Source organism: Vanacampus margaritifer, chromosome 20, assembly GCF_051991255.1.
Source record: "Vanacampus margaritifer isolate UIUO_Vmar chromosome 20, RoL_Vmar_1.0, whole genome shotgun sequence".
Lineage (NCBI taxonomy): Eukaryota > Metazoa > Chordata > Actinopteri > Syngnathiformes > Syngnathidae > Vanacampus > Vanacampus margaritifer.
Genome location: NC_135451.1, coordinates 3,359,116 through 3,431,204, shown reverse-complemented (window position 1 = coordinate 3,431,204; position 72,089 = coordinate 3,359,116). Strand labels below are relative to the sequence as shown.

Genomic DNA, 72,089 nt, shown 5'->3' with positions numbered 1-72,089 from the left:
AACATACTCTCTGGTACTTTTCCGTGAGCAGATGGCGTAAACAAGGTCAGGTGGATGTTTTTGAGACAGAAGGTGTTATATAGTTGAAGGATTTTCCCATAGCAAAATCTCACAAACAAGTTGAACCAAATTTACAGTGGCCGTGACTGATGAAGAAAGTAAAGTGTGTGTGTTTTTGAGACAAATTCTGGTTCAAGGGCTAAATGTGCTTTCGCACAAAACGCTGAGAAGGAAGTTTTTTAGACTAAATAATATGACCTAGCTTAAGGCCAGACCATACGAGGTCGACATCATCTGCTCTGCTCAGGACACAAAATATGTCTTATAGGTTAATATGAAGAATTAAAATGTTCATAATGTGTAACAATAGTTGATATATGAAATTAGGTATTAAAAATGTTATAATATCTTTCAAAACTCAGTTGGCAGAACATTAGACCCTTAATCTCAGGGTCGTGGGTTCAAGCCCCAAATTGGGAGGTTGTTTGTTTTGTGGGATATTTTGTCGTCTTTGTCATAGCTTTGTCTACATATTTAAAAACAGTACTGAACCAGTAGAAGCCTGGTTAGCTCAGCCGGTGGAGCATTAGATTCTTAATCTCAGGGTTGTGGGTTCGAGCCCCACATTGTGATTTTTTTGGGGGGGGGATATTTTGTCTAGTCTTTGTCAATACTTTGTCTACATATTTAAAAACAGTACTGAACCAGTAGAATCCCGGTTACCTCAGTCGGTGGAGCATTAGACTCTTAATCTCAAGATCGTGGGTTGAGCCCCACATTGGGAGGTTGTTTGTTTTGTGGGATATTTTGTCTAGTCTTTGTCATAGCTTTGTCTACATTTTTAAAAACAGTACTGAACCAGTAGAAGCGCAGTTAGCTCAGTCGGTATAGCATTAGACTCTTAATCTTAGGGTCTTAGGTTCGAGCCCAAATTGGGAGTTTGTTTCTTTTGTCGTCATTGTCATAGCTTTGTCTACGTATTTAAAAACAGTACTGAGCTAGTAGAAGCCCAGTTAGCTCAGTCGGTAGGGCATTAGACCCTTAATCTCAGGGTCGTGGGTTTGAGCCCCACATTAGGAGTTTATTTTTTTTGTGGGATATTTTGTCTAGTCTTTGTCATAGCTTTGTCTACATTTTTAAAAACAGTACTGAACCAGTAGAAGCCTGGTTAGCTCAGCCGGTGGAGCATTAGATTCTTAATCTCAGGGTTGTGGGTTCGAGCCCCACATTGTGATTTTTTTTGGGGGGGGATATTTTGTCTAGTCTTTGTCAATACTTTGTCTACATATTTAAAAACAGTACTGAACCAGTAGAATCCCGGTTACCTCAGTCGGTGGAGCATTAGACTCTTAATCTCAAGATCGTGGGTTGAGCCCCACATTGGGAGGTTGTTTGTTTTGTGGGATATTTTGTCTAGTCTTTGTCATAGCTTTGTCTACATTTTTAAAAACAGTACTGAACCAGTAGAAGCGCAGTTAGCTCAGTCGGTATAGCATTAGACTCTTAATCTTTGGGTCGTAGGGTCGAGCCCAAATTGGGAGTTTGTTTATTTTGTCGTCATTGTCATAGCTTTGTCTACATATTTTAAAAAACAATACTGAACCAGTAGTAGCCCGTTAAGCACAGTCAGTAGGGCATTAGTCCCTTAATCTCAGGGTCGAGCCCCACATTAGGAGGTTTTTTTTTTGTGGGATATTTTGTCAAGTCTTTGTCAAAGCTTTGTCTACATATTTAAAAACAGTACTCAAGCAGATCTAGTTAGCCTAATGACTATTTTTGGCCCCTAGATGGCAGCAATTACTCTCTTTTGACAAGATTGGGTAGGCGTCAGTAGAAGACGTGAGGCGGAGCTAGAGGGGACAATGGCTGGGGAAGGGAAGAGAACATGACGACCGGTTGCAAGCAGCTCACGCTCGAGCAGTTTTTTTCAAAGACGAAAAGCATCGACCAACGCTAAAGAGCACATTGATGACGACGATGATCATCATCGATGATGATGATGGTGACTCCGAGGTTGGAAGCATTGACGCGGCAGTAGAAGACGTGAGGCGGAGCTAGATGGCTGAAGAAGCGAACAATGGCGACCGGTTGCAAGCAGCTCACACTTGGGATTTTTTTTCAAAGACGAAAGGCATCGACCAACGCTAAAGAGCACATTGATGACGACGATGATCATCATCGATGATGATAATGGTGACTCTGAGGTTGACGCCGAAGTTGGAAGCGCTGGCGCGGCGGCTATGACGACGTCATAAAGGTTCACGGGCTAGCGATGCTAACACCGGCCTTGGCCAGCTGTGCTGAAAGTATCAAGCAGATCGAGTTAGTATAATGACTATTTATGGGCACTAGATGGCAGCGATGACTCTCTTTGGACAAGATCGGGTAGGAGTCAGTACAAGACATGAGGCGGAGCTAGAGTGTTGAGGGGAGAATGGCTGAGGAAGCGAAAATGGCGACCGGTTGCAAGCAGCTCACTGAGAGTAGACTTGATGACAACATGGCCAAACACACACTGCAGTATATACCTGCTACTCCCCGGAAAAAAAGGCCGGCAAGAAAGTGTAGGGTCTGCACGCGAAGGGGCAATCGCAGTGAAACTAATCTGTGGTGCAAATCCTGCTGCGTCCCCTTGCACGCAGGGGAGTGTTACACAATATACCACACAATTGTAAATAGTACCAAAGTTGCACACATTTGTAAATAGTTTGCCAAATTGTTTTGTCAAATTGTTACACTGTTGAATGTAAATAAACGTATTTTGCTATCAAAAAACACTTTTTCATTGTTGGTGGTAGTGTTTTACAGAAATTAAAGCACTGTTTAGGTATTTGTGACATCATTCATGGAAAAAAAAGGTCAAATTCACTCGAGTGCATGAAATAATATCCTTTCACAAAAAGCTTGATTTCTCCGTATTTTGGTCCAAAACAGAGCATTTGGGTGAAACTAACCTATTTTCTATTGTTGATTACTGAAAAACTGAATAAGGTAGAAACAAACTTTTTTTTCCGATGAAAGATGAGAGTTCAATCTTTCATTTGGTAGTATCTGTGTTTCCATAGTCCAAACACAAAATTTTCTGTGGACCTTGAAAGATGCTCTAAATCAGCTGGCACCCACATGTTCTCTTTTCTGAAAATGCTTGGCAGTCAAAGAGTTAAAAACAGTAGGGAACTGGTAGAAGCCCAGTTAGCTCAGTCGGAGGAGTATTAGACTCTTTATCTCAGGGTCGTGGGGTTGAGCCTCATAATGGGAGTTTGTTTGTTTTGTGGGATATTTTGTCTAGTCTTTGTCATAGCTTTGTCTACATATTTAAAAACAGTACTAACCCTTTAGAAGCCCAGTTAGCTCAGTCTGTAGAGCATAAAACTCTTAATCTCAGGGTTGTGGGTTTTGTTAGACATTATTAACATTTTAATTCTTTATTTCATATATTAACCATGTTGAAATGTTTTATAGATGTAGAGTAGGTGAAATAGTGTTGAACTCTAGTATGATTTGACCTTAACCTTGTTTTCGTCTAAAAAATTCCTTCTCAGTGTTCTGTGCGAAAACACATTCTGTTCGTGAGAACATATTCTGCTTCGAAATAGCAAACACACACCCACACAAACACCACTGACTCTGTTCGCATCATCACTCACGGCCACTCTAGATTTTGTTTTGGGAAAAGTGCCCTGAGAGTATATTTTGTCTAGAGATCAACACAGCTGCAACTCTGTTATATAACATATTTACTTATTCATGATGGGAGGAGAAATAGGTGTTGTCCTACTGATTTGGATTCTTTAAAAGCCGGATTCCGCAAAAGAGGGGGCACATGGGCACTCTTTAATTCCACCTTTTACGTGATGTAAATTGTTGCCGTGACCGGAGAATTCTCTGTTTAATAAATCATCCTTGCGCAGGGACTCTGTTCATGTCTTATCTCATCATTTGATTTATTGGACACGCAAAAGTATGGATTTTTAATATACAGCCTTCAGTTTAACCCCCAAATTGGTTGTTTGTTTTGTAGGATATTTTTTCGTAGCTTTGTCTACATATTTAAAAACAGTACTGAACTGGTAAAAGCCCATTTAGCGAAGTTTGTAGAGTATAAAACTCCTAATCTCAGTGTCATGGTTTCGAGCCCCACATTGGGAGATTTTTTGTTTTGTGGGACATTTTTAGTCTTTGTCATAGCTTTGGCATATAAAAAAAAAAAAAAGGAAGTACGGAACTGGTAAAACCCCAGTTAGCTCAGTCCAGAAATAGGGATCCCAGAAATAGCAAATTGACATGACAGTCAGTATGAGAAAGAGTGTCATTATGTACGTGCAATTGGAGATGCGATTGAAGACTTGTTGTCGTTTGGGCTAGGGAAGTTTTTGTTGACGTTTGTCAGTTCCATTTTCGTTCTTGCGTTTGTTTTTTAAACCGAGTCCTTCAGCTTTGCGATTGGCTGGCAACCTGTTCAGGTTGCACCCCACCTACTGCCCGAAGCCAGTTGGGATAGGCTCCAGTACCCTCACAATCCTTGTGAGGACAAGCGGTCAAGGGAATGGATGGATGGATGGATCCTTCAGCTCTTTTAGAACCCACATCAACTGCCAGAGATGATCACCGGCCTAAGGTGTGACTCATTCTTTGTGGAACGCCCCGGAAAAGGGACACATTCCTCCTCTCTCCATTGGGTAATCCTCAGGTCGTCTGGTGGAAACTGGAAGCAGTTGAATGGCCTCTCAGCTGGCACATCTGGTCACTGGAGCAGTTGACTGGTTTCTCAGTTGGCTCCCACTGGTGGCTGGCTCCTGAAGGTGGAGGTTGAGCAGAAGGCGGACCCCCTGCTGGTCTGATAGGCAAGATGTGGAACCAGGTGCCCCGTGGACTGGACTAGATTGACCTTTTCATCACCTCATCTGGGTGCAAAATATTTTAATTTAGTCACTAATAAACATTTATTCACATCCCTTCTTTTTGAAAGAGCATTTTGGTAGTGTTATTAGTTAGGAGGTAGTAAATGTTAGTAAAGTTCTGTAGGCCTCGCCTGTGGGGAAAAATTCTGTTTGTTGTGACATTCAATTAGGATCCAGCCTTTGGCTGACTTTAATGACCTAAGCACATTCATTAACTCTTTGACTGCCAGACGTTTTCAGAAACGGGATGTCGCCAGTGCCAGCCGATTTAAGCATTTTGAGTGATCTTTCAAGGTCCACAGAAAATGTTGTGTTTGGACTATGGAAACACACATCCTACAAATGAAAGATTGGACTCTCATCTTTCATCAGAAAAAAAAGTTTGTTTCTACCTTATTCCGTTCTTCAGTAATCAACAATAGAAAATGGTTACTTTCACCGAAATTCTCTGTTTTGAAACAAAAACGGAGAAAAAGAGCTTTTTGTGAAACAATGTTATTTCATGCACTCTAGTGAATTGTACACTTCTTTTTGATGCCACAAACACCTAAATAGTGCTTTACTTCTGTAAAACGCTTTCACCAACAATGAAAAGGTGTTTTTTGATTGCAAAATGCGTTTATTTCCATTCAACAGTGTAACAATTTGACAAAACAATTTCGCAAACTATTTACAAATGTGTGCAACTGTGGTACTACTTACAATTATGTGGATGTTTCAAATACAGTTTTTCCTTTTGTAACGCTCTCCTGCGTGCAAGGAGACGCCAGGACTCGCACAACAGTTTACTTTCACTTTCGCATTGGTCCGTTTTGCGTGCAAACGTTACACTTTCTTGACGGGCTTTTTTTCCGGGGAATAAAAAGCAAGTAGCAGACTGTACACACTTCCTCCGATGAATATGCATTGCACTTGGGGCACTCTCCGTCGTCCAATCGAACGTCCGCCTGTGCGTGCTCGGTTGCGCTCCGCGTTACGACACCGTCATAGCCGCCGCGTCAGCGGTTCCAATTTCGCCGTCAAGCTCGGATTCATCATCATCGATGATGATCATCGTCGTCATCAATGTACTATTTTAGCGTTGATCGATGCCTTTCGTCTTGTAAGTGTAGAGCTGCTTGCAAACGCTCGCCATTGCCCGTTCCCTCCTCCATCTAGCTCCATCTAACGTCTTCTACTGCCGCGTCAATGCTTCCCAACCACGGAGTCACCACCCTCATCTTCATCATCGATGATGATCATCGTCGTCAACAATGTGCTCTTTCAGCGATGCTTTTGGTCTTTGAAAAAAACGGCTCGGGCGTGAGCTCCTCGCGACCGGCCGCCATTTTTCCTTTGTCTTCCATTCTCATCTCCTGCTCGACGCTCTAGCTCCGCCTCTACTGACGCCCACCCGATATTGTCAAAAGAGAGTCATCGCTGCCCTCTAGGGGCCAAAAATAGTCATTAGGCACAACAGACAGGCTGGAAACTTTCACCAGACATGCGGAAGGGTTTCCTCTACCCGTTTCAAAAAAAAAAACTAAAAAATCATTGGATGACGTCTTTTGACGTCATTGGCAGTGCTCCGTAGGTTTTTACTTGACGTCTTTAAACGTCAGTGGCAGTGAAAGAGTTAAAGCCAGTGGAAGGTTACTGATATTTATTGGTAATAGTGGATTCCTTTTCCGGGTGGCCGGAAGCATATCACTGCAAATCTGAAACAGCAGAGGTTGTGGTAAAACATTTGATTAATCATTACATACCATCACATGGGTTTCCCAGAAAAATTAGATCAGACAATGGAACCCATTTCAGGAACAAACATTTACAGGAAGTGGAAAAAGCATTGGGGCTAAAACATACAAGTTGAACGAATGAATAGAAATATTAAAGAAAAATTGGACAAAGCGCTGGCCTTATCAAAATTGAACTGGCTACAAGCTCTTCCTATTGCATTGAAGAATGTACGAATGTCGCTAAATTCAGCTAAAGGCCGGACTCCGTTTGAAGGTCACACAAACAGACCATTTCCGGCTCCTAATGTTCCGCTGGGAGAGTCGCAAATTGCAGGACCTTCAGTACTTAAACAGATAGTATCTATGTTCTCCAAGCTAACAAATAAACAACCAGATGTTCCTTCAGAAATAAATAATTGTGAATATGTGTGGTTAAAAGTCACTAAACGAAAATGGTCTGCTCGTAGGTGGACGGGACCACACAAAATTACAGAGAGGACATCTTGTGCCGTTTGATTGCATAAGAAAGGCGACACCTGGTACCACCTGTCATCCACAAGGCCCGCTGGTTCTGGTTCGACGCCCCCACCAGTGGGAGCCATCTGACAGATTCAACTGGAGAACTATGCCTGCTCCCAGTATCCAGCTGCCTGCTCGCGGGGGATGTCGTTCAATGGAGATTGAGTCAGGTGTCCTTTTCCGGGCAGCATTATTCCACAATTGAGTCACATCTTGGGAAGATAATCCCAGTGACCAATCCTTGGATCTCTGGCAGTTGCCCAGGGTTCTGAAAGAAGCTGACAACGCCCCTTTAAGAAAAAAACAACAACTGACAAACGCCCTTGTCATTCAACAAAGAACTTCATCACGAGATGGCTTCGAAGAGGGAACACGCCACCAGCTGCTACATTGCGACAATTTTGCTCATGTTGATTGTTATGTCATTCTGGTACTTTTGGAAGCCCATAGATGCAAATTTTAATGTAACTACAACACATCGTGTTAAGCGAGTAAATCCCCACACATTCCCTGGATCGTATCCTGGACGTATAATAACTGAATTGCTGTGACGGTTGCCCCTAACACAAACACCTCTGTTAAGATTCCCATTAAATCTTTGAAGGGATTTAAAAGTGGGAGACAAACAAAAGGTAGTATTTGGGTTAAGTATTGGTGGTATTTGACAGGACATGTTTCACGACTAGACTAGAGTGCTTTTGTAACCACCCAAAGCGGACGATACTGGCCACCGGGATCAAGCGTGGAGGCAATTTTCTTTAGCAAAAGGGTAACGCTACGTAAAATGGGAGGTCAACTTGAATTGACTTTTGCTTTTCCTGATGGAAATATGCGGCCACCTAATGTAACTCTAAATAATACCTCCTGTTTCGGGCTATTGTTATGGGCATGGTTCTACGGAGCTGATCCCTATTTTCCAATTTTAGTTTGTGTAGATAGAACTATGAGTAAGTTAGAACAACCAAAAATGACTAAATACACAATGGAAACTGGGGTAGAAGCTGTTAGTGTACCAATTGATGGTGTAGTTGAGTGGTTTCGTGCTACAACAGGATTGTCCGGCGGCAGTAATAATTGGCTACTGCTGGCAAACGAAGCAGCGCGTGCCTCTGGCAAAAACTGTATAGTGTGCGTGGGACCATGACCTTTATTGCGAGTAATCCCTGCTAAAATAGAGGATCAATGTGTAATGGAACTTATGAACAAAACTGTCCCCAATGTTAAATGCTCACAATGGGATAAGGTGTATCCACTCGTAAATTGGCAGACCACTAAACCAATATTTTCAAATAAAGTTGCGGATGGTAATTTTTCATGTATTAAAATGACAGGTACTGGGGAACAATTGGGAAAATTAAATCACATCACTCACTGCATTTCAGCAATAGATGTGGGACGAAAGTTCCAACCTTTGGTGGTGTGGTGATAATCGAATATTTGATAAGTTACCGATTAATATGCAAGGATATTGAGCTCTCATCACCCTCCTTCTGCCAGTACAAGTTTTCCCCAAATCTGTTGATAACCTTTTACAAATGATTGATACTTGGGAACCAAAATCTTCTCCTTCTTTTCAGAGACACAAACGATCTTCTTTGCAAGAGCAAAATGTCCCCTCATACATAGATGTAATTGGGGTTCCGAGAGGAGTGCCGGATGAGTACAAATTGGCTGATCAAATAGCCTCAGGATTTGAATCTCTAATTTGCTGGTGGTGTACCATTAACAAAAACATAGATAGAATCAATTACGTATGTACATTATAATGTCCAAAGGCTAGGAAATTGGACTAAATATGGTTTTGAGGCCAGTTAGCTGCCACATCTTTGATGGCATTCCAAAATCGAATTGCCCTAGATATGTTGCTGGTCGAGAGGGGCGGAGTTTGCTCAATGTTTGGAGATTACTGTTGTACGTTTATTCCGAATAACACAGCACCAGATGGAAGTTTAACTGTCGCAATTGAAGGACTCCGGACACTTAATAAAAGAATGAAAGAGCATTCTGGTATAGACACTTCGGTATGGGATAATTGGATGCATGTTTTTGGCCGCTATAAAACTTTAGTTTCCTCAATTTTGATATCTATTGCTGTATTTGCTGCTTTTTTAACCACTGCGGTTGTTGTTGTATTCCATGTATTCGTTCTCTTTGCCAAATAATTATTACCGCAGCTATTGAAAAACAGGATGTACAAAATAAGTCTTCCTATATGATGATAGAATCCGTTGTTTCTCCAACCATTTCCGCTTTCGCGACATCCGATGAAGATCCCGCTGGAATTTTCCTCTAAACATTGTTTTTTAAGGTTAAATGTCAACATTCAACATTACACACACACTTGGAACTCTGAAGAACATTTTCTTCAGTAAGCCTAATTCTGTGTCTTTTAGAAGCTTCTAAAATAAAATCTTGCAAGAAACTTCTTCTTCGATTTCATTTATGATTTATTTGAACACGCAATAGATTACAAAATTAATGTAATCTATCAAAGCCTAGTTATTTTAGTAGGCAGCATTAGACTCTTAATCCCTGGGTCATGGGTTCGACCCCCCACATTGGGCAGTAGTTTGTATTTACATGCATTCTCTATCTCCTTTGTCATCCATGCTTTATTTAGACCTTTATATATTCCTTGTATTTTTTATTTGTACATCAATTGTTAAACATTCTATTATGTTGTCAATGGTGGTAGTCAAATGTTAAATTTTACTGCTTCTTAGAGTTTAGTCTACATATTTAAAAACAGTACTGAACCTGAAGAAGCCCGGTTAGCTCAGTCGGTAGAGCATTAGACTCTTAATCTCAGGGTCGTGGATTTAGAGCCCCACATTGGGCAGTAGTTTTCTTTTACAAGCATTCTCTATCCCCTTCATCACTGAAGAGGTTACACATATTTGTCCTCTTTTGCGTGTTCCAAAAATATGAAGACATATTTCTTGTAAGAAAAAACACCATTGCAAAGATGATTTATTAAAACAGAGATCTCCGGACATCGGGACGACCCTGAACATCACGTAGGAGGTGGAATTTTCAGAGTGCCCATTGTGCCCCCTCCCTTACGGAAGAGGGCTTCTTATAGTCAAAACGCCCCTTTTCCTCCTTCCAAGAATGAGCAGAACAGATTGGCTCTCACTCACTCAGCATGTCACACAACATCATCCCCGTAAACAGACCGCACCTGTCTTTCATTTTTAGACAAAATATACTCTCTGGGTACTTTTTCTCAAAACAATATCTCACAAACAAGTTGAACTAGATTTAGAGTGGCCGTGAGCGATGGCGCAAACAGAGTGTGTGTGTGTTCGAAGCAGATTCTGTTCTCACGAACAGACTGTGTTTTCGCACAGAACACTGAGAAGGAATTTTTTAGACCAAACAATATGTTCCAGCTTAGGTTAAGTTATATTAAATTATAGTGAGTTCAACGTTATTTCACTTACTTTACACATCTATAAAACATTTCAACATGGTTAATATATGAAATAAAAAATTAAAATGTTAATAATATCTAACATCACCCATGCCTTATTTAGACCTTTATATATTTCTTGCATTTTTAATATGTACTTTAATGGTTAAACATTCTATTATGTTGTCAATGGTAGTAGTCAAATGTTCAATTTTACTGCTTCTTGGAGCTTTGTCTACTTAAAAAAAAAATAGTACTGAACCAGTAGAAGCCCGGTTAGTTTAGTCGATGAAGCATTAGATTCTTAATCTCAGGCTCGTAGGTTCTGAGCCCCACATTGGGAGGTTGTTTGTTTTGTGGGTTATTTTGTCGTCTTTGTCATAGCTTTGTATACATATTCAAAAACAGTACTGAACCTTTAGAAGACAGGTTTGCTCAGTCGGCAGAGCTTTAGACTCTTAATCTCAGGGTCGTGGGTTTGAGCCCAAATTGGGAGTTTGTTTTCTTTTGTGGAATGTTTTGTCTAGTCGTTGTTATAGCTTTGTCTACATATTTAAAAACATCACTGAACCAGTAAAAGCCCAGTTAGCTCAGTCGGTAGAGCATTGGACTCAGCGTGGTGGGTTCGAGCTTCTCATTGGGAGCTTGTTTGTTTTGTGGGATATTTTGTCGTTTTTGTCATAGCCTTGTCTACATATTGAAGGTATTATTTGATTACTATATTAAGTGTAATCTTTGCGTGTTCAAAAATAATTGAAAAATGAGATCTGATGAAGAAGCCTTCTTTATAAAGAATTTATTTTAAGAGCTCTTAAAAGACACAAGACATGCTTACATTCAAAAGTGATGTTAAGCCTCGAGTGTGTCAATATGAAAACACACAGTCGCTTTATAGATGAAAAAAGCATACTCCTCCTCTGAGGCTGGACAAAGGGTTAGTAATTATAATAGACAGACAAGTGATTTACTGGCATGTTTACTTCAGTTCCGTCCAAAGCCGGAAATATATGATTAGACAGGTACTACCATGCGACCTAGACTCCCCTCAGACCCACAGTGTTATCACCATGAGAACATGCCTCCTATGTGCATTCCTATCTCACCAGCTGGAAGGGAGTGAAAAGTGTTATTCATTACAATACACAGTTATATGTCCAATATATTTCACACAAACATTATCACAGTTATATGGCATCTATATACTATAAGTAGATTCATAAACAGTAAAAATATGCATAGAAAATGTTAAATGTCTTCAGTCCCTCAATGAACAAAATATATTTGTTCAAAATAAGACATTAAATCCCTTAGAAATAGTCTAGAGAAAAATTCCAGCCGGATCTTCATCTGATGTCGCCACCGCGGTCATAGCTTTAGAAGTTACAGATTCTACCATCATATAAGACGACTTGTTTTGTACATCTTGCTTTTCAATGGATGTGGCAATAAGCTGCATGCACAACGATCTTAAACAAGGAATACAGCAACAACCGCAAGTTGTCAAGAAAGCTGCAAATACGGATATCGAAATTAAAATTGATGAAACCAAACTTTTATATCTTCCAAAAACATCCATCCATTTATCCCAAATTGACGTATCGATACCGGACTGCTCTTTCATTTTTTTATTAAGTGTTCGGAGTCCCTTAATGGCATTGGTTAAACTTCCATCCGGTGCAGTGTTATTAGGAATAAAAGTACAACATTGTTCTCCGAACATTGAACAAAGACCACCCCTTTCTGCAAGTAACATATCAAGGGCTATACGATTCTGAAAAGCCATTAAAGATGTAGCTGACAACTGGCCGTGTACTGCTTCGAAACCTGATTGAGTCCAATTTCCTAGTCTTTGAACATTGTAATGTACATAATTAATCCTATCTACATTTTTGTTAATGGTACACCACCAGCAAATCAAAGATTCAAAACCTGAAGCCACCTGGTCCGCAATCTTATACTCATCTGGGACCCCGCGTGGCACTCCAATCGCATCTATGTATGTGGGAACATTTTGATCCTGCCAAGTGGATCTTTTGGCCCTCTGAAAAGAATGAGAAAAATTTGGTTGCCAAGTATTAACAATTTGCAGAAGGTTATCAACCGATGTAGGGAAAATATCTACTGGCAGAAGGAGGGTGATGAGAGCACAATATCCCTTCATATTCAGAGGTAACTTATCAAATATCCGGCTATCTCCACACCACCACCAGATGTCAGCTCTGGATTGAGGCTGGAATTTACGACCCACATCTTTTGCCGAAATGCAGTGAGTGGTGTGGTTCAGTTTCCCCAATTGTTTCCCAGTACCTGACATTTTAATATATGAAAAATCACCATCCGCCACTTTATTTGAAAAAATAGGTTTAGTAATTTGCCAATCAACCAGTGGATAAACTTTATCCCATTTAGAGCATTTATCATTGGGGACAGTTTTATTCATTAGTTCCATTACACATTTATCCTCTATTTTAGCAGGAATTACCCTCAATAAAGGTCTTGGGCCCACACATATGACGCAATCTTCTCCAGAAGCCTGTGCTGCTGCATTTGCTAACAGTAGCCAATTATTACTGCCACCAGACAGGCCCGTTGTTACCTGAAACCATTCACTTACTCCATCAATTTGGAAACTAAAAGCTTCTACCCCAGACTCCATTGTGTATTTAGTCATTTTAGGTTGTTCTGTCTTACTCATAGTTTTATCAATGCAAATTAAAATTTGAAAATAGGGATCAGTTCCAGAGAACCATGCATTAGGCCATAACAAAAGGTGTTATTTATGGTTACATTAGGTGGCCGGATATTACCTTCAGGAAGAACAAAAGTTCATTAGAATTGATGTCCCATTCTTCTCAATGTTACTCTCTTGGCAAAATAAACTGCCTCCCCACTGGAACCTGACGGCCAGTATCGGCCACTTTGGGTGGTAATGAAGGTGCTCCAGTCCAGTCGTAAAACACTACCTGTCAAATACCACCAGTACTTGAGCCAAAGGCCCCCCTTCGTCGGCCCCCCACTACTAAATCCCTTCAAAGATTTAATGGGGAGTTTGACAGATGTGTTTGTGTTAGGAGCAACGGTCAGGACAATTGAGTTATTATACGCCCAGTTCATTATCCACGGGATTTGGGTGGAAATAACATTTTTTTTATCACGGTGTGTTGTATTCAAACACACGTCAAGGGGTTTCATGAAAAACCAAAATGGAACAACAATTAACAAGAGAAAAACCGTCACAATGCAGCAATTAGTAGCAGAGTTCTTCATCGAAGCCATCTTCAGAAGAAGTTCTTTTGTCGAAGGAGAAGGATGTTCGTCAGTGGTTGGTTGATGATTTTTTTTTTTTTAGAGGCGTTGTCAGCCTTTTTCCGAACCCTGGCTCACTGCCAGAGATCGCAGGAAAGGTCACGGGACTTCATTCCCAGTGTGACTCTATCCTTGTGAATTGATGAAAAGGGGTGTGTGACTCAAATCACCATTGAGTGATTTCTCCCTTTCAAACAGCAGATTGACACTTGGCCAGCTTTGCCCATGGAAAAGGCACTACAATGAATCTCCTTCCAGGACCTCCCCCGCTGCAGCTTCCCTCCTTGGACAGCTTGTCAGGTAGACACTGGAAACGGCCTGTTTTGGAACCGTCAGATGGCTCCAACTGGTGTGGGCGTAGATCATCAGATGGTTGCCCTTGGTGGCATTGTTGAACCAAAAACAGCCGGCCTTGTAGATGAGAGATGATACCAAGTATCCCCTTTTCGATACAAGCGCACCGCACAGGATGTACGCTCCTTGACCTTAAATGGACCTAGCCAACGAGGACAAGACCATTTCCGTTTAGTTACTTTCAACCACACATATTCACAATCATTTATTTTTGAAGGAACTTCTGGTTGGTTATCTGTTAGCTTAGAGAATGTAGACACTATCTCTTTAATTACCGGGGGCCTCTCAACGAGTGACTCCCCAGCGGAACATTGGGGGCGGGAAACAGCCTGTTTTTATGACCCTCAAAAGGAGTCCAGCCTTTTTATATCTTATGAAGTTTTTGTTTTTTCAAATGGGTTCGTCTAATCCAATATTCCTAAGAAGCCCTTATAATAGTAGATAATGATTAATCAAATATTTTACCATGATATTTACTATTGTAGATTTAGCATAAATGTACTTTTTATCATACATCAAATTTCTGTATTTTTTACGCTGGTTTTTATTATAGCAGTGTAAATCATTTAAAAACAACATCATCTTAACTCAGAACTATTCATGTCCGGCCGGGCCATAAACAGTCTGAGAAGAGATTTATATATATTTATACCTTTAATAAACACTGCAGTCCTGCAGTTCATTTTTACAACTTGTCTCATAAAATAATGTCCACCAGGTGTCCCAATGTTCCTTCCACACCTAAATGGCAAATTCCCTGGGCTCTAGAAATTATACTTTTCAATTGTTTCTGAAATTGAATATACTTACCTTATTTTCACCATGAGTTGTCTTCGCCAGCACTTACTTTTCCTCCCATGGTCGAAATCCGAACACTTCAATTCTCCATCTGTGAATTAATTCACTCACATACTATAGAAGTATCACCTCATTCAGACTAACTTATAGTCCTATATTGATTTAATTCAACATGAACTGTTTGTGTGCATACCTTCCTTCGCGACACACACAGACAGACCAGTAACTGACTCCCTCATCTGATAAAGATCAATTTTGATCATTTCAGACCTGAATGTGAAAACTGCAGCCGCTTACAAATTGCTGCTTCAAAAAGGAAAAAAAAAAAAACTGACACCTTGTGTCCTGTTGATAATAAAAACCAAATTTGGGCAATTTGGCCAACACCAAAACTACAGGAGCAAATCCTGCTTAGCTTGCAACAATTCATAAAAACAAAAACCCTTGAGGCGCAAATTTGAATCCTGTCCAGGCAACACAGAGTGAGGAAAAAGCAAACTAACTATAAAATAAGATAAAAGATCAGAATATCTACTTCAAATAAACCAAAAAGTAATCTTAAAATGCTAATTATCCTCACCTCTTTTACAGAGTAGTGGGGCTTGTACAACACAGTAGGCAACTTTGCAGATCATGACCCAATTAAAAATCAGTGCTGCGACCTTAATCAAAAATTAAAAATTTAACCAGCAAATTCGCCGTAAGTGTTCCACATCTGAGTCCAATCCAGAAGCTAAAATTTAAAAGGAAAATGGGCAAAAAATTAGAAGACCAAATTCAACAAGCATCAAACAACGGAAAATATAGTATTAAAGATTAGAATACATTTTATACTACCCTAATTCACATAAGCCGTTCTCAATTTCCGAAACTGCGTTGCTATAGATCACATCTCCTTTTCCGACAGTACAGAGTGCAAACTGTACTCAAAACAGACCAAAATATGACTCAAAGGCAGATCTCAGATGACTCGAACTTTGAGTCCACACTGGAGTTCATATTCCTTCCTGTCCTTGTTGATAGCAGTTTATGCAGGGCAAAGTTCAAAGCAGGCCTTAGCTGTCACTGGAGACCCCTGACAGTTTCATCAGGACGGCTGTGATGAGAGTTTGAGATGTCTGCTCAAAGAGTTGATGGACATTTTGCTCAGATAATTCATAAGAGTCATTGAACAGTCTCATGGCGAGCGGATTTGTAGTATACCATCCTTTTCGCAGTCCGTGTGATCACTTCCCCCCCCCCGAAAGTGACCATTGTTCAGTTCGCCGTCCACTCTGTGCCCAACAGCCAGGTTATTCCAGCACGTTGGAGACACCCAAGAACAAAACCTCTCGTAAAAGATTGAACCTGCCTGAAACACTTATACACTCGGAACAGACAGAGGGAGATGAGATCACAGCAAGAGATTTATATGCTTGTTATAATTAAAAATAATAATTTTCTCAAAAAATATGTATTTTGTAGTTTTATTTAAATATGTTCACTACACTATAGCAAGTAGTATTACTATATTTACGCATATGTCTACCATAGACTTCTTCTTCATTCCATGTTACCTTAAATTTAAGAAAATGTGACAGCTGTCAGTCACCCTGGCCACTTGGAGGAAAGTCCTCTCCAGACTTCTAGAATGGGACTCAGATAAGGACAAAGGTTAAATCATTTTCACACCTACGAATAAGTTATCAGAGATGCAGGGGAAATCAAAAAATCAAAAATTAAAAGTCTATTTCAATTAAAATTTGGTTTTATTACTTATTCAACTATATTAAAATTTGGTTTTATTACTCATTCAACTATAAAAAACACAGATCTGATTTTTTTTTTAAAAAATAATATGGATAGTGGCCTGTAGGTATCATCTAGACCTCTTTATCTTTCCGCATTCTTCTCTTACCTAGAAAAAAGAAAAGCTCCCATTACAGGACACATTGCCCTCTGACTCCTATTTTCCACACAAATCCCCCCTCGTCCCATTTAAGACACAGGGAAGGAGCAGAAAAAGGGGGAGGGAAGATCACATTCAAACCTATTTTTTCCTACATTCCTATACGAAAAACAAACGCCATTATCACACCAGTCTTTTCTACTCAAAAACAACACCAAACATACAGTTAAAGATTTTAAAGAAAAACAAATGAAATATCCATCCACACATTTCTTATTCACAATTACAGATTCAGTTAACTTCCAAACCACCCGGATAGCCCCCACTTTCCTTATCTAGGTCTCATTTGATTACTCAACAATTCTCTCAACTTTTTCAAACTTTTGGGGCACATACGCACACACATACCAACTAGAAAAATTCCCATTATAATCACACAATTGACCCTAGTCATTTTATAACAAAAAACATTCTCTCCTAATCACACAAATCACACATGCTCCAGATTAGTACGCCATCTAGAACCAATAGACTGTGGAATCTCCGCATGCCGAGCCAATTCCAATCCGAAAACTTTTGCCTTATTTAATCTATTTTCCGGGTCATGTCTCATTTCTAACAATTTTAAGATGGCGGAGATTTTAGCCTAGCATTCGCCATGCGTTCATCAAACACGTTGTCGTTAGCCGAGCCGTGGCTAGCGGACTCGCTCAACACAGCTTTACGAGCAACTTTCACAGAGCTGCCCAAAGCAAGCATTCTAGCGTTAACCAACATTTGGTCCACGACCTTACATTGTCGTATCACTTTTTTCCATTTAAAGAAAATATAGATGTGTTTTTCACGGAGTCAATCAGCATTTGGCGCTGTTTTACACAAGCAAGCTCTACAGACTTCATTAATGCAATCAGACATGTCTCAGATTTTAACGGTGGGAACCAACCTTTATCACAATTAGTCTGCATCCATTCATTTAAAAGATTTTTCATCTTCCGCCGTCGCCGTGGTGGCAGCGCTTCAGCCATGATGAGCGTTGCGGCCGTGACTTGTTCGCTTAGCGACAAGCTTTGAGTATGGACCGGAAGTTTATGCAAATCAAACCACCCTGAGTCTCGGTCAAAAATGTCGTCCATTAGATGTAGTAAGTCAGTCGTTATAATATTTATAAAGTCAGTGACGTCTCACTTATGATACTACAATACAACAGATCAAAACTATTCTCATTAATCCCCCCCAAAATTATTATTATTATATATATATTTTTAGAAAAAGAAAAAGAAAAAACGAAACAGAAATCAACTATCTTTTTTGCGCGACTTACTAAAATAATAATCCGGATCTTCGCGGGCGGCTTTTCACACAGCACCGAACCGTGAAACTATACGGACGGGCAATATCACACCAGACCGTAGCGATATACGGCGTTTAAAAGCTCTCGCTCCGTGTGATCAATACGGGCGGCTTTAAATCAACACAACAGACACACACCGAGGAATTATGTCCCACGGTCTAATAATCCACAGCACACACATCGTAGAATTATATCAATACGAGCGGCTAAAACACTCCCAGCACCCATACTGTGTAAATGATATTACACAGGCGGCTTATCCACACAGCCTATTCCACCGCGGAACAAATCTCATATGCCGTTTCCGAACGGCGGAGCGCTCCTACTTGACGTCACTTCCGTATTCAACGGGCCAACCCATGCATGGTTCAATGTCGTAGTAATTGTCAGAATCGAGGACTTTCGCGTCCCTCTGTAACAAATACGACTTAAAAAAAACCCTAACTTGTTCACAGATCTCAAATACAATTTGGTACGGACGTAATGCAGCTCTGAGTAATCCCAAACAAACAGAATTTCTCTACGTGGATAATTTGTCCACTCACCTTGTTAATATTTGCGCATTTAGAAATTCAGTTGTCAAAGATCATCACAGCTGTTGCAAAAACGTCCCAATTTGTTGCCGTCGGAGGTCACCAATTGAAGGTATTATTTGATTACTATATTAAGTGTAATCTTTGCGTGTTCAAAAATAATTGAAAAATGAGATCTGATGAAGAAGCCTTCTTTATAAAGAATTTATTTTAAGAGCTCTTAAAAGACACAAGACATGCTTACATTCAAAAGTGATGTTAAGCCTCGAGTGTGTCAATATGAAAACACACAGTCGCTTTATAGATGAAAAAAGAATACTCCTCCTCTGAGGCTGGACAAAGGGTTAGTAATTATAATAGACAGACAAGTCAACTGACATGTTTACTTCAGTTCCATCCAAAGCCGGAAATATATGATTAGACAGGTACTACCATGCGACCTAGACACCCCTCAGACCCACAGTGTTATCACCATGAGAACTTGAGAACATGCCTCCCATGTGCATTCCTATCTCACCAGCTGGAAGGGAGTGAAAAGTGTTATTCATTACAATACACAGTTATATGTCCAATATATTTCACACAAACATTATCACAGTTATATGGCATCTATATACTATAAGTAGATTCATAAACAGTAAAAATATGCATAGAAAATGTTAAATGTCTTCAATATTTAAAAACAGTACTGAACCAGTAGCAGCTCAGTTAGCTCAGTTTGTAGAGCATAAAACTCTTAATCTCAGGGTTGTGGGTTTGAGGCTCACAATGGGAGGTGAAGAGGAATAAATGAATTTTGTCCTCTTTGCGTGTTCCAAAAATGAAGATAGATTTAATGTAAGAAAAATACACCTTTGCAAAAATGACCTTTAATCAATCAGAGATCTCTGGACAGATAACAGCCTCTATCATCACTTAAACATCGTGGGATTCAGAGCGTCAAATGTGTCTCTTCCGGGTGTCGAACGGCTTTTATAATTTTAGGACCTCCTCTCTTTTATTTGTAGACAAAACATATCTCTGAGTACTTTTCCATGAGCAGATGGCGTAAACAAGGTCAGTTGGGTGTTTTTGAGACAAATTCTAGTTCAAGGGCTAAATGTGTTTTCGCACAAAACGCTGAGAAGGAACTTTTTTAGACTAAATAGTATGTCCCAGTTTAAGGTCAAATTATACCGAGATCAACACCTTCTGCTCTACTAAGGACACAAAACATTTCGACAAGGTTAATATAAAGAATTGGAATGTTAATAATGGTTAATAAAATAAAATGAAGTATTAAAAATGTTATAATATCTAACAGAGGTAGTTTGTTTTGTGGGATATTTTGTCATCTCTTTGTCATAGCTTTGTCTACATATTTAAAAACAGTACTGAACCTGTAGAAGCACAGTTAGCTCAGTCTGTAGAGCAAAAAAACTCGTAATGTCAGGGTTGTGGGTTCGAGCTCAAATTGTGAGGTAGTTTATTTTGTGGAATATTTTTTCTAGTCTTTGTCATAGCTTTGTCTACATATTAACTCTTTGTCCGCCAGACGTTTTTAGAAAAGGGATGCCGTGGGTGCCAGCCGATTTAAGCATTTTGCATCAGAAGAAAGAAGTTTGTTTCTACCTTATTCCATTTTTCAGTAATCAACAATAGAAAATGGTTAGTTTCACCAAATGCTCTGTTTTGAAACAAAATACGGAGAAATCAAGCTTTTTCTGAAACGATATTATTTCATGCACTCTAGTGAATTTGACACCTTTTTTTTCCATGAATGATGCCACAAACACCTAAACAATGCTTTACTTCTGTAAAACACGACCACCAACAATGAAAAAGTGTTTTTTGATAGCAAAATAAGTTTATTTACATTCAACAGTGTAACAATTTGCCAAAACAATTTGGCAAACTATTTACAAACGTGTGCAACCGTGGTACTATTTACAATTGTGTGGATGTTTCAACTACAGTTTTTCTTTTTGTGTAATACTTCCCTGCGTGCAAGGGGACGCAGCAGGATTTGCACAACAGATTAGTTTCACTGCGATTGCCCCTTCGCGTGCAGACGCTACACTTTCTTGCTGGCTTTTTTTTCCGGGGAATAGTAAGTATATACTGCAGTGTGTGTTTGGCCATGTTGCCATCAAGTCTACTCTCAGGATCATGATACGGTGACGTTACGGTGGTGTTACGTCTGGCTTCCTCATGTCCTTCAGTTCCTATACCGGGTGGTAAGAGATGTTCTGATCCATTTTATCCACTCCATTCATGGTGGCATCGTAGTCCATAACCAGTGTCTTCTCCGTGATCAGACTGTACCCAATCCTCGACCCCCGCCAGGACAGAGCAAGCGCAACACCTCAGGGCCCCCCAGGCCGCGGCAGCGCCAAAGGACGACCCCCGGGCCCCGCAGGGGCCACCGGCCGGAGAGCAAACCCAGGAGCAGGAGCGCCCGCCACCCCAACGCAGCAGGACGGGGCACTACTGTGCAAAACTAGTGCAGTGAGTTTTTCTTCGCATGTTCATTTTCTTTCGGGTAGTGAGAATGTTGGTTATCTGAATGCAGGCTGGAGATCGATGAACAGTCACTTCGAAGCTTTTATTTCTACAGAATATTCCGGGCACAAGTGAGTTCCAGACAATGGCTGCAGCCTCTCACAAATGCCCAGATTACAGTTACTTACAACATTCTTATACTATCTTGAAGGGCGCTACCACAAAGCCCCAGCAACCAGCCCACCCGGAGTTCACCGGACATGAGATACTTTATAAAAAAAAATAATAAAATAAAAAAAAGAGATACTTTAAAAACATCATATTAACACATTGACTTCAACCACAGACAAATGGTCTATTGTTGTGGAAATAGAGGAGGTCCTCCAGACATGACGACACCCGGCATGAGATAAGACTTACAAAGAAATCATGCTAACACATTGACTTCAACCACAGACAAATGGTCTATTGTTGTGGAAATAGAGGAGGTCCTCCAGACATGCTGGCAGAAATCGCGACAACACTCACAAAGACACATCCACAGATAAAAGTTCTACTGAGGAAATAAGGAAATTAAAACAGTTATGACTAAATCTGGGCACAAGACCCTCTTCAATATTTAAAAACAGTACAGAACCAGTAGAAGCCTAGTTATTTTAGTAGGTAGCGCATTAGACTCTTAATCTCAGGGTCGTAGGTTCGAGCCCCACATTGGGCAGTAGTTTTCTTTTACAAGTATTCTCTATCCCCTTCATCACCCATGCCTTATTTAGACCTTTATATATTTCTTGCATTTTTAATATGTACTTTAATGGTTAAGCATTCTATTATGTTGTCATTGGTAGTAGTCAAATGTTCAATTTTACTGCTTCTTGGAGCTTTGTCTACTTATTTAAAAATAGTACTGAACCAGTAGAAGCCCGGTTAGCTTAGTCGATGGAGCATTAGATTCTTAATCTCAGGCTCTTAGGTTCTGAGCCCCACATTGGGAGGTTGTTTGTTTTGTGGGATATTTTGTCGTCAATGTCATAGCTTTGTCTACATATTTAAACAGTACTGAACAAATAGAAGCCCAGTTAGCTCATTCGGTAGAGCATTAGACTCTTAATCTCAGGGTCGTGGTTTCGAGCCCCACAATGGGAGGTTGTTTGTTTTGTGGAGTATTTTGTCTAGTCTTTGCCATAGCTTTCTTTACATATTTAAAAACAGTGCTGAGCCAGTAGAAGTCAAGTTAGCTCAATCGGTAGTGCATTAGACTCTTAAACTCAGGGTCGTGGGTTCAAGCCCCACATTGGGAGCTTGTTTGTTTTGTGGGATATTTTGTCTAGTCTTTGTCATAGCTTTGTCTACATATTTATAAACTATACTGAACCAGTAGAAGCACAGTTACATCTGCCGGTGCCAGTAGAAGCCCAGTTCAGTCGGTAGAACATTAGACTCCAAATCTAAGGTTTGTGGGTTCGAGCCCCACATTGGGAGTTTTTTTTTGTTTTGTGGAATATTTTGTCTAATCTTTGTCATAGCTTTATCTACGTATTTAAAACAGTACTGAACCAGTAGAAGCCCGGTTAGCTAAGTAAGTAGAGCATTAGACTCTTAATCTCAGCGACTGCAAATTTTTGCTGTATTTAGTATATTTTAGCAAACTGAAGATGATTCTAGCATGCGTTTCATGCTCATTTCGAAGATTTTGACAGTTTCGCCTGAAGTGTACAATCAGGGGCTGAAAACGCGTTTTAAGCAATAAAAAGTAAATCTTTGCTCTCACACCTGACTGAACCAAACGTTGTGGACTCCAAACTTTTGCTGTATTTAGTGTATTTTAGCATCCTGAAGATGATTCCAGCATGCATTTCATTGTTCGCATACTCATTTTGAAGAGGGTGACGATATAGTAAAAACAAAGTGACAGGAACACTGAGATATGCATGGAACATAAAATCAAACATTTTCATCAACAAAAGGATGGCAAATAATAAATGGATCATATAGCATGAACATGAACTTTGGTCAACAATTCCATGAAAAAGGTTGACATTGATACACTAATGTTACTAAGGATTAAAAGCATGATAAACTGTTACGTATTGATTTCTAAAACTCGTATACTGTACAAATAACAAAAAGCCATTAAATTAGTACGTAGTAATAACAGCAAACCAATAAAAGCAAGTGTACTTCAGCACAATAGTCAGCAGCATGTAAGCCAGTTCATATGCCCTTGTGCTCGTTATTATACATGTACTCATCTGTACCATCTTTTCTTTCTTGCTCTCTGGACAGTTTCGAGTGTTCGTTTAAAATCAGCCACTATTTTCACAGTTATGTTTTGTCAGCACAGGCAATTTGGCATAGAGTATATAGAAACAATGTTATTAAAAATATAGACTAGTGTATATGCATTAAAAAAATCAATTTATCCATCCATTTAGGCACAGAGAGAATCCTAATGTTGATGAATGACTAACTATTTTTAAAATAACTTATGGCTTAAAGGCTTTTAACGGCTGGGTGTGCTTGATTTCTGAGCCTGTTTTCTTTTTTTAAAGAGCTCAATATTGTTCATTCTGTATTTTTTCCGATTTGACATGTCATCATCATTGCTCTCTCTCTCTCTCTTTTTTTTAAGAGCTCAGTATTGTTCATTCGGTAATTTTACCGATTTGACATGTCATCATCATTGCTCTTTTTAAAAAAAAATTATTGTGTACGTGGGTATGTGCACGTGTGTGTGTATGTGTGTGTGTGTGTGTGTGCGTGCATGTGAGTGTGTACTCATTAGTTCACCTAAAACCTATTAAAAATCCCATACCGTTCACCAAATCCGAATACTTCAGAATCCAGCTAGAGTCGTGAGGTTGTCAGTAGACCCGAGGAAGGATCAAAGAAAAGAAAGGAAAGTGAAATCCAGCACCAACTAGACATTATCTACTACCCACCGGGTTACCAACCAGAGTGTTTCACCAACCCCAGAAACATCTAAATTCCAACAAATTAGGGAGACCTCAAGAGACCAAAGGAGAGACTGAGGAAAGGAAGGAAGGAAGGATATATGAAGCAGTGTGAGATCCACAGACATCAGCCTCCACCGATTCAACGACCAGAGGAAGAAGCAGATTGTGTTTGAATTTCGATAGATGCTGGTGTGGTGGATCTGGCATGAATAAAAACCTCCACCAAAGAGGGGAGCCGTCAACCCCGGCCAAGACAGAGCAAGCACAACACCTAAGGGCCCCCCAGGCCACGGCAGCACCAAGGGACAACCCCCGGGCCCTGCAGGGGCCACCGGCCGGAGAGCAAACCCAGGAGCGCCCCCCACCCCAACACGGCCCGCGCCCCCAACCCAACGCAGCAGGATGGGGCACGGCAGGCCCGCTAGGGACCCCACCGGGCCACAGCCCCCCCAGACAAAAGTCTTACATTTTTATTATTTATGTTTGTCATTTAGTAACAAGGCATGTAAAATGTACGTAACAGGTAAATCAGGTATTTGTCCATGTAGAAGGATGCAGCAATGTTGCAATTCCAATGGAGGCACAGACAAAACAGTCAAGCCAGCAATTCATTCACCTCACTCACCTTCAGAAGGCACCAAAGAGTCAATGCCAGTGCAGATGATCAATTTAATCACCCATCTACAGGAGACAACAAACCCGTCATCTTAACGCAAGACCCAAGGACACTGTTGTGTATGTTGGACCAAAGAACCATTCTCAATTCAAGGATTTCAGAAAAGGCATTATGTACCTCAAATGCAGGAACCCACCATGCATTTCAAGCAGGAACCCAACCTATGTGCTGACCAAAGGCAAACCAGTATTGACCAAAGTAATCTTCTTACCACCATGCAACGGCAAAATGACATAACAGCTCTCCTTGTGCAGCAACAATCCTTATTGTCATTACCTTCAAGAAGTATCCCAACATTTGATGGAGACCCACTTGAGTACATCGCCTTCATCAGAACCTTTGAGCATAGAGTTGAAGGAAAACTACCAGGTGCATGGACCGCCTGTATTTTTTGGAACAGTATACCACAGGACAACCAAAACAACTTGTTAAAATTTGTCAACACATGCCACCTGACAGGGGTTATCAAAGAGCAAAGGAACTCTTAGGCAATGAGCATAAAATAGCCAGTGCGTACAGGGAGAGGTATTAAAATAATAATAATAATAAATAAACATATATATATAAATGATAAATAATACTAAAAACAATCAACCGATTGATTGTAGTACCTTTATTGACCACATGGTGATGGATTAGCGCTACTTTTATGCAGAAGGGAAGTTAGAAAGTAGCGTTGTACTGTACAAGCTTATATAGGCAGTTGTGTTATGATGAATACAAAGCATTGACCTCTTGTAGAGGCATCAGCGTCAACACTGGGTTTCTGAAATCTAGAAATGGGTTAGAAGAAAACTAGGTATGTTTATAACGTGGGATATAAAAATTAACATCCATACAAAGATTATTATTATAACGGCATGAATATCGTCACCTTCCTAAAATAATAGCCCAAATCATTTTTTTTTTCAGAAAAAACGAAAAACTGAAACAAGTATTGATTATATTATAATCATTAATAATTTCATTTCAGAGGTAGAATTGAATGGTCTGTTTAACTAATGTAGAATATTTTAGCAGAGGCAGCATCCTGATGAGATGTTTATTAAGGCAAAAAACATTTTTGACAAAATATGACTGAGGCCATTCTTTTAAAAGGGTGACGATATAGTAACAACAAAGTGACAGGAACACTGAGATGTGCTTGGAACATAAAATCAAACATTTTCATCAACAAAGGGATGGCAAATAATAAATGAACCTCACATGGATCATATAGCATGAACATAAGCTTTGGTCAACAATTCCATGAAAAAGGTTGACATTGATACACTAATGTTACTAAGCATTAAATGCATGATAAACTGTTACGTATTGATTTCTAAAACTGGTATACTGTACAAATAACAAAAAGCCATTAAATTATTAGTAACAACAGCAAACCAATAAAAGCAAGTGTACTTCAGCACAATAGTCAGCAGCATGTAAGCCAGTTCATATGCCCTTGTGCTCGTTAATATTATACATGTGCTCGTTAATATTATACATGTACTCATCTGTACCATCTTTTCTTTCTTGCTCTCTGGACAGCTTCGAGTGTTTTGTCAGCACAGGCAATTTGGCATAGAGTATATAGAAACAATGTTATTAAAAATATAGACTAGTGTATATGCATAAAAAAAATCAATTTATCCATCCTTTTAGGCACAGAGAGAATCCTAATGTTGATGAATGACTAACTATTTTTAAAATAACTTATAGCTTAAAGGCTTTTAATGGCTGGGTGTGCTTGCTTTCTGAGCCTGTTTTCAACTTTCATCCTATGTAACAGTGGAAAAATGTGTATGTGTTGTTTGTGTTGATCAGTACTTTAGAAGCACCTTGGAGCAGCAAAAAAAGCTCACTTATTAGTGCACACACAGACATAAAATCAGCCCTTTGGATCACATGTAGCACATTATTAAAACCTGAGGGAAAATAGTAAAAATTTAAATGGTAAGATTTTGCTCAACAAAAGTCTCAATTTACACGTAATATTTATTGTTTTGACAAAAAGGATAAACGTCTGACTACAAGTATAATTGATCTATTTTCCGACTCCGTGATGCAAAGGTTAATAATGTAGTAAGCTTGACTGTACTGATTGATCAGTATTTAACTGCCACGTGAAAAAATATTTTGTATTAACAAAAAGAGGTAGTGTCAGATAGACTGCGCTTTTGGCAGTAAGACAGAAGTCTTACATTTTTATAATTTCTGTTTGTCATTTAGTAACAAGGCATGTAAAATGTACGAAACAGGTAAATCAGGTTTGTCCATGGAGAAGATAAAAATGTTCCACTACTAAAATAACACTATAGTTTTTCAAAAAAGCCACAGAGAAGTTTTTGGATGCTTAATTAGCATGCGGATATTCGTCCACTACAACATGAATTGTGTGTATCCTTCAGCGCCTGTAACGATGACATCCATCCAGATCCTCATGGCTTCAGGAGAAGGGGCCACCATGTAGTAGACCCTGTCATGAGTCTTGACGCTGAAGGTGAGGCAAGGGTTTGGGCTCTAGAGGAGACAAGGAAGGAGCAGAAAGACAAGGTTGTCAAATAGGAAACTATTACACTGACATGATAAGGGAATGTGAAGCTTTTTTTTTTCTACGTGGACAAGTTTGAACATGCGCACCTTATGTGCATTCTTCAGGTGGTCATAATACACTTCTTCTATGGCTTGGAAGTAGATCACGCCTTTCAGCTTGGCTTCATGCTTGTCTGCAATTATCACATCACAACAGCACATATGTTATGTTATACAAATGCTGCAAAATGACAATATTATAAAAAACTAAATCAACATATAATTAAACAAAACTCCATCATGAACATGAACTCCAACCTGCATAGTAGGAGAGTGTCCGTCGATTGCGGTCAAAGACGAACCAGCGCTTTTTCCAAGTCTTGATCTTGCCTCCCATCTTGATCAAGTAGCCTCTGCACGTCTTTTCGGAGATGGACAAATGGAAGCACGTGTCTGCGCTGTGACCTGCCGACTCAATATGAGCCCGCAGGTCAAAATCGTCCTTTCGCACTGGTAGGTACCGTGTGAGTGGTCGGGACTAGAAGACAGAATAAAAGATTTATGCGTATGTATGATTGTATGAAATGGAAACAGTAATGCCGCTTGCTTTAAAATGATATATTTTTTTAAATTACTGTATAATAAATAATAAAAGTCGAGTGAAACAGCTCAGACAGTCATGAAGGTTACATTCCAGACCACTTCTGTGATAGGTGAAATAGCGACTAAATATTTTATTATTTATATATATTTTGCAGCATCATTCATATAATACTGAAATACATGCATGTGAGATGCAGGTATAATTTTTGTCGCCATCCATTTTCAAGTACTGTAGTATCAGTGACTGAATGTGTGTGGCTTTAAAAGGCGGAGTATGGCCTGGTGAGTGGCGTGAGACCCCGTGAATAGTAGTGTTGATTTGGCTGGCTGTTAACGGGCTACACTATTAAATGATCTCATATATGTCTTTTGTGCAGTCTTTCCTCCTGACTCAAGCTTATTGTTAAATTCTGCGATATAGTGAATAACCCGCAATCTAAATATGGTCAAAATTTTAATTTCTAGATCATTTCTCCCCCTCACCTGCACTCGCTGCTTCTCTCGTAGTTTCACCTCACGGTCGATGAGTTTCTGCCGCCTGCTGGTCTCCTCCTGGAGCATCTTTTCGAGTTCCTCCCGCCTTTTTTTCTCCTCGTCCAGCGCTTGCTTGCGAATTTCCATCTCTCGCTCCTGAGGGCCATCAGTGAAATACTTTACAGTATACGAAGGGAAGATTACACTCACTGGATATTTAATGCGATGAGATACAGCGCAATTATTGTGCTTGTAAATTAAGGATTTGTCATCAGGTTGTGTGTAGTGTATCTGTTGTAATGGCCAGTGCATACATGTATATCCACGGAGTATGTATTTGAGGTCTTAATTATCACCTTGTGCACAAGGAGTCGGTTCTTTTCTGCCTGGGCTTCTCTCAGCAGACGCTCCATCTCCTCTAACTTGGCTACATTTGAAGTACTTGCACTGTAACACACAAATCACATTTTTTGTTTATTCTTTAAAAAATTGACATCGACTGAAGTTCATGAATGAAAGTGGACATTATTGAAAAGACACACACACAAATTCCCTTTTATCCAGAAGGAAAATGGATGATGTCATCAGTGCTACAATAAACATTGCACATTAGACTATGTAAACAAACTGGGGCAGGAAAGAGAGTAAGTGAAGCAAGCAACAAGAAAAAAAAAAGCATGGAAAAGAATATTGGAGTGAAGAAATGAAGAGATAAATTACATTAAGAAAGAAAATAGTCACTTATATTGTAATGCCCTGGAATCAACAGTTTCCCAATTTAAATTGAACATGAAACAAATATATTTATTTACAAAATATTTTAGACATTTTATTGGCTTACCTTCGTCGATGACAGGGACACACATTCATTGTCACGGCACACCAGCACTACAAACCCACATTCATCTTTTACTTTAAAAAAAAATTACAAGTCAAACAGTAAAATAGTGTTCCAAAATCTAAGTGAGCAGCAGCCTTCAATAAGATCTATGCTGTGTGTGGATCAGACCTACAATATAACCCGTTCACTCTGCTAGCAATTCAGAAAAGTGCAGAATCGAGTGCAACAAGAAGAGGCGGGTGCTTAAAGTTTAAAATGAGAACAAAAAGGAGGGAACGAAAGCACACATGGTTTTAGTACAGATTGGGGGACTGGACCCCTCAGTTCATCAACCCAAGGGGGTTTACTATAAAAGTGCACGCACGCACGCACGCACACACCACTTCGCCTTGTGTAACCTGAGTCAGCTAACGCTAATCAAGAAGGCCCTAACCTCAAGCAAGTACAGTTGTGCACATCCTTCTTCACATTCATTTTTGATTGGTTTGTTTAAGTCTTTGTTCAATCAATCAATCAATTTTAATTCATTCATTTTCAAAAGAAAAAAGACAATAAAAAGCAATATTCAAAGTAAAGCAAAAGAATGAAAGGGGACAGACAGAAAGAAGTAAAATGTATTTTGTCTGCCCCGGATGAACTTAAAAAAAACAAAAAACAAAAAAAAACGCACAAACACAACAACAACACAAATTTAATGACAACGGGTGGTCAAGACGCTTTCAGTGATAGAACAAGATAATTCAAAATCATTCAACTGTGTGTCCTTGTGCTATATTTTTGCAATAATTGTGCTTTTATGTTTTGTTTTTTTAAACACACATTTTGAATTCATCAAAAAAAAAGACAATATAAAGCAATATTTAAATTCAGAGTAAAGCAAAAGAATGAAAGGGGACAGAAAGAAGTAAAACTTGTTTTGTCTGCTCCTGTTCAACTAAAAAAAAAAACGCACAAAAAAACACAAATTTATTGACGAGTGGTCAAGACGCTTTCAGGGTTACAAAAAGATAATTCAAAATAATTCAACTGTGTGTCCTTGTGCTATATATATATATATATATATATATATATATATATATATATATGCAGTAATTGTGCTTTTATGCTTTAAAAAAAAATACAAATAGACTGAGAAGATTTTGTATTACAATCCAGATTGTTCCACAGACTGACACCTTCTTCTTTTTGTTTTGTTCTAGATTTAGGTTTGGAAAAAATGTCTATTCCTCTTAATTTGTACTCACTTTCCCTTTTTATAAATTTAGTTTGTATATTAACTGGTAACATTTCATGATGGGCTTTGTACAATACTTTAAGGTGGTTAATTCCTACAATGAAAATTAAGAGAAGTTTTTGTTTCACATTATATTTAAGATTTTAATCTTTTATAAAAATGTGAAAAACACACCACCCAGCTCCAAACGCATGCTGCCTGCACACTATAAACTCACCTGGAGATGTTGTCAGGAGAGCATGCAGAGATGCTAGTTTCAATGGAGTCGGTGCTATCCACACTCATTGTGTCAAAGGCTTGGTTGTCACGGTACTCAAAGCCATTGAGGTAGACGTTCGTCTGGGATGACGCTCTGGAGCTTGGCTGACCTTAACACAAAATTAAGCTTTAGCATGCAACTTTCATTTAGCGTGATTAGTATTGTACCTGTCTGCGTCAGCCCTTCTTGGAGAACAGTTTGCCCAGCCGGCGTCAGTTCTGTATCGCTAAGTTCTGCCAGTGTGACTGACATTCCGATACATTCAATTAAAAAAAAACAATAACAACAATGAAAAATTCTTACTGCTGTCGTGTAACTGCTACACGACCAAAAATTTGTTAAATAGTAGAGCACACAGGAGACGCTAAAAATGGCGAGTGCGAATGCTGAGGAGTAGAAGGCAGAAATAACGGCAACATTTAGAAGTCCGAAGCTCAGCCTCTGGCTACAGGAAGAAGACACAAACACACAACCTGATAGCATCTGCCACTAATACCAGACACACCCATCTGATGTGCCCGATCAAGAGACCAAAGGGACTGAGAGACCACACAGATACAAAAAAATAAAAAATAAAAATAGCACACAGGCCAAGAAAACATTTTCAAATGTTTGAATAGCAATTTTTGATCCAAACAATAACATTATAAGAAGATAAACCTGTTGATGCAACCAAGTATGCTTTCTACAAAAAAAAACTTTCTGGAAGGAAGACATTTACAGTAGCGATAGCCCGAAATGTTTGTTTCAGGGATGATGCGAGACCGATTATTAGTAATCACAAGAGGCCGAAAACTGATATTAAATTGGAGCCACTATTCACTTTCAGTAAGAAAAAAAGGGAGAGAAAATATTGGCATAAAATGTCTAAGGATACAAACTCCAACTCTGAACTTTGTTAAAATGTCTTTCAGCATATTTTAATTGTGAATGTTGAAAATGTTGAAGTATTTTATCAAGAGCCCAGGTTTGTACTTGTAACCCACTCAAATTGTACACTTCACTTGTATTTTATTTAATCACCTGCAGTAGCAGTTTTTGTCCAGCAGAGAGCAGAAGCTACTAATGTCTAAGCAGACAGTGAGGGAGAGAGAGAGATAGAGGAAGTGACGCAACTATTGCAGTCAATTAATAGAGTATGCAATTTAAAAAAAAAAATGCTTTTATTAACACAATTCAACACAACTTTGCATTCTAGAACATATGAACATGTCTTGAAAAGATACCTGACAAAATATTTGTTCGTTTTAAAGATAGTACAAGTAATGGAGTGCGCAATGGACTCCATGCACAAATAGCCGTGACGTATTTCCGGGAAAATCTCATAACGCACCGCCTTTTCCGGTAATACCATCACTGTTTGTTTTCCTTCAGAGAACCTCGACCAATTGTCAGCCTTTTGGAGTATTTTTTCGTAATTTTTTTACGAGTGTGGTTGCGTGCATTTGTCAAGGCATCGAAGAAGAGGAGGGATGACAATACGCCGAGTGATCACTGCTGTGTGCCCACATAGACGGGTTATAACTCTGCCTTGTTTTTTTCTCTTATGCTGACCATCGGAGACAGTTTGTTGTAACTTGTTAACATTGGCAGGGATAACTGTAGTTGTCGACCACACAGGGGCGCCGTTTGTTAACAACAGAGCTGTATTTTGAAGCTTAAACTTTGATGTGTTGTTACTCTGTTTACAAATGTATCTAATGTTTCTGCCTTTCTGCCGTTTTGACTTTTCATGTGCCTGTGTGTATAATTTTTTTTTTGAAAAAACATGAAAATATTTATACGAGTCATTCTTGCACCGCTGACAGCGCTGTCAGATTTCCAAAGGAACCACTTTTCAGCAAGGCATTAAGAAAATTTCACCATGGGCTGGCATTTAAAAAAAATAAACAGTTGAGGCATTACATCTGCTTCAAAATATTGACAAGGCAGAGATCGTCGGATCCTGTCAACGAAGAGGAGAAGACTTGGACGAAGAGGAGGCTACAGACCAGAGAGTTGTTGTTGGCTGGTTGATTTATTGAACATATTAACACATTACGAAATATAAGTTGAAGTTAAAATAAAATTTTGAAGAAAGAAAATAATTAATCAATGTCATAATGGGGTAGATGCCACGGACTTCCGACTTCCGAATTTTACACATCAGCGCCGTTTCCGGCCACTGCTGGCCGCGTTCCGACACGTGCACCCCGACCCCTGCACCCCCAACCACGCGCTCCCGCTCATCGGCGGAAGGGCGTCTCGGCTATCTGAAATGCTTTGGACACTGAGACAGACACTACACACTCGCAGCCTCGCACCCGTCAAGGGAACGCGCAACCGAGGGGCACAAAGGCGGAAGCGCAAGTACTGGGACGCGGCCCACACGCCGCAAACCGGAAACAGAAACAAAGTTAATGGGTGAAAACCCGGAAGTTGGAAGTCCCGTCTACTCCGTGGCATATAGTCCATTTACATGTTCAAAAGGAGTAGGAAGCACAATAACTTATATATATATATTCTTATCCAATAACGTATCATTAAAATAAAAAAGGAAAATGAGCAAGTTATGATGAATAGTTGGCTGGCAGGTTCCATCTGAAAGCTCCAACAGCTCAACCTTACCGTCTGACTGGTAGGGGTGAGGGGGGTACTGTGTGGACTCCAGTAGTCCCGGGAGAGGAGCTACAATACATAGTTTACATTTACATAAAAAAATAAATAAACAAAATAGCTTTAGTAGCTATTCAAATGGCTTGTATTTACGTGTAATAATTTTAAGCAATGACATCATTACCAGAGCTCAAGCCGTTAAAATTACGACTATGGGTGATCTAATTAGTAGTTTTAAAATTCTGATAGACATAGTGTTAAAGCAAGGAGCGATTCCTGTTCTTTTTCAGCGAGTTAAAGATTTAGGCTTAGAGTTTTACATGACATCAACAGTGTGTTCCGCTGAAGTCTCCCCGCACTGGAAAGTTGGGTGCACTCATACATCGAATGCTGATTTGTGCATATAGTCCATTGAGAGAGTTACGAAATGAGAAGCTACGTGATACCAGAAGAGAGAAACGACAGTGAAAGTCAAGTTAAAAGTCTTCTCAGCAGGTTAAACGCATTGTTCGGCCGGACCTGTTTGCCTTGAGTTTTGCAGAAGACTGTACATTGAATTTGCATTCTATGGTTGGTTTTTTGAATACCTGTTCATGAAAGCCGATGAAACCATTTGATGAATAACTGTTCGTGGAGGGATGTGTGATTTCTGAGTCGGACAGTGGATTTACGATCGACCTACGTTGGAGTGACAGTAGAACATCTCGCCAACCTTGAGGACATTGTTTGTTCAAATCTTCTCATCGAACAGATAAGAAATTAAAATATCGTTCGCTCCATAAAAACACACTACCCGGGTAGATAAACAATATTTTATTTAGTTTATTTTCTCAGAGCTCTGAATGTTATTTTTATTTTGTTTTTTTGAGGTGATAGTTTCAACCAAAGGCTGAAACAGAACAAAATACATTTTTGGTGAAGTAAAGTGTGATTGAAATTAGTTGTGTATTGAATAAATGTTGGCAGTTGTTATTTAAAAAAAAGTTGAACCAGCCTATTGGTTTCATTTCATCTATATCCTCTTTGAAGAAGTTCCTAGAAGATCACCTGTGTAGATCGTTACATACTGTCTCACAACTATGTAAAAAAGTTAACCTTTTAGCAACCGGTATGTGGTGGTCATATTTAGACACCATGTGGTATGACCTGCAAAAAAATTATTAATATTAATTTTGTCCAACAAATATATTTTTTGATTATAATTTTACTTATATGCTAGCTAGCTTGTTTTGGTTAGCTGGCTAATTGTTAGCCTCACACCTTTGATTTAAGTTGAAAATATTATGCGGTGCGAACATTGTAGAAAGCTTTCCATTATAGATGTGTGTCATAAATTATAATCCTGAATTGTTGATAATAGTAAATAATAATAAAGAATACATATTTTATGTGTTTTTATAATAAATTAACTATGATGCATATGGTTCAATCCTTCCCCGCCAATGACCCTTAAATTTCAAACAAAAACAAGGCGTCAACAGAATGTCTTATGAAGTTAACTAAAAATTTAAAGAAATAGTTCCATGAAGTTGATACAGCTTTAAATTGATCTCTTATCGGACTTCAGATTGTTAAAATAGGCAGATAACGATATTTGTCAAAATGCTGAATATTGGTGCTGATAATCGGTCCGGAATATAATCGGTCTATTCCTAATTTCTAGAAAGTTGTCAACACCATTAGGGTATTTTAAATGCCCCCACCCCCAAAAAAATATGTTTAACTCTGCATTTGTGTGCAAACACACCTTTTTGCAGGCGTCCGCTTTCTGTTTCCCTGCTGGATAAGGACATCATTCTGGGAAGAATGCTGCCACAGCTTATGCTCTGTACCAATGGTGGATGGGCCTGACAGCAAATACACAAAATAAATGTTTGTGAGGAAAAGAAGAGCTGTTGAAATATCCTATGTTTTCTGCATTAAAAGATAATAAAATAAGAGTAAACTGAACTGTCAAAATTAGACCTGTACCTATACTGTATTTAAATAACAAGTATAGCTTGACAGTTATACAACCAGTCTTTATGCAAATATGTGAGAATGCAATTTTAAGCTCAACATTAAGACTGCTTAACAACTACAGTATTACATTTATGAGAGTATACCTTATTTGGGAAACTGCGTCCAAGTGTTGCACTTGAGAACTGGGGCATCATGGAGGAGGTTGTTTTCTTCCTGGGTAACGTGTCACTAAGATGGGATCCGCTATCTTTGTCAGATCGCTTCCTCTCCTCCAGCAGCCGGAAATGCTGATCAAATACAAAAGATATACATGAGAGAGGGTTGTAAACCTTTACCTTCAAGGTCAAATTTACTCAACACTAAGAGAAGCGGTTCAGATAACTGATGGATGGATAGATATCCTTGGTGTGAGCCTTCAAATTGGCATTTTGGTGCTATCTTGTGGTTGTATAAAAAAATGGCGCATACATTTTAGTGATAAATAAACACACCAGGTCTACTTTATTACCTTCTCACTCAGAGAATTAACCAACTGTAATGAATAACTAAAATAAAATTAATCATTAAATGGACACACCACAGTGAGATGGCCCCCATCCAGTCATACTCTCCCAAAATAGCCAATATATCACCACAAATTCTGCCAGGATGTACAAACATATGAGCAAAAATGTAGATTCAGTTTGAAACACAATTTGGCAGGTACACACACAAAAGTTACCTGCCTGTGTCGGAGATGGATCATTTTGACAGGAAGTGGGGGTGGGGGAGAGTCAGGGAGGGGGGAAGGCTCTCGATATGTCACCATGTTCTCTGGCCAGTGCACAGATATTGTTTTGGAGGAGGGGCATGGATTTAGATGGGAGGAAGAGGAGGAAGAGGACGAAGAAGATTCACATAGCTTTGGAAAGAGAAGAAACATCATCAGAGAAGTGAAAAAAAAAAAGAAGGTGGGAGAAAATTATGTGAACGCGTATTATTTTCCTTCCACAACTAAACACACCTCATCCTCTCCGATGTCATCAGGGGAGAGCTTTGTTTCAGACTCAGGGGAGGTATTAGTTGGGATGTGGATTTGGGCATGTTTTGGGTCCCCTTCGAACTGTGAGTATAGCTCACTGAGTTCACTGACTGTGACATAGCCCTTGTATCACATGGAGAGAAGAAGATAGCAGTGATGGGAAGATGAAGTACTTGTGATATTTTTTCTCTCTCTAAATGGTGCTCTTGGTTTAAATAAAGGCTAGTAAAATGGACATTAATTAAATTTCCATTGCATTTTTAAACCAAGAGTGTCATCTAGCAGAGTAAAAAAAGTGCTTCATAGATAGATAGATAGATAGATAGATAGATAGATAGATAGATAGATAGATAGAAATAATTTAAAATAAAACATTTGAACAAAGGGCAGAAAAAAGGTAGATGAAGACAGGGTACCTCACTATTCTTGAGGAAAAGAGAAGAAACAAAAGAAGATGTGAGGTCACACAAGTTGAGTGGAAGAGAAGTTGGGAAACTGCTGCTAAATGACTGACACACATGAGCCGGGGCGGCTGCATCCTAGTAAGCAAGTACAAGAGGAAAGCCCAGCCAATATTACATTAAAAAAATATATCCTGATCACTCTGGTTGCCGGAATGGTGTGCATGTGTGTGTATTTTTGTGTGTCAGCTGTCAATCACACTTACCTCCCTTAACGTGTAACCCTGGCCACCAGTAAGGTCAGCATATTTTCGATCAAGAGGCGCAAGATTTTCTTTCTCCTGGGAAATAGAAAACATTTAAAATTATGGCATCGTAGTGTTGTCACGATACCAAAATTTTGACTTTGATACTATGCCTGCATAAAATACCTCGATACCGGTACTGAAACGGTACCTCGACAAAACATTACAACATCAGCAAAAGCAGCAAAAGTTAAAACTGACAAAAGAACTTCAAATTATTTGTATTTTTTATTAATTCAAAATATTGGGATGTATACATGTTAATTTATGTACATATTGTATACATTTATGTTTATACTGTATCTGCTTTCACATTGCATGCCATATTCTTAAAGTACTGTATTTGACTGCACTTGATGTCATCCGTTTTAAATATTGGCAATACAGTGGCACTCCAATGACTCAATGCAACGTTGCTTGAGTGTGCATGCATGTCTCTGCTCTTCTCCATTCCGCTCACAATTAGTCAAATACGTAATCAAATACTAAAACTGGGAACAAAATAATTCACACTCCCTTTATTTTTAAGGGATGTGTCAAAAATGCGTCACAACCTGCATATGTATATATATATATGTGATTTCCTACTGTGTGCCTGTCCATTGAACGCACATTGAGTCCACTGCAGGAATGATTGATGCTTTTTCTTCTGCTTCTCCGCGAAAAACAGTCGCTTTTGTCACAAAATGTTTCTAAAACTGAAAATTGAAACCCACACGTGTTCTTCATGTGTTTATTGAAAACATGCGTAGGCAATGCCAATGCTGTCGCGTGGCTTCCACTCTGCTTGCGCTCTCCTGTGGAGCCTTAATTAGCGCGTCATACTTCTCAACTAGGAGTGGACAGCCAGCGAGCGCTTCAGTGCGTGAAGCCATCTTCTTGCGTCCTCTCGCGCACACGCTGAAAGAGGCATGTCGCTTGCTTAAGGCGTTTTCGACATATCGGTAGACAGGCGGCCATGGGCATATGTGTACCTGCCTTTAAAACAGAGTTGGCGGGCTGTCTCGTATTTATTTTTGTAAGTACCGGTACTAAGAAAAAATTATACCAAGCCGTTTTTGATGCCAAAACATCGAGGTACGTTACTGGTACCGGTATCCCGTGCAACACTACGGCATCGTGTGAGGAGTTCAAACGTTCAAAAGCTGTCTAGCATCATTTTGGCAAAATAGAGCCATGCCTGCTACCAGACTATCCTGTGTTTCCCACAGATTTGAAATCTACTTGGTTTATCCTGTCGCAACACTTTTTTTTCTTTTTAAATATATTTTTAATAAATTTGCTTGAAAACTTCTTGGGTGGTGGCCAATTTACTTGGGTGGCCTGCCCAAGTATCAACATGGTGTGGGAAACATTGCTATGACTAACCCCACAAAACCAAACAACTAGTATATTAAACTCAATGAAAGCAAAGGTTTAATTGCAGAAACCGCCAAGCACCAATTACACATTATGCTTCAACTAACATCCTTCTCCATTGAAGCCAGTCATGAGCCCATATGGATTTACTTCATCACAAACTCGTCCTTGGTCAAGTACATCCTCAAATCTATCCATTCTCACCCATTATTTGTTATTAATTCAATGTAATATTGCTTCGATACTGCTTGAAAGTAAGCGTCAACTCAAAAATGATAATTAAATGTAATTATTCATATTTGATATAATAAACGTTTTTAAGGTTTATTTAGTCATGTTTTACTTTTGAAACAAAGCAAAAAGAAGCTCCTGATCAGCACAAGCTACAAAAAAGGCTTCACAGTTATTGATTGCTTTAAAGAGGGTCGAGAGGATCTGGAGAATAGCAGCAACGAAGAAGATAAGCGACTCTGTGCAATCAATGTTACTTGTTTCACCCTTTGAAGGCCCAGGATTAAATGTAAATTCAAGAGATTGTAATTCCTGTAAATTTATACTCTCTCTTATTTTTAATCACAAAACACAATACATTTTCAGTGTAATTCTATAGTTATGTGAATATTTTGCACTACTAGAGTGTTTTTGAACTTAATTATTTTCTTAGAGTTGTCTGGTTTTGCAACGAAATGACAAAGTCTTCCTTCAAAGACATTTTCAATGAAATTTAGAGTCTCTAAATTGCTTAATGTAAATTAGCTTTGAAAGCCTTAAATAAATATCAGCCAGAATTTGAAGCAGAAATACCGGTAAACACAATAATTTTACCCAGTTTACAATTAATCATGTCTGTATTTGAGCTCCTTATGTACAGTATTAGAAAGCCATTTGAGGCATACAATTCAAACATGGAAATTTCTGTACCCTTTGTAGCATTGCTTCAAGATTGCTCCTCTCCTTCAGGAAACTTTCTCTCTCTCGCTCAGCCTGCTGGGTAATCTCTGCCCCCTGCTTCTTCAGCGTCAACAGTCGCTCCTGGAAAAAGAAAGCGCTTCGTAAATTATTGTTGTCCAATTAATGGATCACACAAGCTACAAAATTGGAGATCGATCAGAACCTTGCGAGTCACAGTGCTTCGTTGATAGTCGGCGATCTCTCGGAGAAGTTGCTGTGTCCGGGTCTCCTTCTCCTCGTCCTGCCTACTCTCTCTCTCCAGCTGCTGGAACTCCAGGTCCTCGAATCGCTTTGTTTCGGTCTCAAGTACCTCACAGTCCTGACACACACAAAAACAGGCATATAAGCACTCATGAGACACAAGTTAGGCATTTAATGAGTTTTTTCTTTTTAGAATATATCAGATGCAACAACACCACAACATCCATCCATCATTCATCCATCATCTACTGCTTATCCGAGGTTGGGTTGTGGGGGCAGCAGCTTTAGCAATGAAGCCCAGACTTTCCTTTCCCCAGCCACTTCAACCAGCTCATCCGACGGGATCCCAAGGCGTTCCCAGGCCAGCCGAGAGACATAGTCTCTCCAGCGTGTCCTAAGTCGTCCCCGGGGCCTACCGCCGGTGGGATATGCCCGGAACACCTCTACAGGGAGGCGTCCAGGAGGCATCCGAACCAGATGCCCGAGCCGCCTCAACTGGTTCCTCTCAACGCGGAGGAGTAGCAGCTCGACACTGAGTCCCTCCCGAATTACTGAGCTCATCACCCTATATCTAAGGGAGAGCCCAGATACCCTGTGGAGGAAACTCATTTTGACCGCTTGTATCCATGATCTTGTTCTTTCGGCCACGACCCACAGCTTGTGACCATAGGTGAGAGTAGGAACGTAGATCGACCGGTAAATCGAGAGCTTTGCCTTTCCGCTTAGCTCCTTTTTTACCACAACGGACTGATACAGAGTCCGCATCACTGCAAACGCTGCACCGATCCGCCTGTCGATCTCCCGCTCTAACCTACCCTCACTTGTGAACAAGACCCCAAGATACTTGAACTCCTCCACTTGGGGCAGGATCTCATCCCCAAGGGCACTCCACCCTTTTCCGACTGAGGACCATGGTCTCGGATTTGGAGGTGCTGATTTTCATCCCAACCGCTTTACACCCGGCTGCGAACCGCTCCAGCGAGAGTTGGAGATCACGGCTTGAAGAAGCCTACAGCACCACATCATCTGCAAAAAGCAGAGATGCACGGTTGAGGCGACCAAACCGGACCCGCTCAATGCCTTGGCTGCGCTTAGAAATTCTGTCCATAAAAGTTATGAACAGAATCGGTGACAAAGGGCAACCTTGGCGGAGTCCAACCCTCACTGGAAACGAATTTGACTTACTGCCGGCTATGCGGACCAAACTCTGACATCGGTCATACAGGGACCGAACAGCCCGTATCAGGGGGCTCAGTACCTCGTACTCCCAAAGCACCCCCCACAGGACTCCCCGAGGGACACGGTCAAACGCCTTCTCCAAGTCCACAATGTGCACATGTGGACTGGTTGGGCGAACTCCCATGCACCCTCGAGCATCCTGCCGAGGGTGTAGAGCTGGTTCACTGTAAAAAAATAAAAACGCAAAACCACGACAGACAGTTCAAAACAGTCACACATAGCTAAACATTCCAATCAGATATCAACAACTCATGCATCATGTTATATTAGCATTATCCTCTCACCCTCGAATGTGAGTGCAGCCTGCGTGGATCCAATGGCTGTCAAAGACATGTTTCATGTATGCGCGAGCGGTGAGTGTTAAGTGCATGTACTGACCCTGGCTAGCTGCTCCTGTAGGGGCTCCTTGGTGGCCTCAGGGCAGCTGTCCAGTTGGGAGCGCTGCTCATACACAATCTGAGCCAATCTCTCTACTCTGCCCTTTTCTGCCTGCAGCAACTCGCACGCCTGATACATACACATGTGCATGGCAATATATGCACACACAAGTACGCGCCACACACAAAGTGGATGACGCACATGTAGTAACACCGGGACAAACACAGACACAACAGAGGACACAGAGAGGATGGCAGAGTTAGTGGGATTGGGGGAGCAACTGTTAGTTACCTAATTGACAAGTTTAGCATTTAGGGAGAGAAATAAGGAAATAGCAGTAGAATTAAAATCTACTAAAGGATGGAGAGCTAGTAAGTCTTTAGTCATTTGTTGATTTTTTTTAAAAGGGTGACGAAAAGGGCTGATGGGGGAATGTGTAGAGGGCGAGTATATGGAATGGCTCAGGTGAGGGTTAACTCACACACGTTATTAATTTTAACATACACAGGCATACCAAGACTGTAAAGGCTTCACCTACTGTGATAGCAAATAATGATCTAATTCTCGATTGATCTGACTCTCCCTTCGTCCGTCAAAGTTTACTCATGAGCAATTAGGTGCAGTATTAAAAATTAAATCATTTTATCCACTTCCAAGCTCTGCCTTGTTGGCAATGCCAGCGATATACAGTATACTCAAATTCGCATACACCCATAGTGTCCATGTGGAAGTGTGTGTGGGTGTGAGATACGATGGCTTGGTGACCGCTATACCCTGGGCAGAATTAGCAAATATATATTTGGATCAGAGACAGCATGAGAAGGATTAGCACCTACTGCTTAGTCACACGACCTCAAAACGAATTGTGTCTTTGACTAGCATATACTGTATAGCTACACTCACACACATGCTGTCTATTTGCAATGTTGCAATACAATACTTTTTTCCCACAGTCTACTTCATATGAAAAAACTGCCACCTGAACCAGCATGTTAGCTTTTCCCAGTGTCTTAAAGTTATGACCAAATGTTGTTAGCGCTCTGGAATGATCATGAAGAATAATGCCCTCACTCTCCACAGTTAAGCATAGAATGGCAATACAGTACCTTGTCTTTTTCATGCTGAGATTTGGTCTCCATGTCGGCTATTTTGTTGTGAAGTGTATCCAGGGCTTCTTTTTCCTGCTGGAGGGCAGCTGACTCGGACTCCTGCTCCGCCTCAACAAGAGCTCGTTCTACCTCCACCTTAGCAAAAGAGACATCATTGAATGAAAGGTTCAGATTGTGGGATTTCGTTGCTACTATACTTTTCCCCCATTTAATCAGCTGTCACTTCATCATGGCAATGATCCTAGTAGCTAAATTGTCTGGGGCAGGGTAACCGATGACAAAGACAATGAGTCAAGAATCTCCAATGATGAGAAAAACCTTTGGACTTAGTTTTCCATGCCTGGAGCTGGGTCTCCTTGGCAATCGCCTGGTGGCCAAGCTTGCACCCATGGGGTCCAGCCAAACACAGCCCAAAGAGGCAATATGGGTTCCCCTTCCCATGGACTCACCAACTGTGGGAGCGGCCAAGGGGGTCGGCTGGGTGGACGACCTTGGCTGTCCGATCCCTGGCTACAGGAAAGGAGCCCTAGACTAAGAAATCTCAACTACATTTAGCCGGGCTCAATTCAACACACGGCTGAAACCTGTAATGGAGTGATTGGTAAGAACAGTCTCCCCGATCAGAACCCGGTTTGGTGACCACAGTATTATGTCTCGGCTTTTTTGCAAATTATGTGGTGCACTGCTGTTGGCTTCATTAAGCTGCGATCTACAACTCTGTCTGGAGCACTTTGCAGCAGAGTCTGAAGCGGTTGGAATGAGAATCAGCAAATCCAACTCTTGAGCCCTTGAAACTCATCCAGAAAAGGATGGCGGAACCTCTCCAAGTCAGGAATGAGACCCTGCCCAAAGTGGAGAAGCTCAAGTGTCTTGGGATCTTGTTCAAGAGTGAGCCAAGAACAGAGTGGTAGTTTGACAGGCGGATCGGAAGGCCTTCTTGAGGGTCCCCCCCCGGAGCTGTTGGATAAAATGGCTGGCTGGGGAGAGGGAAGTCTGGGTTTCCATGCTTAAGCTGCTGCCCCCGCAACCTGACCTCAGATAAGTGGAAGACAATGAATGGATGGGTGGATGGATGGATAGATAAGATATTCTTTTCTCCAAGATGTTGATATTCTACAAACTTTCAAAATAGTATTCATTTTAAATAATTCAACACAAATGATTAATACAATAAATGTCCAGACCTCTCGGGCAGATTCCTCCATCTGGTTGTCCAGCTCTTTAATTTTTTGTTCAAGCTCCTCCATGTTGTTTAGGACTTGGATCCTCTCATCATCCACTCTCCTCATTTCCTCCTCTGAGGGCCTGTCTTCCTGTCCGAAGCGGTAGACTGCATCATCGTGAGCCTGGTGGCGCAATCAGCACAATCAACGACAGAGCCACTGATAAGTTAACAGTGAAATGCGCATACAGTAGGTCATGGTGAAAAGACACAAACCGCGGTTCACTCAGTGATGTTGTATGGTATCAAATTGTCCTTCCAAGAATAAACTTGACAGCTTGGTGACGGCTAACATCATATTTTTAGTGACTTTGCCGCCATTCCGGGCCCCATATCCGACAACATTTTTGTGAAATTACCAGTAATCAAAAGCAAATGAGCTGCTAGCATTTCCTGTTTGCAATGCAGAAATGAAAGCACAGACCACCAGCTAGTTGATGCAGATAGCAACGTAATAGTTCTCAGGTTTTATTATAAGGAAAATATGAATTTGTTCATTGGCGAATGATATTGATGTTTCACATTAAAAGAAAAAAAAAATCCAGGCCTAGTGCACACAAACACCAACTGTGACACACACTTAACCCGCTCTAACCTAATAAATGAGCTGTAAATATCTCCCATCTGTCCATGTGCAAGATGGACATGTTGATACTTCATTATAGGGGGGAGTAAAGTTCATTTCATGTGTGCCAGAAAGAAGTATAAACAGATGACATCTGATTAATCTCAAAAGAAGCTGACAAAAGCCAAAGGTGATCGTACTGCATTCTTCTGTTCCTTTCCTGCGTGATGCTAGATTCATATTGATGATTGTGCATTTTACAAAGATGCTGAGGTTAGAGGAGAATCTGTTTTTGACACATTGATGCGGCTTTGAATACATACATGTCTGCACCACTTTTCATTGGGTTGAGCCCATAAAATTGCCTGCTACTTCAGGATTTGGCAAAAAATCCCAAAGGTTCCCAAACAGTGGCAAAAGAGTGGCAAGTAGTTGTTAATTTTGGCAATACTGTCCCAAATAGTCATTAATAGAGGCCAAAATGTGCGCGTTGTCTCTAGGCATCACTATATGTCGCTATTGACAGATATGACCTCCTGATTTTTGCCAACATCCGTCAGAAAAATTGACAAATCCAACATTCGCTTCCTTCATTCAAAATGCTTCACCTTCATTCGCCGCTCAGTAAGATGCCACCAAAAATAAATGCTTCAGTTCTGTAACTAATCTGGTGAATATTCATTCGTAAAGATTCCAAACCATCTCCAACTAAATTTGATTTTTACCTCATTTATCCTCTGTGTATGAGGTGAGGGTGATGGGGCAAAGCTGCGCAGACTAACAGCCGGTGATTCTGCCCTGCTGTCACGAGTACCACTGCTGCGCCGCTGTCGTACCAGTAGATCTGCATCGTAGTAGCCGTTCTCCATAATGAGTCCATTCCCGTTAAGGACTGAGGTGCTGGAGAAAACCGAGGGTGCGTCATCATCGTCATCATCATTGTCATTCAACTGAAGCTTCTGAAGCTCCTCGTTGATCTTTTGGAGGTCTGCCACAGCAGATGCTGGATTTGTAATCGAGCCACCGTCATCCTGGTCCAGCTCTGAGCACAGGGACAAGATGGTCTCGAGACGCTGTCGTTCCTAAAGGGAGAACACACATATGCAGTGTCAGTGAATAATAGTTAAATATAACCCAAGTGATGCTTGAACATTTTCCAAGGGGACATTAGAAATGACAAACTCCTATTACACGCGCACACACACACACACACACACACACACACACACACACACACACACACACACACACGCACACACGCACACACGCACACACGCACACACGCACACACGCACACACACACACACACACACACACACACACACACATTGAAAATCAAGTAGACCTCCATGAGAACAACTACTTTAGAGCTCAGAATTTATAACACCGTCTTGACAGTCACAGTCTAACACTTGGCATTCAAATTATTATTGAAAATCCATCATGAAATCAAATTTTTACACTACCTGTGGAAGCATCGCAGGGGGCAAAAAAAGTTCTTGATTATTCAAAAATGCACCTTCGCCCACCAAGTTGTGTATGTGGTTTACATTCTTTGAAGAGCGTATTTCCCCCCGACTGACATTCCCTCGAACGCAAGGTTTTTGTTGCCACTGTCCAGTGTGGCTGAGACACAGCGACAGATTACAGGGTGTGAGCTGCGGGTTTGAGTTCAGCAAAGGGGAGGGAGAATTTAAAGTACCAGCATGATCAAGTAATATTAGAACGAGAAAAACGGAGAAAAGGAATGTGGCTGTTAGGATCTGTGCCTGTGAGAGAGAGAGAGAGCAAGAGCAAGAGCGAGAGCGAGAGCGAGAGAGTGCAAGTTGACGAGAGAGAGAGTGAAAGAGAGAGTGCAAGTTGACGTGGAGGTGGACAGCTGTCAACTATGATCTAAACAGTGCACAAGACCACAGGAAATGCCACTAGGAGAACAATGCACATTCTAGGGAATTGTGTTCCAGAAAAAAACTCAGAACCAAATACTAATCTATTTAGAGCCTATGTATACATCCCACTTTGTCACCTTGTTCTATTCTAATGGACAAAAACTGCTGCTGGGGATTTTAATCAGCTGTTAAAACAGGAAGAGTTGAATAGGGGGAATGCTGGAAAGAAAGACATCGAAAAAATTGGCAGAGAAGAGCACATGGAAATATGAGATTTTGGCAACAACAAACTGAAAATATGGCATTCTATATTCAATACAGTATATGCTTTTAATTTGAAATTACAAAGCGTTTTAATCTGTCAAGGTTGGGAAATCATTAATGCAGCTACAAATAGGCTAAAGTTTTGTGACCACTAGATGGCGGAATAATACTGTCAAACTGATCCTCGCATTGTTCTGTACTCTGAATACAGCACTGCACTGTGTATATATATATATTTTAAAATAATAATAATAATTTTATTTGAAAGGCACAATGCACGTTAAAAAAAACAATTTAAATTGTAAATATGACAGATTCTAGCTGCAGTTCCTAATTTGCATCGGTAGTCCCCTATACATAAATGAAACCCGCCCCCCCCCCCCCCCCCCCCCCCCCCCCCCGCGCCTGTGGGGAATCTTGCAGTCCCCTCTGTCACAAGCCCTGGTGCTCATACCGTTCACAGCCCTTTTTTTTGAAAAAATCTTTGAGTGGCGTTGTGGCAAGACCATGGAGACAGGCATATCTTAAAGTCCTAAAGCTATGGAAGCTTAAAAAGTTGTGCTTTTTTTTAGAACACAACAGATGTGATATGAGAGAGGCTTTTTGTCCAGAGTCTTCAGTGCTTTTTATAGAGGGATTCTATTGGTTTGAGTGCAGATGTACATGTCAGAGACCAGGTAGTTAAGCAGTTGTCTATATGTGAAAGAATTATACAGTGTAAAAACATCAGAGCTCCACTGCTGGTTAATGAGTTCCTTATCTGTCTGAAGTTTGCCAGGTTGCCTTCTTAAGCCTTCTATTTAAAAAAGAATCACAATTTAAAAAAATATAATCGAAAAAATGTGCACTTATCTCTCTTAGCCATTTCTCAAACAGGTCCTGTAAGGCAGCAATGTCAAAGTTTGGTTTGTGCATACTTTCGCTTAGCATTGCACCGCATGTAAAGATATAATTATGAGAAAGGGATTGCAGAATTCGGAGACCAGTTATATGTTGTGCATCTGCATGTTTATCCACCTGCTGCCCTCTAGACTCTGCCCTTCAATTTTCTTGACTTCTTTAGCCCACATCTGACAAATTTCCTCCACAGCCCAAACCGCACTCGGGCAGGCGGACCACCACGTGATTCACATAAACATGTATCACACACACAAGTACACGCTAAAGCAAAGTGAAAGGTTAAAAATAGTCCTATTTGTATGGGCTGCATGCCAGATGTGGTCTTGAGGTTAGCCTCAACTAGTGTGTGTTAAGATGCCTGAGAGTTTCAGGCACGCCTGAGAAGCCAATTTTATAGTGAAGAGAATACAGGCATTCATTCATAGTTTGACTGCCCTTATCCCATCTGTTAAGAATGTTAGACAATATGAAAGTGCATTTGAAACTCACCAGTCTCTCCACCTCCTGCTCACGGAGCCGCTCCTCTTTCTGATGATGATGGTAGTCACTTAGTTCCTCCTTCCCACTCAATGAGCTGATACTCCCCCGTCTTTCCCTAAAGCCACCCGGTGGGGTCACTCCTGCTTTTCCGAACGATGACCTCCTTTCGCTGCGTCCAAAGCCCATGGTACTAGTCGGTTCCAGGTCGACCCAAGGTTTGCCTCTTTCCCCGAAAGACAACTCCATTTCAGGGGGGCTGGTGCTGGTGGAGCTGATGGAGCTCACTGAGCTGGTGGAAGTCAGACTGAGTTTCTTGGCCACGCGAGGGGAAGATGACCCTCCCTTCTTGGATGGGATTGTAACGTCAGGTGGGGATGTTGTGGAGGAAGTGATGCCATTGCAAGGGGGCATCTTAAGGGAGGAGAGCGAGATGGACACGACACCATCTCCTTTTGTTTTAGTATGGCTTTGATTCCTATTTGAGAGCTGCTGGTTGGAGTTACTGGAGTTATGGTTGAGGTCTAGACTGGTGTCCAAGCTGTTGTTGTTGTAATGATCTTTGCTAATCTTTTTAGTATCAGAGTGATGCGACTGCATAGTTGATAATGCCAGAATGCCATTATTGTTATCTCTGGGAGATGGGGATGGACAGAGGCGAGGCAGCGAGCGGCTGTGCCCGATTCCCGTCATACCATTTAGAGAACCGGCAGAATATTTCCTTGTTCGGGTGCTTGGCGCAGGTTCTTGGTTGCCGTAACTACGTCGTCCAAGACGGGGGCTCGAAGGCATGCTTACAGCGCCCCCGTTCGATGGAGAGCGGGATGAGGAAGGTGGAAGAGAAAGAAGTAAGCTATCGCCACCAGATACAGAAGTGGACGAGCCCCTGCCATTCCATGTTGACAATAATGGAGAAGAGCCTGTGTTATGGAAACGTCGACTCTCACTGGTGCCCAAGGTGTCCTGGTTGCGAGTGACGGAGGTACGTGTGTGCAGAGGGGAATGGTCCGAACGTCGAGAAGGGGATGGAGCGGGCGCGGATTTCATTGACACTGGGAGGCGATCGGCCCCATAGAAACGTCTTGCCTGTTCCTGATACGCTGATGAGGATGATGAAAGTGATGTGATGGGAGTGGTGGGCGGAGACTAAAACAGAAAAGAGAGGAAGCTCACTACCATGTCTGAATAAACATATACAATCAATTTAATTGATTGATAGGTGTCAGGCAATAAAACATTTTTTTGCGTAATTAATCGCATGACTTAACTCATTTGCTCCCAAAAACGTATGAATATGTTCAATTTTAAATCTTTTAAGTGTCCTAAAGGCATATTTATAATAAAAAAAATTATACGTTTTTTTAAGTTAGAGCATACTGAAGGCTTTGATGCAGCCTCTCAACTGCAAAGAATGGTTGAAGAAATGGTGGTTATTACAAAAACGGCCAGCAGGTGACAGCAGAGTTTAGGGAATGAACTAGGACAATGTTGAAAAAAACCCTCAATTACTCAGAATTCTAAATAGATTTGTGAATAATGATGAAACTTAGCTCTATTCTAATGCTAATTGCTACAAAACGGAAACCGATTTTCCTGAGGAAAGGAGAGACTTTAATCTTTCTGTTGGATGTTTTTATAGCAATAGAACACAATATTCTGTGGGCCTTGCAAAATCAGTCAAAATCCAGTAAAACAGCAAGGTGTGAAGGGGATTATTTTAGTGAAAATGGCTGGGAGTGAAGGAGTTAATTGCAAATTTTATCTCTTCTAAATGTACAATAAAAGTCATACTCTTGTTAACATAAAAATGGAAACAAATGTTGAACTAATAGAAATATGACTGCATTCATGCAGCATGTAATTTCCTAATAATTCCTAAAATCGAGTTAAAAAAAAAAAAGATGTGCTGTACTGTAAAAAAAAATAGTGTGATATTGATTTGTGTTGAGGTCAAAAATATAATTATGCCTAAGACGGTGACAGCTCAGAGGCATTTTTCTGTTCATATTAAGAACAATCTAATCTTTAACATAGGGTTAGGGTTACTTGTAACTTGTGAACTTCTGCACATTTTTAAAATTTGTAAAATACAGCTTAACCCCAGTTTCCACAAATATATGCATTATTATTACATTTATTACTTCTAAATTTTGACGTGGATGTGTCTGCTGCGTTGCAACTGGAATTCCCCCAGTACATGCATTCCAAGTAAGGGGCGGTCATTAATTGCGTGTTAAAAAATGTTTGACGTTAAAGGAACTTAACTCAAAATTAACGCACTAATTTTGACACCCAGACATATTTGAAAAATTGACATGGATGAGCAAAGTGTGTGTCATAATTTCAAGTAGAAGCCAAGACAAAAACCAAACAATAATGCCATGTTTGAGGTCGGACGTTAAGTACAAACCCATTAGTCATGTACAGTACACAGCACACTAGGACAAATGATCAGGCAAACCAGACCGATGCTTACAAGCTCAAGCCAGAATAATAATCACTGTGGCGGTGCTCAGTGACAACTGACCTGTGTGACACTGAAGTAAGACGGGGTGCTATTCCCATTGGCTCTCAGGCTGTTTTCCAGAGCTTTTTTCTTGCGCTGCAGGGTGTCCATCAAATCTCGGAGCTCTGAGGCTGAGCGCATGCCCCGTGGGCTGCTCGTCCCGCCAACCACTGCATGGCTATAATCGCTGCTGAACTTCAGGTAGTCTGGAGGTGGGAAAAAAAAAAGAAAAAAGGGGGAGATTATTATTCATGCTGCACAAATATACAAGCAAAACAATTACAAAGAGTAGAAAATGGTTAGTCTATTTTAGATAAATAAGAATGTGTGTGTGCGTGTGTGTGTGTGTGTATTATTCAAACTCCCACGATATACACTTATATGCATGAAAGTACACACTTCCAAAAAAATATATATATATGTGAGATCCAAGACAAACAGTTGTACTTGCCCTCAGTTCCTTAGTATAGGTTTTTGAAATGAAAGCAACCACAACATATTTTTGGAATATTCTCAACAGCCCCACCTTTCCCTGCCCTTCAGAAAGTTTCATTTTTAACTGTTTCAGTGCTAGTGTAATTCCTAATGTCTGATTTAGCTTTTTTTTTTACCCACTTCTTGCTAAATATGACATGAACCAATAGGTCTGACTTGGTAAAACATACATTGCTGATATTAGCATGTTCTTTATTTATTCTACCCCCATTATTTGAAGTCTCGCCTACCATCTGGGTGGAAACCTGCACATTTGTATTTAGCTGTGGCTTAATGTGGAAAAGGCGCCATTACAGTGGTCTCTCTCAGACCACCCAGTGTTTAACAACCACACATAAAAAAAAATGTCCGACAACAAAACAACAACGGTGGCTCTATTTGAGGGAAACAAGCATGCGATAATACCATGTATATATAGCTGTACAAAAATGTGTTTTTAGAATGGGAATAGGCTCTCTTAATTGAGTTTTGCTGTCCTGGTAACTGGTTGGGCTCCTTGAATTCTTTCAAGGCTGTGTGAAAGAATGTCAAACCTTACGTGGTGGAGAGAAATGTGGCGGAAAATGAAAGGCATCATGAAATCTCGAGACACACATGCATACACACTCACACACAGTGTTAAAGTTTGTGTGTCCATAAATGGGCAGATTTATACTGCAGGTCTGGCATGCATCAACTCTCCTCTTTCTTCTCCCGCTTCCTTTGTGTGAGAACAATCACTTTTCCTGTGAGTGTTGGCAGGCAATAGTATGAAGGTGAAGATTTTTGGCTTTTGATAACACAGCAAACTGTCAGACAACACATTTCTGCATTTTTTCCATAGGAAAATATACCTTTTTGTCAAGTGTAACATAAACCAAATGCTGTATAATAAAACTACAGTATGAGAAACTAAAAAATGAGGAACTACTTAAGGTTTAATCTAAGAAGATTGTATGCACAGTAGTGTAGAGGGAGGCTTGCTGAAAGGCAGTTGACCTCATGCATTGTGCTTTTCACTGTCATCCAAGTGCAAAATAAAATAAACTGCTCTATGTTAAAAAAATAAAACGGTGAGTGTCATTAGACACTTAACCCATATTACGTTGGTGGAATATGACTAAAGAAGAACAATCACTCGTTTTTTAAAATCCATCTTAGGGTGGGCGCTCATTTTGCCACCTCCTGTTGACTGAAACTGGCATCACTAAGGTCTCAGGTCATGACCAATGATGACTCAACTTGCGAACATCAATGTGATTGGTTGTTGCCTGAAATATGAGCAACTGTTGATGACATTTTCAGTCAACAGCAAGTGGCAAAATGGCCAGGTGGACAAAACGGGGGGGATTTTGCTCACACAAACGCAATATTATTTGGAATGCTGTGTTTGCACTAATGGGGGCACGTACAACATATTATCGTAAAGGAAAATTTAGGGTTTACTTCCTTTTTAAGGTTTAACACGCACGCGCACGCACACACACACACACACACACACACGCACACACACACACACACACACACACACACACACACACACACACACACACACACACACGCACACACACACACACACACACACACACACACACACACACACACACACACACACACACACACACACACACACACACACACACACACACACACACATCAATCAATCACCAAGAAGACAGTAGAGTCCAGCTGTATCACCATGGAAACAATGGGGCACCACATGACAAAACATTCTAATATGTTTTAAATTTAACCATGCTTGACGATGAAGGTGTGTATTTTGGAACAATATATATGAATGTGAACTTCCACCCAAGGACCCCCTCCCTGCCCTTCAACATTCTGCCACACCCACCAAATCTCACACACCTGCATAGCTAATGACAGTGTAAGCCTGTAGACGGGCTTGGGTTTTGCGTGGAGACAGATGTTCAAAAGATGAGAACAGTTAAAAAAGATGAGAAGGGAGGGGTGGGGGGTGTTGAAAGAAGACTATACGTGGCAGCAGACAAAAGGCTGAGTGAAGAAGAAAGAAAAAAGTGACTCATATCACATTTGAGGGCAGAAAAAAAGACTGCTTGCGTGTTTCGGTGTACCTGTATTGTAGGCTAGGGCGGACACAGGGCTCTTTTGAGGAAGCATGCTCTTCATTCTGCTTGCCTCCTCAGGATGGTTGAACCGGAAGAAGTAGGATTTACCAAGACACAGGAAATAACCTTGAGGAAAGAACAGGTCAAATTAGAGGTAGGGACAAAAGTTATACATGTGAAGTAGGAGATAGGGACCGGGCCGGCCCGTGAATACTGAAAGTCCCAGGATAATTGATGCCCATTGGAATGGATTGGGAGAAAAGAAATAATAATTATAGCTTCAAAAATGCTGATCAACAGTCAATAGAAAAGTTTTCATGGAAAATGGGAAGTGGGGCGGGGATAAAAAATAAAAATAAAAATCCAGTGAACTCAAAAATAAAAAAAACAAAATTGAAAATATTTAAACTTTAATTTTTTTTTTTAAATCCACAAATATACAAATCCATGAGTCGACAGTATAATGCTACAGTGCAGTAATATTTATTCACAGCTTGCATGCTTTTTCACTAGCAGCCCTTCTAGACCACAATATTTGCTCTGACCATCAATTAGGCTGAGAAGGCCAGGTATTAAACAAGATGTCAGGGTCGTGACCTCGGTAATGCATACAGGCAGCAACAGCTGTCCAAATAGTTCACAAGAGAAAGTGACACACAGCTAGAAAGTTCCACTCGAGCTTCATTGCAATCACATAGCTGGCGTACCAGAGAAATAAATGATCAAGGACCACCACATAACATATTTGATAGACGCCATTAAAATATGCCTGTTAGTTGGTGTGACCATCTCGGTGATGACAAGTAAATACTATCATATTCATACCTGGCACAGTTTTTGGGCTGAATGCACTTCTTGACGCAACCCAGCCATTTTCATCAGGGTTTGGGACTGACAATGCCCTGGAATTGGTGGACCTGCTTGCCGAACATCTTTCAGTCAAATTTTATATCTTTGTTTTAAGCCTGAAATGTAGCAACAGGTCAAATCGTTCAAGGGGGACTAATACTTTCACAAAGCACTGTATTTTGTATTCATTCCATTTGCATATTTGTGTCAGTGCAGTTATGAAATATCACAGTATGTTGTTGGGAGAAACAATAGTGATTAATAACTATATCAGTATAATCAAATAAATAGTGTGAACATGTGACATGTGTCCAAGCATCGGGTAAAATTTTGAAACTGATAAAACGAGGACAAAATTAACAGTATTGATGTTCTCCCTTTTTACCTAAAAGTGAACATTATAACAACAGTCAGGCACAAAAAATGTTTATCATTGAGCTTGAAAAAAATTATTAAATAGACATTGAGCAAAGGTTAACGTAATATGATGCAACACGCATCGGACATTTGGACTGAAGTACTTATGAACTGCAGGCATTTAGGCCATGGCTCTCAGCGAGTCCCCCTTTCTGAAAATTCAAGATTAAATTGAATTACAAAAAAGCCATGAAACTTAAACCAGTCCTGAATCGTGGACATGTTTTCCCAACAACAACTGCAGGGTTTTTCCTGGCTCAAATTGAGGCAGAGGTGGCATCATCCTAACTATGATGGGTGACTACCGATACCAGGTATTGGTGCCAATACCAGTCTTACGGGGACCGATACCATTGTCGGCCGCCCTCCTGCAGCAATTTTACGATCAGGGACAAGAAATTAAAAATTATATGAATACAAAGTTGCCATTAACTTCATGCAATTTTAAGGAAAAATAATATATTGGGATATATAGGTCTTTCTTTAAAATCATTGGTCATTTAAGCAGTGTTTCCCACACCATGTTAATACTTGGGCGAGCCACCCAAGTAAATTGGCCACCACCCAAGAAGTTTTCAAGAAAATTTATTACAAGTATATTTCAAAAGAAAAAAAAACGTTGCGACAGGATGTACTGCATGTAACGTTAGTTCGCCGCCACTCACTTGTGGATCGTGAGGCTAGAGGAGACGTAACAACGAGACTGAGACCCACCTCTCGTCCAACCCGCCTCCCATCCCCACCGCCGGAGTCCACCCACCCAAGTAGATTACAAATCTGTGGGAAACACTGTTAAGGGTGGGGAATTTTATTTACTAGTGGTATCGGTATTTGGTATCAGTAGCGGTGACTACTCAAGAGTTGTGTATCGGTCAGGGAAAAAGTGGTATCAAACATCCCTAATCCTGACCATGCGCCATGATGTGCATGTATTCTGCAAATTCAGCTGGCTCGCTTTCATTTTTAACAGGCAACATATAATAATTCCATGTTTCAATAATAATAATAATAGTTCCAATAAGAATGTGACTATTATCATGTTAAAGCATTCATTCATTATCAGTCACTCAGGCTGGAGGTGGTGAGCAAATAAGGTGGATTTTGTACACAGGAAAAACCCTGAACACGATGATCCATTAATAAACACTAAAACAAAACCTGACAAACAAATTTCCTCACAAGTCAGACTCATCATACAAATAGCAATTTGGGAATACATAAACCAATCTGCCATGGGTGCGTTTTTCTTGGCTCATTTTGGGCATATGTCACGTGACAACTAACCCCAAAATGACTGAGACATGTTGCCCCAAACTACCATATTTGCTCATGATAACTAGTTTAAAGTTATCTCAAAACAGAACAATGACTGAGGTATGACAAGATTACTTAATCTCTTCTCTAACAGGTCAAAGTGTATCACTGCTAGGATTTTTAACAGAAAGACACTTTTTTTACTACATAAAAAGCCAACATTTTTTGCTTTGGGGCTGGGCTATGCAAAATAACTGTTAAGCGACACTCATCTCAGCTCACAATTTGCTAATCTCTTCTCAGACACGACATATGAAGGAAGAAAACTGGTATTCCACTTTTCAGTTGCGCCCTCTGGCGGATAAGATAATTGCAGTGTGACAACTAACCCATGTGACAGCAAGCCACACTCTCCCTTACCAGTTTTTAATGTTTGCCTTTTAAAGAATAAAATACACTTTTAAGAAATAGTTTCACTTAAAACATGAGAAAATTTTGCAAAATGTTGACATGAAACCAGAGTATCTGAAGAGGGAAAGTCATTCAACCAAATAACTCCATTACAGTTAGTGTGCAGCAGATTCCTTGGACCTGAGGTCATAGCAAACCTCTGAGGAAGGAGGAAGATATATTGAGGACAAATGGAAAAAGACGGAATGTTTTTGGGGGTAAATAAACTCCTCGTTTCTATCTTTTATCTTTGTACTCTCAGCAGTGTTAGCAACCTAATTTGAATAGTGTTAGGTCACAGCCATTTTGTGATTGCCAAAAAGCAGTGCTTTGCACCTCTCCAAGCTGTAATTCCTCTGCGCAAGGCGGTGTGGCCACACACATGAAATGTTGAGTCTGCACCGCTGGGCTGTTGAACCTCTCAAATGCATCACTTATATAAAGTTAAGAGTTTTGCATGCACACTGTGAGGAAGTGGCATCTCTTTACTTAAAAAAGATGATGATCTTTGAGAAGCAAGAACTTGTTGTGGACAAGACAACATTTGTTTATAATAGCAACTAGACGTCAGAAGCATGCTGTGATTCACGGTAGCCTCCAGTAGAGCAAACACAAAGGCATGTTTGTGCACACCTCGCCTGCAGTCTGCTCTTGTAAAATTCAAATTTCCGACTCTCAATAAACCTCGCCATGTGCCACCTGTTAAAATCCATGCAAGAGTGTTGGCCTGATTTGTTCACAAGCCACATTGTTCCTCTCAACTTCCTCTCATCTGAACACTTATAAAGAACATGGCAATTAATCATTTTATTACTCTCGGTTAATTCCTTGTTGGATCTACACAAGCGGTTAAATGGTTGCAATCTTAAACTAGGTGTTTTTTTTTTTAAATACACAACCCCAAAGAAGATCACACAAAATGTCATTAAAAATCTCATTTGTTGTTTACTGAAAGTCCATGTAGAACAGTTCAACTTTGCAATAGTCTGTAAAGACCTTTATAAGATAATTTAAAGCTTGCCATCTACAAAGACAAACCTCAGAGTCTTTGAGGATGCAGATGTAGTTTTCTCGAGTCGAATCTGGACTCAATTTCTTCAGCTCTAGATGTACTAAATTACAATCTTACCACAATGTTATAGGAGAGGAAACTCTAAACTGTTTCTCTATTTGGTTAGCATCAGCGCAGACACAGCCAAATTGAGAGCATCGGTAAAGAATGAAAAATAAACCAATTACACCGACCTCATGTCAAACATTTGCTTAGAAGAAATGACGTCAACTGCTTAATGGGTCAAACGTGTATGAAGGAGTATTTGGGCCACACTGAAAAGAAACAAAAATGCAGGATCGCAATCACGAGAACAAAATCAAAACTTAATACTAACAAGTTTGACAAACAATAAAAAGTTTTTTTTCTTTTCTTTTTTTTTTAAACAACCATAAAAAAACAGCAGTCACAGGTTACAACATGGAGCTGAATGAACTAAATGTAAATGTATTCATTCAAGACAAAGATGCTTAGACTCACAACACACCAGAGTTCCCATTGGGAGTGTAAATTGGCCTCAAAACTACATATTAAGGGTCTCTGGGGCACACAAACGGGGCAGTTACATCACAAAACGGCAGACTGGTCTTTCTCAAGGGAGTCGGTGTTGATTGGGTCAGTCAGTCAATCTGTCTCAGTCAGACACACACAGTAAACAGATATCCACATCTTATCCAAAAAGCATCAATCCATTAGCCAACACATAAGATGGCTGGCCAGGAGGGAACAACAGCAGGCGATTGTCAAAAAGTCTACTAGATAAGCTCAATAGAAAAATAATGGAGCAAATGTTGCATATTACAGTTTAAAAAAACACACATACACAAAAACAAGCAACAGAACTGATAACTTAAAGGCGGATGGGGCTAGGGGTGACATTATCCCACAATAAAACTCTGGACAATGAAGCAGGTTTTGTTTTCAGGCATTAGGTAACCTTAAACCTCAGTCTTCACAACCTGGGGCAACAGTGTCTCTTTGACACATTTGCATATGAACATCCAAAGCTAAGCAACCCCCTCCAAGGTACGGCCAAGGTTATTGTCATGCGTGGACAAAAAAGGTGGCATGGGACACTTGTCAATTTGACTGTAGGTGAGACTAATTTACATTCCCTAGCAAAATCTAACAATAAAAGTCCTGACAAAAGTGTGCAAAGATCAGTGATCAGATCAGTGTGTGTCAATGTTTCCAGTGACCCATGCAGACAGATGGGACTACAATGCGATGCAATTGTAGGCAATCAGCTGTAGTAACTTATTATCCAAGGAAAAAAATCAATGCCATGGTGAGCGACCTAAAAGTAGTTAATTTATTACAAAAGGGGCACCAGATGGCCAGAGTGAACACGAATGTGCTTATGACAGGAGGGGGGGGGGAAACACCATTGCCAGTTATGAAAACGTATCATTTTAGGCACATAAAGAACATGAAGTGGGTGCAAGGTAAACTAGTTTTAACCACAGTATACATACAGGAAAAAATAAAGCATGCAAAGCAAGCAGCATCTTAAAGAATATTCACTGCAAAATTAAGGAAATACTTCCTAATGCTTTTGAATGAGAACCCGTGTACACACTTTTATATAAATGTATGTAAGAAGCTAGTAGCTAATAACCCCCGTTACTAACCTTTTGAGTCCCATTCAGTGACGACAGAAGAATATGTGAAGCAAGCCGAAACATTTATTCCAGAAGAATGCACAAGAAGATATGATTGTCTTCACTCTTGCGAGTTTACAAGTTGCTGTTTGCTTGGTTCATCCATAGAGTTGCGACTCTTCTTCGACTCCGTGTGATGCAGAAAAAAGTTCACTGATTTACGTCCAGCTGTGGGCTGTACCAACTACATTATAAAAGGGGGGCGCTGCGCGGGTTTTGGTGAGAATCGTCTTCGGAATTTGGTCAAAATGATCGTTCAAGCCTTTTAACTGAATAAAAAATGTAAAGAAAAGCAATGTGTGACATTACACAATAAAAACCTCGGCAGGTAATACAACACCGCATTCATTTGTAGTTGGTACATTCGAAGATTACTCGGAGGCATTGCATTTCCAGCCCACTCCCCCTGGCTGCAGCGCTTCTTTTGTCTGTCTACCTCATTTTTTCCCTTTGATGTACCGTACTTCTACGTTACTTAAATCAATTTTAAAACGATGCCTATGTAAAGAAAATTCACCAAATACAAACTGAGATTGATTTGTGAAATTTGATGTAAAACCCTCCAGGCTAATGACAGTTCAAGCAATGATGACAAAACAAAACAACAAACAACATTCTACCCTTTTAATTGCCTCTTTTTTTTTTCGCACAAATGTTTTCTACCTGAGTTCTTTTTCACAATACGTCTTGATGTAGACATTGCAAAACTATGTCAATATTTGAATCGACCAGGCACAGCAAAAAAACCATAGATATTCTTGTCAATATTTAACCCAAAATGACATACTAACATGTTACACAAAGCAAAACTACTAACTAAAGTAGGTCTACCACAAGGAAAAGTGGATAATTTAGTTGCAGATCTCTCTCGATTAGCGTACTGAATGCTTTGTAGCTGCTGGAATATGTGAGTCATTGGAGCACTTAGTTCCAAACCATTATGAATTAAACTAAACCAGAGATACGTAATGTGAAGTGCCGGCACTGTGATCAATATACAGTACATGGACTCACACACACGCACACGCACTCACGCTTGGGCTGTGGGCCGGTGGGGTGCCTGGCGGGCCTGCCGTGCCCCGTCCTGCTGCGTTGGGTTGGGGGCGCGGGCCGGGTTGGGGTGGGGGGCGCTCCTGGCTCCTGGGTTTGCTCTCCAGCCGGTGGCTCCTGCGCGGCCCGGGGGTTGGGCCTTGGCGCTGCCATGGCCTGGGGGGCCCTGGAAGATTGTGCTTGCTCTGTCCTGGGGGGTCAACGGCTCCCCTCTTCGGTGGAGGTTTTCATGCATGCCAGATCCACCACACCAGCATCTATCGAAATTCAAACACAATCTGCTTCTTCCTCTGGTCGTTGAATCGGTGGAAACTGATGTCTGTGGATCTCACTCTGCTTCATCTATCCTTCCTTCCTTTCCTCAGTCTCTCCTTTGGTCTCTTGAGGTCTCCCTAATTTGTTGAATTTAGATGTTTCTGGGGTTGGTGAAAGACTCTAGTTGGTAATCCGGTGGGTAGTAGGTAATGTCTGGTCGGTGCTGGATTTCACTTTCCTTTCTTTTCTTTGATCCTTCCTCGGGTCTCCTGATAACCTCACGACTCTAGCTGGATTCTAAAGTATTCGGTTTAGGTGAACGGTATGGAATTTTTAATAGGTTTTAGGTGAAATAATGAGTACACACTCACACGCACGCACACATGCACACACACATACCATGCACATACTCACGCACATACAAAATAAAAAAATAAATCAAAAAAATAAAAAGGGGGGCGGCACGGAGGATAACTGGTTAGCACGTCTGCCTCGCAGTGCAGAGGACGTGAGATCGAGTCCGGGCTTCGGCCTTCCTGGGTGGAGTTTGCATGTTCTCCCCGTGCTTGCGTGGGTTTTCTCCGGGTACTCCGGTTTCCTTCCACATTCCAAAGACATGCATGTCAGGTTAATTGAACACTCAAAGTTGTCCATAGGTGCTCCAGCGCCCCCCTGCGACCCTTGTGAGGACTAAGCGGTAAAGAAAATGGATGGATGGGTGGAAATAAATAAAAAGAGAGAAATGACGATCACATGTCGAATCGGTAAAATTACCGAATGAACAATACTGAGCTCTCAAAAAAAATAAAAATAAAAAATTAAATTAAAAAAGCAATAAGCTTAATTTCCAATTCTGTGTTTGTCAACAGACTTTTCATCTATTACATGACTGGTATATTGGTGCGTTGGTATCGACAAACCACTTGTGATGTTTACGTTCATGCACTGTGACTAATGGTTTTGAAGTATAGTTTTGACAAGATTTGCTGACATCTTGTGGGATGTCACACGTGATTCATTTTTGAGGCACTTTTTCAAGAAAAATATGATTGATCACCTTATACCACCTTGGGGGCATTATCTTTGAAGTTCCACTGTATTTACTATTACAACAAATGTATATATATATATTTTTTTTAGGCTTACCCTGTGTGAGTGGTGTGGGCACCGTCACCTGTACCCCATCTAGACTGCATAGATGACCACAGGGATCCAGGGTAACTACGCCGCCTGAGAAGGAAAGATGATTAGTAAACATACCAATATTTTATTATAGCTTATTGGTAAATTGTTATTTTTTTATTTATTAATTTATTAACTCTTTAAACTGCAAGCTTTCTGTAAACAGAGGAAGTCACATTACTATTATGTCACAGAGACAGCATAAATCAAAGTCATCTACAAAGTCAATCAATGGTTGTAGTCCAATGACATTTAACTCATTAATTAAATTTTCCTCTTGTATATAGTTATTTGTAAAATTGAATATTGTACCACACAAGAATTAGAAGTCGCTCAAGTAAACTATTAGTGACCTTCATTGAAGATGAGGCAGTGTTCAGCCTCGATTCCGGGTCCCTGGATGGTGATATCTTGAGAAATTGGGGCATCTTCTCGGCCTATGCGGGTCACGCCTTGAAGATTAAGAAGGACTTAATCAGTTTCTCTATTTTGTGCATATTTCTGGATACTAGCACACATAGGAAATACATAAACAATTTGCATAATGGATGCTTTACAAACATTATTATAATTTTTTTTTTAAATCAATAGAAGCTTTGGTGATGAGAGAGAGGCTTTGTTCACCAAACCTCTTGCTCCCATTAACTGGATTCCTCACTCAAATGTAGAGAGTGGCAGTCTGGTAGATGAGTGAGGAAAATGGTGAGGAAAGTTATTTGCAACACACTTTATCATTTGGGGGAAAAAACAATGTAAAAATGATGTAATTTTTTTAAAGTGCAGGCAAACACAGATACACCCTGTAGAGGGTGGTAGAAACCAAAACCCAAAATACGGTACTTGGGATTATCCACTTTTTTACTGTATGCTTGTAGTTGCTGGATGCTATGACTCAGTGTATCCATCAGCTGTTCCAAAAGAACTTTTGACTCAAAGACCAAATGCATATTGTTTTGACACATACAGAATCAGTGAAGCTCAGTTAGAAGCACCCAGCTGGCTCAAAATGTTGAATCCAACAATTCATCGTAAATGGTTTATCGCATAACAGTCACTACCTTCTTTGAGTGGCAGCAAAGTAATGGCCACGCTTAATCTCCCACTGCCCAGGCTAACCAGATGAGGGGTGGCCGTTTGAACCTTGAGAGCCTTTCCTGTGTCAATCAGATCCAGATGTGCTGACTGCAAACAATCACAATTGCAAAGGTAAATTGTATAATTTAGTAAATATACAGTGTTGACACTATGATGACGACGGTGAGACACTGTGAAGACATGTAGGTTACACTAGGGGTGTTCCATATCATACCTTTTACGATATTACCGGTGTATTTTTTGGGGTGATAAAAATTTGAAATATCGCGAAATTGATGTGATAACGTAATGCGTAACGTCAGACGTCTTCGTGTCTATTTGGACGTGCATGCGTTGCTTGCTGCTGCATACAAACAATGTCGGAGCATGTGAGGCTGTGAGCTGCAGCCGGTTCTGCCGGCAAAGTGGGAGTTATGAAAAAACAGACGGTGGTTGAATAATACTGCATATTGTTTGGCTAAGATAAACAATTTGCGGTGGTTATTTTACCGTGATTGGTAACTCGCCGTGTGGTTGACGTGACGTTAGTTTGTGATGCTAACCGTCCGCGAAGGTAACGTGCTCTGATATGATAGCGTGCGGGTTGCTGTTGCGCAGCGGCGTAAACATGCACATTTGCGTTATTCATACCCGCTAGTAATGTCTACAAGCAACCATGGCATTTTCTCGCTCCTCTTTTTGACCAATCAGAGACATTCACGGCAAATTAACGCTCACAGGACGGTTGCCGGTTACGGCTAAAATAACCACTGCCTAAACAATCGCAAGGGAAAACATTTTTCAACAACAGACTTGCCTGCGATGTACAGAGCATGACGCCACAGACTGGCTGCTACCGTATCTTATTTTTATTTATTTTTTGCCTCTACAATAGTGGTGTGAACTGCCTAGTACCTGGCGATTCGATTCGTATCACGATTCACAAGTCGCGATTCGATTCGATATGATTAATCCCGATACGAATCTATGAATTATTTATGGCGATTTTTTTAAAACTCAAATTTAGAAAATACTAATCAGTAAACTTGTACATACAGATTTGTATGAAAATGTATTTATTTATCTGAAAATTCAGGTTTATAATGAAGCCACTGCATTTAACAAACAGGTTTCAGTCTGTTTCATGTCTGAAACAGCACTAAAATAAAATATTAAGGCTTAATGTTCCATTAATATAATTTTTTTCCATGCTTAATGTGAGAATCCTAACCCTAAGTAAGACGTTTTGTTGAATATTTACATTAAAAAATTGATGTTTAAAAATCGATTCGGCCACATATTGAATCGATTCGAAAATTGCGTGCTGTAATATCGCGATATATTGCCGAATCGATTTTTTTCTAACACCCCTACTCTACAACATTGAGTATCAACCACACAGGAGAAAATTATGGACTGTCTTGACTTCTGAAGGCTTGTTTTCTTTTTATTTGCTAAGTAAATGTGCTTTGTGTATTTAAGCAGTTAAGTTGCAATTAGCTCTCGCAGGGTAAACACTACCTGGCCTGTTTTTATTTCCATTTCATTCCATCACGGTTGCTCTATCTGCACTTCATTTACATTTCAATTGTGGAAAAAGGGTGGCTTAAATATTGTGCTGCAATAAAAATTCTATTATTCCAAAGCACCAATCATAAATCTATTGTTCAGTAATTATTACCAATATCGTCAAAAATATCGTCACCGCAAATTTCTTTGAAATACCGTGATATCATTTTTAGGGAATATCACCCACCTCTAATGTACACACAAATTAAGCATTCAGAGCAGACACATGAGGGAAAAGCTTTAAAGAAAAGATGAAATTAAGACACTGTGAAAACATTCAGACATGATGTGAGGACATTTAGTCTGTGTGAAGACGATTAGCCACAATGTAAAGACATTTTTATGACACTGTGGACAATTCAACACAACATATGGACTAATAGACACTTTGTGGATGATTACTTGAAATGAAGAAATGTATTTAACTCAACGCTATGTTTAATTTTAACAAACTTTTTAGAGCACTTTAAAAATAAAGTGAAACAGTGTGCTTTACATGAATTCTAAGTAGTGATGAGAATATTTGCGGGGATAGAGCCGGCCAGCAAATAGAATTGACGCCCATTGAAGTGCGTTGGAGAAAAATATATATAACTAATTAAACCCAATAAATGCTTTTTTTAAATTACGTGGATGAACACTGAATTTAGATTTTCCACGAAAAATGGGTGTATTCCCATTTCCCCCCAAAAAAGAGGACACTTTCCCCGGCCTTAAAATTGTGTTACCAGTCGCAGTTACACTGTGTACTTCACCTTCTATTAGTCACGCAATGCCAACCGAACATTTTCATGAATTTATAAAACCCTTGGACACCGGAACATGACATAAGAAAATGGTCTGTCCTCTCAAAGGTTCTATTAAAAGAGGACGTTTGGTCACCCTACCATAAACAGCACAGGTGTTCACCATTGTTGTGAACACAAAACTGACTTAGCAACAATTTTGCCCTTGCTATTTAACTCAATCAACCACGTGACCTCTAACATGGAAGGCTTTACGCACTGCATACAAACGTGACATCACATAGTAAGGGTCTACATATGGCAGCAGCATTACTGACAACAATGTGAAAAATCATTTTAATTTCCTCACTCAGAATCGAGAATCGATTGTGAATCAATAAGAGAATCAGTAGGGAATCGGATCAATAAGCAGTACTCATAATCAAAACCAAATTGCTCAATTCATACCAATTGTCATCCCTATGCATAATACAATTAAACAAAACATAACTAAGAAATAATAAAATAACTATTAAATTAAAGCAAGAAAATAAATATATTAAAACTAGAGCAGGCCATCAAGTTGTGTTAATAGACAAGGAAAACATGGACACTGTGTGGATATTTAGACACAAAGTAAGCGCATTTGAAACTTTAAAGTGCATTCATAATGTATATCACCTTGTGCTCAACTGGAGGGATCTGATCAGACTCAGGTTGTGACATCATCTCAGAGTCCTGCAACAGAGATTGAGATGAGATCAGATGACAGTCAAACCACACTCAAAAGAATATACAATGTATGGGCACAGTTCATATGGGACTGTATACATATATATATATATATATATATATATGTAAATTTAGAAGCATGTAAAACAGCTGTGTTTTGCATGCTCAGCTGGCACATGACAGAAACGGCTTGAGTGAAAGTGTTCCAAGGGGAAAATACCACTTAAGAGCTCCCAAATTGTGGGTATTTAGAAAAAAATAAGTTAAATGAAAAAATTAAATAATTAATTATATCAAATAAAATAAATTAATTTATTACATTCCTTTTTTCTATTTTCTTTTTAACAATGCACCTTACTGAACTCTGAGACACTGGCACAACCAGGATCCTATGTTCTTGTTTACAGTTTGAGGTTTTATTAGTGATAGTTTAAAAAAAAAAAAGTTGTCCACCTAAATCATAAAAGACAATGGCATGCTATCATCTTACACATGGATTTATGACACTCGTCGAGATTTATTCCTGGAATTTTTTTTTTCTTATTTTAGAGCTTGTACTTGGATTTTAACTTTGATCGATGAAGATCAGATGATTAGAGAATAGAGAAAACCTAATCTTCATCTTCCTGTTTTCTCTTTGTTAATCTTCTTATATATGCAATCATACTGTACAGTAAACCTCTGATAAGCTACATGATTTGCAGGCAATGTTCGCAAGTGTTTTTTCTTCTCCAATGGGTTTCACTCGCACTGCTGATCACCATTTTAGGAAAAAAAAAACAAAGTCGCCTCTAGACCGCTTCCCCGAATTCATCGCCAACTTCCTCTCTGAAGTTGTTTCCTCTGCTGATTTAACACCCTCATTGCCTTTTCAGATACACAAACCCACTCACCCCTAGAGCCTGCACACATACTGTAATATATAAACATTTATAGATAAAGTCACAGATCAGCTCCTTTTGTTGAAATCAAGATTACAGGCTTCACACCCCATTTTTTTCCTTTTTCCTATTTTTTTTAATCCCATCCCCGCAGACAAAGCAAATGTTGGACAATGGCATTTACACCATGCACACAACAAAAGTAACAAAAGTCTTAAGCAAAACTCTTTCAGGAATGATAGTATTGTTCTTTCTCCTTTTGTTCTTTTCATCCTCCATCATCCTTCACATAATCCTTTGTTGTTGCACCAGGTGAACTCCCAACTCTGGGCAGGTGCTGACACGTTTGCTGCAGTCTTGTTGTGCTCTAGTAGAGTCAGGGTAATGAGGTGCGCCATACTAGATCCAGACTTAAAAGAATGCACTTCTGGCATTTGATGCTCTCAAAGCTTTGGGTTTAGGTGCCAAAGACAGTGCAAAAAATATTTTCAGCAAAGATCGTGATTTTTCTGGGTCAAAAATGTTTGGTTTAAGCTTGAGATTTTAGGGAATGATACATCTCACACAAAAATGCAGCTATCATGCATGACATCACACAAGATTTGAGCTCCATGAGCATTTCAGGGATTAACTACTAAAGAGGGCTATGCTTTTCTTTTTGAGTTTTTAGCAAATGGCAAATGATAAATGTGATGACCAGGACAAAACAATAAATGGAACACCAGAAAGTGGCTAACACTTCTGTGTTCTGGCTGCTTTGTACTATATGATGTATACAATGACAATACTGTTGTGAGAAGAAGAAATGTGATACATGATTTTTTTTTGACATAGTGTACAATACCAATAGAACTCAATTCCAGGTGTGCTTTCTGTTTTTCTTGTTTTATTGTCAATTTAGTTAGATTGTACTAGAAGTAATTTTTATCTTAATACATGTCACTGCATCCAACACTTAAAATGTTTTGGTTATTATGTATTGCCTTATTTATTATTTTTACTGATGTATGTCAGTTAACAATGTTTCAAAGCACATACCGGTAATTCAGTAGGCCACCATCCAGTCTTGACTTTGACATTTGAAACCATTATTAAGACTTTCACGATCCAGTCTATCAATATACATCATATACATTACATGTTTACATATGCTTCATCAGCTAGTTACGTTAACTATAGTATTTTTTTCTTGTTTGCCTGTCTTAATGCTTCTCTTCCCTCTGTCTCTGACAAGACTCCCCTCCCCTTGCATTCCAGCATCACCCTCTCCTCCTCCCACCTGACAAAGCTATCATTGTATCACAGATACTATTTAATATGGAGTCCCTCTCCCAGTGACTCCTATAGTGCAAAAGGGTCTTAGTTTCCTCCCTTGTCATCACAGCACTCTCTGTTTAGCTCATGACAAGACTGGGATTAACGGAAAGCATAAAATAAGGCTCTCAAGCAGTAGTAATTACCACATACATGTTTGTTTATGCCTTTTGCTGTACAGTACGTGTTTTGGTGAAAACATAAACATGGCTTTCTCAACTCAAAGCACACTTGCTCATTTCTAGAAAAATTCTAACAACCTATGACCCGAAACACAGCATCCTCACAGGAAAGAAAGACCATTGTTATGGCAGCTGACTCAGGATGAGGAAATCTCTCTTTTGGATGTAAAGTCATGGGTGTGGGTGTCTCTGCAAAGACCACACATCACCTTAAGTCCCACATGCAAGGGATCATGTTGTGTTTGGATTTGGGAGTGGGGGTGGGAATGGGGATATGACAGATAGACGGGAAGGAACTGAGAATTATTTATAACCCAAATCTCTTACAGACTGGGTCTCATGTGGCAGTGGACCCCGAGTGCTGTATTCAATTGAGACAAATGGACGACAGAGCATGGGCGATTAACAGAAAATGGAAATAGATGTGACGAATATAAAATTGGCTCATAGGAGCAAATATGCTTAGAATTGAATTAGCAAGCCTTTAAGAGTAATATTATCCTAAAATGTTATATTTTCTGTTTTTCTGAAAACTCAAAAACTGAAAGGTAGAATTTAAATTAATAACTTCATTTCAGGACTTGAACGATCTATTTAACTAATGATGTAGCTGATTTTTTTGCAGCGGTGGCCAGCATCATGAGGAGATGTTTAGCCCCCTCCCCCTCCTTAAAAAAAAATTTGAATAATAAATCAAAATATGACTTACGCCAATATTTTAAGAGGGTGATGATATTCAACTCATTGTCCAACCATGTGATATTCATTTAATTTATTGTTTTTTGTTCTCTTACTATGACTGCTATTCTGCATGTGTTTCTTTTTATTTTTCAACACAGTGAATTTTGCATGCGTTATTAGGTCTGGAAAGGGACAATTTTAGAATCCAGATAAATCATCATGAGATATACATTATTTTTTAGTATTATATACAGTACATACCTCAGATGTGCACATAACATAAAGCAGATGTTTTCTGTCTGGCGCGCAACCGGTGATAAAAGTAAGACTACTTGTACTGAGCAAACACAGCAGACCATCTCCTCCACATTCCCCCCTTCAAGTTGCATTGGTTTTAACATTAACTTCAACGGATCACTGCTTTGAACTACCTGTACAAGTGTTAAATCTGTTAACGAATCATGACTGGAGTCAAATGAAGCAGGGACGGAAGGTATAAAGCCTTAAAATACTATGGCAGTTTCAAATATAGCAAATATGGTTTCCTATCCAACCTGACTTTACGGTATGGAAATATATTGATCATATGGCCTATAGCTTTATAGTACTAGTCATCATTGATTATGTTGTATAAGAAGTTCTGTATGACCTATATGAATTTGTAATCTGCTTTAATCTCTCCATAATGTAATACATTCTACAGAATCTGCATTCCTCTTAGTTAGAAGTATGTTGTGCATTTTGTGTTAATCATTAAACACCCAACTTGGGTGCAGATGTTGTAAATTCCTGAGCTGATTGTGCAAAGAATAGACAAGCATGTGTTAGAAGTGCACTTACCATGATTAGAGCTGGACAGGCCACTTCTGTCATTATGCTGAAAATAATGCAGTTTCTCGGTGATCCAGATTTAACCTCACGGATCCCCCAAAACTACCACAAATGTCCAACTGCTGTGATTACAATCCTTTCCTTGACAGCAGAAACATTCCCTTTGCAGCATGGGCAACCTGTGAAAGACTTTCCATCCTAGATCTTGCATACACACGCAGCCTCAATGACACACAGGCACGCACCGCAAATATACACAAAAGTTAAAAAAACAGACAGCCTCAGCCAATTGCGACGTGTAGAGGAATTTGACAGCAGCTGGAAGTCAAGCTGGAGAAGGACTGGAACAAGGGGAGGGAATCTCGCTCCCTCTCTCTCTTTTGCTCTCTCTGTCACACACACACTTAACTCCCCCACACAAACTCGGTCTTTCAAGCACAATACATGAGGACACACACTCTCCGCATAATAGGCAGGTGCTAACAGACCACCTCAACTTGACCCCTCATTCTCTTCAGTTGAAAGAGAGAAGGCTGCTGAATTATTCGGCTTGTGAGAAAAGGAGTGAGGGACAAAGAAGAAAAGCTAATATTCTCCCTCACTCACAACAGACGTATTTGGTTAGTCATATTACAAGGAAAATGCAGTACTGTATGACTAAAATGTTACATTTCAGGTTTTGTTCGGGTCAATTCAGTGGCAACAAAAAAGACACATACTGTATCATGTTGCAGGCAATTATAAAGTTTCAAAAAGGACTTGGTAACACTGCAATCCTGTTTTCACATAGTTAGTCGGCTACAGATTAGAAATGCAAATGCTAGCATGCCAAATAATTAGTTAAAGTGAATTCCGTAATCACAGCATTTTATAGGAAGTCCTATAAAATATTTAAGCAACTATGCCTCTAGTGGCTGTAAGTAGCAGAGCAGATGACATTACATCATTGCGTCGTTCATTTTTCACTAGTTTGTGTGAATACATCATTGCTGTTACATAGTGCACTTTAAAAAAAAAACAAGATTAAAATATGAATGCATTATTTCTAAGGAAACGGCATTTGAAAGCAATTAAACTAAAAGTTTGATACAAAGAATTAAATGGTATGTACTTAAATGGGAATTTTGGAAAAATCTTGCATTAGACTTAAAGGGGAAGTCAACCATAAACATTTCTTTACAATCTTACTTTACTAGTCTAAACATGAAATTCTGATTAATATTACATTTGCGGAATATGAGTTATGCAGTAAAAAATCCAGCCGTTTTTATCCATCTCAGGGGGCGGCCATTTTGCCACTTGCTGTCGACTTAAAATGACAGCACAGTTGCTCAAGAGACCTGAGCAATGTGATGTCATTTTGCCTCGACAGCAATTGGCAAATTGGCCGCCTTTTGATATTGATAAAAGCGGCTGGATTTTGCTGCTCAACTCATATTCTACTAATGCAATATTAACCAAAATACCGTATTTAGACCAGTGGGGCTGCATAGAACATAATATTGGGGGGGGGGGGGGTCTTCCCCTTTAACTAATGAAATGACAGTACATGTAAGGGCTTCATGTAAATAAAACACAAAGTCCATGTTTTTAGTTAAATTATCTATTATACAACTGTAACATACAGAATTTAGTATATAATTATACAATACTATATTATTTACAATATTTGGTTACTTGAGTGAATGCTGAAAATGAAAAATGTAAAACAGTCTAAATTATTTTTAACAAAACATAATATAATTTGTCATATTTAATATCATACTGTATGTTATAGTCTATAGAAATCACAGAATCAAAGTGTTTTTTTCACTATTGATTTCCACAATAATTGTAGATCAAGTACAACATTTTAATATGTTTAAGCATCAACGTTTTTTGTTGTTTTTGACCAGGTTGAATTTTTAATTTGCCAATGAACCAAATAAATTTTTCATTCATTCAAGTAGAAGTAAGGTTATACTTTTTCTTTTCAATAATACTTTATGTTCTATGTGCCCCCACTAGTCTAAATACGGTATAATACTGTGTTTAAACCCGGATATCACTGAGTAACACAGACTTACAAGGGTACGCACACATAGCAAGTGTTGCTTTTTCAGCGGGCTTCGTTCATTGTTGCAAAGCCACTTTTCAAAGTCGTTTTCAATGTCACAATCAAATTTTTAACATGTTCAAAAATTTTCTGCAACAAGAAAAATTGTTTGGTTTGTCTATTATTTACATTTTTTTTGAGGATCTTTAACATTAAAGTAGGCAAAATATACAAAATAGTATGAATTTGATTTGATTTCACGGCAAATGTCCATAAACTTGCTGCTTCAGTTTTCATCATTGGGATTCACATTGCTTTTGTATTGTTACAGTTAGACATGTTTATTTTTTATTTTTAATTCAGCAACAACTGAATCTAACGTTTACACCAGTGTGCTAATGAGAATTTAATTTAAGCAGTTTGCTTGGCATTTATTACATTTACATTCTGTAAATAGGTGGTCACGTTGACTAAGTCGTAAAATGCACTCTAAGATTTAGCGTGTCTTACACAATACAAACGAAAAAGTGGTTCAAGCATTTACAGGCAAAATATTTGAATAGGTCAACTAAACAATAACAAAGCTGTCTCTAAGAGCAGAAGCCTCAAAGGATTTATCACATGCCGACTTTAGTGAGCAACCTTTCCATCAGTCAAGACTTTCTCCAGAGTTAAACTGATTTGCTCAAGCTATGAACAGCATCTGAAAAATCTCAAGCATGTCTTGTCATGTCTAGACTTCATTCATCTCGTTCTATATCTGAGCTCCAGTGTTTTATTTGGCACACATTTAAAGGATGAATTGGACAACAATATGAGTCACTCGGGACTACGACAATACTCAGAAGTCATGCAGGAGTTTGTTTAGGCTACAGCTCAAGTGAAGTGTATGGCATGTTTGTGGGCCGAAAATGATAAGTGCAGTTTTCAAAAATGTACTGAGGTGTCACACAAACCCCAAAACAAAACCTTAACCTTTAAACAGCTCCTTCTACTCACGGAATGCGGAATGCAAAAGACTATACATTTGTAGAGCATACAATTAAGGGCACATAACATGCATTTCAATTCATTTCCTGAAGAACTATCTACTGCAAAGAGCTGTCAGTAGGATACGCCTTACAGTTCATCCTAAATCTTAATTTAATTTCAAGTGTTTCCACATAAACTAC

General features: G+C 39.8%; 1 protein-coding gene and 2 non-coding genes across 5 annotated transcripts; 2 read left to right on the top strand and 1 right to left on the bottom strand.

Annotated features, from left to right (window-relative positions):
- The first annotated feature begins 1,007 nt into the window (after window positions 1-1,007).
- On the top strand, window positions 1,008-1,080 carry trnak-cuu (transfer RNA lysine (anticodon CUU)). The gene has a single exon. It is a non-coding gene; the product is annotated as a tRNA-Lys (tRNA).
- An 8,823-nt stretch (window positions 1,081-9,903) lies between these two features.
- Window positions 9,904-9,977, top strand: trnak-cuu (transfer RNA lysine (anticodon CUU)). Its single transcript has one exon. It is a non-coding gene; the product is annotated as a tRNA-Lys (tRNA).
- Window positions 9,978-25,489: 15,512 nt separating this feature from the next.
- phldb2b (pleckstrin homology-like domain, family B, member 2b) lies at window positions 25,490-69,182 on the bottom strand. Of its 3 annotated transcripts, XM_077554665.1 has the most exons (23): window positions 68,892-69,182; window positions 64,943-64,999; window positions 61,952-62,075; window positions 61,247-61,345; window positions 60,858-60,941; window positions 52,731-52,850; window positions 50,182-50,366; window positions 47,667-48,800; window positions 44,850-45,206; window positions 43,522-43,683; window positions 42,335-42,472; window positions 41,229-41,357; window positions 39,574-39,729; window positions 39,381-39,491; window positions 37,062-37,136; window positions 35,517-35,660; window positions 35,159-35,258; window positions 30,775-30,925; window positions 28,839-28,929; window positions 28,492-28,638; window positions 27,724-27,943; window positions 27,514-27,599; window positions 25,490-27,393 (listed from the first exon to the last, which is right to left on the bottom strand). In XM_077554665.1, exons 1-23 carry the CDS (start codon window positions 68,922-68,924, stop codon window positions 27,253-27,255), a joined length of 4,044 nt encoding a protein of 1,347 aa, XP_077410791.1. In that variant the 5' UTR covers window positions 68,925-69,182; the 3' UTR covers window positions 25,490-27,252. The 3 variants fall into 3 exon arrangements, with proteins under 3 accessions (XP_077410791.1, XP_077410792.1, XP_077410793.1); XM_077554666.1 differs by lacking the exon at window positions 41,229-41,357; XM_077554667.1 differs by lacking the exons at window positions 60,858-60,941; window positions 61,247-61,345; window positions 61,952-62,075; window positions 64,943-64,999; window positions 68,892-69,182 and adding an exon at window positions 58,377-58,544.
- Between the last annotated feature and the right edge of the window lie 2,907 nt (window positions 69,183-72,089).

Bases quoted from the DNA above. Each gene is read 5' to 3' on its own strand.
- phldb2b (XM_077554665.1), bottom strand. From the start codon at position 68,924: ATGACAGAAGTGGCCTGTCCAGCTCTAATCATG. The intron at 45,207-47,666 runs GTGAGTTTCAAA...TTCTCCCTTTAG, and splicing joins AGCAGGAGGTGGAGAGACTG to GAACGACAGCGTCTCGAGAC. The intron at 39,492-39,573 runs GTTCTGATCGAT...TTCTTTTTCCAG, and splicing joins GAAGCACTGTGACTCGCAAG to GAGCGACTGTTGACGCTGAA.